Source organism: Erigeron canadensis, chromosome 9, assembly GCF_010389155.1.
Source record: "Erigeron canadensis isolate Cc75 chromosome 9, C_canadensis_v1, whole genome shotgun sequence".
In the NCBI taxonomy this organism is placed as follows: Eukaryota; Viridiplantae; Streptophyta; class Magnoliopsida; order Asterales; family Asteraceae; genus Erigeron; species Erigeron canadensis.
In genome coordinates this window covers 4146080-4204310 of record NC_057769.1, presented here as the reverse complement: position 1 = coordinate 4204310, position 58231 = coordinate 4146080, and the positions used below count along the sequence as shown (strand labels likewise).

At 31.9% G+C, this 58231-nt stretch overlaps 4 protein-coding genes, 1 non-coding gene and 1 pseudogene across 5 annotated transcripts; 3 read left to right on the top strand and 3 right to left on the bottom strand.

Moving 5' to 3' along the window:
• The first annotated feature begins 1283 nt into the window (after positions 1 to 1283).
• Positions 1284 to 5551, top strand: LOC122583801 (inactive receptor-like serine/threonine-protein kinase At2g40270). Its single transcript, XM_043756175.1, has 9 exons — positions 1284 to 1701; positions 1796 to 1940; positions 2280 to 2351; positions 2441 to 2584; positions 2669 to 2797; positions 2925 to 3355; positions 3443 to 3633; positions 4007 to 4139; positions 4890 to 5551. The coding sequence occupies exons 1-9, from the start codon at positions 1590 to 1592 to the stop codon at positions 5468 to 5470; spliced, it is 1938 nt and encodes a 645-aa protein (XP_043612110.1). The 5' UTR covers positions 1284 to 1589; the 3' UTR covers positions 5471 to 5551.
• Positions 5552 to 5776: 225 nt separating this feature from the next.
• On the bottom strand, positions 5777 to 10241 carry LOC122583800 (ethylene-overproduction protein 1). Its single transcript, XM_043756174.1, has 4 exons — positions 8166 to 10241; positions 7449 to 7740; positions 6794 to 7103; positions 5777 to 6503 (listed from the first exon to the last, which is right to left on the bottom strand). Exons 1-4 carry the CDS (start codon positions 10166 to 10168, stop codon positions 6274 to 6276), a joined length of 2835 nt encoding a protein of 944 aa, XP_043612109.1. The 5' UTR covers positions 10169 to 10241; the 3' UTR covers positions 5777 to 6273.
• A 7669-nt stretch (positions 10242 to 17910) lies between these two features.
• LOC122582622 lies at positions 17911 to 21449 on the bottom strand (annotated as a pseudogene).
• An 8606-nt stretch (positions 21450 to 30055) lies between these two features.
• Positions 30056 to 34647, bottom strand: LOC122582658 (pentatricopeptide repeat-containing protein At2g30100, chloroplastic). Its single transcript, XM_043755081.1, has 2 exons — positions 33660 to 34647; positions 30056 to 31019 (listed from the first exon to the last, which is right to left on the bottom strand). Exons 1-2 carry the CDS (start codon positions 34503 to 34505, stop codon positions 30246 to 30248), a joined length of 1620 nt encoding a protein of 539 aa, XP_043611016.1. The 5' UTR covers positions 34506 to 34647; the 3' UTR covers positions 30056 to 30245.
• A 17455-nt stretch (positions 34648 to 52102) lies between these two features.
• On the top strand, positions 52103 to 53913 carry LOC122583825 (two-component response regulator ARR18-like). The gene is made up of 5 exons (XM_043756206.1): positions 52103 to 52521; positions 52654 to 52730; positions 52857 to 52893; positions 53045 to 53147; positions 53251 to 53913. The coding sequence occupies exons 1-5, from the start codon at positions 52236 to 52238 to the stop codon at positions 53750 to 53752; spliced, it is 1005 nt and encodes a 334-aa protein (XP_043612141.1). The 5' UTR covers positions 52103 to 52235; the 3' UTR covers positions 53753 to 53913.
• A 2146-nt stretch (positions 53914 to 56059) lies between these two features.
• On the top strand, positions 56060 to 56139 carry TRNAL-UAG. Its single transcript has one exon. It is a non-coding gene; the product is annotated as a tRNA-Leu (tRNA).
• The last annotated feature ends 2092 nt before the right edge of the window (positions 56140 to 58231 follow it).

The window sequence follows — 58231 nt, the reverse complement described above, 5'->3', positions numbered from 1 at the left end:
TATGAAAAATATTTAGTGATAATGCAGACGGCCAATTAGCATCCACTTGTGACTTGTTCAAGTAAACATTAAACTAACTTGGCTTAGTCGCATTTGAGTAATTTTATCTGAAACTTGGTGGACGATTTCATGCTTGTTATGAATTCCCTTTCAAGGCTTCATACTAATCCAATACATGGTCAATGAAAATGCATGGTTTATACCTCGACATTTGAGTATAAACTTTATACTATATATAAGAGCAACTAGTGTATATGTCTCATATATATAGTGACGGAAGTTTTTTACTCATTCTAGGAGGTTATACTATATAAAGCTCGGAAAATCTTCGCCCGGACTATAAAAATTTGTTGCATTTGTTCCTATTGGGGAGGCTTGGCAAATTACGTTTAAATACAATCTTACTTCTGATAATTTAACTCAAGGAATACATATTCTTTGAAATACGTAAGGAAATTATATAAAAACTTATTTTGCGTAAGCTACCGATCGATTCATCACCTATATATATATATATATATCCTTTTCTTACACCTTTTTAACATATTCGCTTTACTTAATTGGTATGTTATGTGACAATTCATCAATTTAAAAGGTTTAAAGTTCAAATAATACGATAGACATTGATAAATATATATGTGATAGAGTATATGTTTACTTTTTTAAAAAAAATAAAAATAAAAAAAAAAACAATTTAGCTAGTCTTTAAAGGTTGGTGTGTTTTTAAAATTGATAAGAGTTTATAAGAATTTATGGGAGTTTTGTCTTACAGAGTTGAGCTCGCATCATTTAAAATTCTAGTTGAAGTCGTATAGTTATTATATTCATTATATTTAATTATTTATATTTCAATTTATTTTTTCGCAAGAGTTTTTGTTCATATGTTTTTTATAATTCTATTTTTTCTCCAGTTAAGATCTAAATAAACTCCATGATACATATAAACTTAATCAAGTTGTCAATATGAGATTAGGCTATTTAGTGATGCTTTTAGTGATCTCTTGGAGTAAAAATCAATTAAGTTTTTATTCTTAACATGGATTAGCTTATTTGAGGTAGTTTAAGACTTATAAAAACAGTTTGTACACCAATATATTTATTTTATGTACTAAATGCCATTACCACCAAACATGGCCTAGTGTATAACATGCAACAAAAACAAGTGGCACGTGACAAACAACATGTTAGAAGGAACAAGACGTACGTATAGCCATAGCCAATTATATATAAACAAAAAACATATAGTCAAATCCAACATAAACAAACATGTAAAAAAAACACCCACACACAAATGAAACATCTCAGAAATTCATAATTCTTTTCTTGTACAAAACAAATATTCAGATATATATATATATCCTTCTGTAACTAAAACCCACATTCTCTGGAATCGGTCACTTTTTATATTTATTTAATCTTTATAGTTCAAACTTGTTACCATATTTATAGGCTTTTTTGTTTTCCTTAAAAACAATCTTTTCTTATACTTTTTATAAAACTGTGTTTCCATATATATAGGCCGGTTTTTGTGTAGTGGACTATAAATTTGGGACTAATACAATTATACTTTTTTTGCAAACTTTGAAGAAATGGAAAGATTTCGGAAAAAGAATGGGTTTAAGGAGCAGTTGGTGATGGTTTTTGTTGTCATATTAATGTTTGATTATGGTTTTAGTGTTGGATGGTCTCTTAACATAGAAGGTGTGTGACTTTTTTTGTGATAAGTTTTTTTGGACTTGAAATTTGGTTTTGGTTTAGGTTTTAGGATTTATGTATGGTTTTGTGGTTTTTGCAGGGTTGGGGTTGTTGAAGTTTCGAGAAGGGATTGAGAAGGATCCTTTTGGGGCTTTATCGAGCTGGAACGATGATGGTGAAGGTTCCGATTTGGGTCATTGTTCTTGGTTTGGCGTCGAGTGTTTGGATGGAATAGTTGTTGCATTGTAAGTTTTTTTTTTTTTTTCCTTCAATTTGTTACACATTGAATTATGTTTATATGGGGTTAGGATCAAGTAAGAATTGAATATTCGTGGGAAGCCCCAAAAATAAATCTAAATTCGTCACTTTTGTAAAGCTGACGGTGAATCAGCTTTACAAAAGTGAATATGTTTATTTTATATGCTTGTTTCGAATATTTATTATTTTGCTTCTTATTTGATCCCAATTCGGTTCATTATAGTAATTATGATAATGATAATAATTATGATTTTTTACTGTAAATAGTATCATTTTAGTCCATGCAGATTCTTGTTGTAAAGATGCTAAATATGTTAAAATGATAGGAATTTAAGAGATCTATGCCTTGAAGGAACACTTGCACCAGATCTTGGAAAGCTAACAAATGTAAAATCCATGTGAGTATTAAGGTTCCTAATTAAAACTGCATTAATCACTAATCATGTTTTGATTTCTGATGATTATATTTTGTATGCTATATGGACAGTATTTTACGTAACAATTCTTTTTACGGAACAATTCCTCATGAAATCGGAGATTTAGAGGAGTTGGAAGTGTTGGATTTGGGATTCAATAACTTCACTGGGCCATTCCCATCTGATCTTGGCAATAACTTAGCCTTATCGATTCTGTAAGCTGTAAATTTGAATGTTGATTATGTGAAATGTCCATAAGCTGCGTGCTAACTTGGTTTATGTTACAATTACTGATGCAGTTTATTGGACAATAATAATTTTCTTGAAACAATTTCCCCCGAGGTAAACAATCTAAAGACGCAGTCTGAGTTTCAAGTAGATGAGAATCAGCTTACGAACTCTCACTGTGATTGTAGTTGTAATTGCAGGTAAAGTTTAATTTTAGTACTTTAGAATCAAGCTTTCTACTTTCTGACTCCAAATCTGATGCGTAAGAAAACCCATATCAAATCTTGAATCAAAGACATTAATTTTTGTTGTCTTTGTTTCTTTTAGAAATGTTATCCATGGAAGTGCTAAAGAGAGAAAGCTATTACAAAATTTACCTTCATCATTACCATCAGGTTTACCGATATCATCTATATCGATGCCACCATCCAGCATATCAGAATCTCCTTCACCGTCACCAACTTCAGCTCCATCACCATCTCCAATGCTTCCACCACTTGCAGTTTTCCCAACTCCACCAGCTGCTTCCCTAGTACCCGAGGTTGATCCTTTAGCTCCTTCACCTGGATCAATTCCGAGCTTCAGGAGTCACAGATCAAAACATCACAGGGTTCTAATATGGTCTGGGGTCATTGGAGGTTCTGTGTTTATATTTCTTTCAGGATTAATAGTTCTCTTCTTGAAAAGAAATAAAGTAGTTACTGTTAAACCATGGGCTACCGGTTTAAGTGGGCAGCTCCAGAAAGCATTCACAACAGGTCATTTATTTCTTTCTTCTTTCTTTTCACTTTTATTCATTCTATCTCTTGTATGCATGCTGATACATATATAGTGTCTGAATTCAGGTGTTCCGAGTCTCCAAAGGCCAGAACTTGTAACAGCATGTGAAGACTTTAGTAATATAATTGGGTCTATGTCAGATGGCACTGTGTACAAAGGGACTCTTTCAAGTGGGGTTGAGATAGCTGTGACATCCACTGCAATAACGTCGTCTAAAGATTGGACAAAGAAGCTTGAAACCCAGTTCAGAAACAAGGTTAGATACCTAGTTATACATAAACCATGCTTAGTTCAAATTGCATATAAATGGAATGTAATTTCAGTACTATTAATATCAACTTTTAAGGACAGAGGTTATAAGTTTATAATTAAATGAGGGTTGCACTTAGTGGATAGAGGTCATAGTGGTAGCGGTCCCTGCTTGATTATAAACTTGTAACTCAAGCAGTTAGGCCCTTAAACGTTGATACTGAATATATGTTTTCGAAACAGAAAACAACTAAAATTATGCTTTTTACCTATAATTTTCATTTTTCCCTACTTATCAAACATATTATTTTCAGGTCGCCTGTTTGCTCATACTTGTTTGTCTTAGATTCAAAATAACTTTTTGGATTTTTTTTATACAGATAGAAATGTTGTCAAAGGTGAATCACAAGAACTTTGTGAATCTAATTGGATATTGTGAAGAACAAAAACCTTTCACAAGAATGATGGTTTTTGAGTATGCTCCAAATGGAACTCTCTTTGAGCATCTCCACAGTAAGTTCTGTTTACATTCTATGGTGGTTTCCAAGGTCAACTTGTTGACCTTTTCTTGATTAAGTTTTGCAATAGACTATATAATCTATTAGTATAAATTAAGACCCTTTATAATTTAGTGCATTGTCAGATAAAAATTCTGATAATTAGTTTATGGTCAACTATTTGACTTTTTCATCAACTTCATTAGATTTGTAGGTCAATCATGCATGCTAGCCAATAATTTAGAGAATCATTAAGCCCCTTTAAGCTGCATAGCATCAATGTTCAAGAATAATATTTGAAGGGATAGCTGTCTTGTGATTTTTAAAAATTTATACATTTTTCAGATCTGATGACAACTGGTATACATCTAAACACATGCCATTGAAAGGATTAGGTAGTGATTCATAATCATTGGGAATTTACTCTTGAACAGAGTTGGCAAACTAGATGGGTCTTATGTTGGGTAACACCGTAACGGGTCAAAACATGTAAGGTTTCTAGGTGTTGGCTTGGCCTAGAAATCACTTATTTATATTTTATAATCTTATTTATAGATACTTAGTGCATCATGTATGATCACAGAAATTATATAACTTAATTGTAATTTGCGTTCTCGAATAAAAGAATTTATGAGATTATATGCGGAAAAGATAGATTTTGGGCGACTCATTTTTGTTTACCCTGGCTGTTTTATTTTTACCCATTTGGATTAATCAATGCGATTTGTAATCTACTGATGGACATGTATTACTGTTGATTATCCAGTTAAAGAAGCTGAACATCTGGATTGGTCAATGCGATTACGTCTAGCTATGGGAATGGCATACTGCCTCGAGTACCTGCACCAACTTAACCCACCCATCTCCCACAATAACCTGCAATCGTCATCTATATATCTAACTGAAGACTATGCGGCCAAAATCTCAGATTTCAGCTTCTGGGATGCTTCAAAAACAGGACCGAAAAAAGCTGAGCTTTTGGAGAGCCCACCTTCTACTCCACAAAGCAATGTCTACAGCTTTGGCATAATCTTATTTGAATTGATCACTGGTAAGATGCCTAATGGTTCTTCTAAAAACTGGGTGTCAGATTTCTTGAAAAGTGAACACCCCGTAGCGAACCTAGTGGACCCAACTTTAAGTTCCTTTGAGATTGAGATATTTAAAGGGATCCTTGAAGTGGTCAAAATCTGTGTTCTTTCTGACCCAAATCAAAGACCAACAATGAGAGAGGTCACAGTTAGGTTGAAGGAGCTCACTGATGTTGCACCTGAAGGCGCAATACCTAGAAGTTCTCCACTTTGGTGGGCTGAACTCGAGATCTTATCATCAACAGAGTCGAACTAAAGATTGTAACAATTCAGCTTGTATATACTTCTACACCGAGTGCTTTGTACAGTCAATAAGTATTGATTTGTTCGTTTTAAACCTCTTAATTGCATGATACCCAGAGAGTCGGTAGTCTCGACCCATTTTCTAATGAATAGGAGGATTTTGGCAATATTTTATCGTTCAGGTTATGTTATTAATCCCTAACAGGTTAAATTTGTAATACAGTAGAAGTAGAAAGAAAGTGTAAACGGGAAATGGGTCAGAATTAGTCCAATCTATATTTTAGTGCATAAAACCTCCTAAGTGATTCTCTATCGATTGTTTGATCATATTGCAGCAATTTAATACAACAATATAAAAGCCTTAACGAATATACATGCTTGTTTTGACCCCGAACCTGCTTTGACTCGAATAACCCGCCCATTTTGCTACATCTACCCAAAAGAAACAGGAGTGAAATATGTATAGCGTTTGCCCTGATATACAGAAGCTTTCATCATTCAAGAATTTATGAACAAACAATGACTTCACAACTTACAACACGACTCTGGGGGCCATAAGTGAGAAATTCCAACTCTCTCTTTTGAACCTGGTCAACTTCTTGTAACATGTTCCTCGGATCATACCCTATGAACTCCTTGATTCTGATTTTCTTGTTCTTTCATATCTGTTACACGATCTGCCTCTGGAAGTCCCTCCTTTCATACATAGTGGCCACAAAGCTGTGGCGGTAAACCAATGGAGGGCTCTTCATTTCCTCTTTAGACGATGAACGAAAAAGGCACATATATGGGTTCCATGAGAAGTGTAAATCTAACTCATATACACTCAACAGCTAGTTTTTGTGTTCGATGATAGAGCTCAAGAGTCTCCTTGTGATTGGGATCCAAACAGAGTGCTGCCTCACAATCCCGAAGGGCTAAATTATAGTCACTCATTGACTCATAAAACGCTGCTCTGAGATGAAGCATTTGTAGCTCAGGTTTGAAAGATATAGCTTTCGTGAGTTCTTCAACAGCTTCGCTTTCTTTTTGTTCATCCATCAACACTACTTGGATAAATTTTAATAAATTAATAATGTGAACTGCACATTTCAGAAATAAGTAGCGAGAGAACCAAATACAATTTTATGTGCATAAAATATAATCAGACAATTGGTTGAAATAAAACGTGCTATAGAAAATAGTGTTCGGATAAGCTTATGTTTTTTGAAGTCGTAAGAATCAGATAATTAGATATTTGACTAGGTCATTATTTGTTCATCTCAATAACAATTGCCAAATAATCTGGATATCGAAATTACTTTCTAAGTTGCATATTTGGGTTTAGAAGAAGTACCTGCGGCTCTATATCTGTATGGGTAAGTTCTGAGAGGATCTAGCTGGGTAGCCATACATAGATCACTAGTAGCATTTTCACGGTCACAATATTCTGACCGTTTTTCGTACGCAGATGCACTATTTTCGGCCTTCTCTATGAGTTTTGTCATTTCATCATATGCAGCTTTTCTTTCTTCTATTAGGGAATATACACGCGCCAACCCTTGATGAGCTCTTGTATGCTTTATATCGAGTGCATTTACATAACAATCTGCAGCAAGATCATGCTTCCCACAATCCACGTATATGCTTCCTAGATTATTTAATGCCTACAACAACCCAAAAAAACACATCTGTACCCGTTTTCTTACGTCTTTAATTACTGGTTCGTTCAGAGGTGGCAATTTCAATAAATTTACCAAGGAATGAATGAATTTGGTTGTGTTTCATCTAAACCAGGACAAATGTTAAAAAACTAGTTGAAAGGGAATGGACCAAACAGGATGAAACCCAAAGTTTATGTTTGATGTATAAAGCCTCTTGATCATTTTATTTAAGAATTTTGATTATTTCTGACCAACCAAAATTGGGCCATAACCGAGCCCTTATTGACACATTACCCATCCAGAATGACCAGCTCAACCTGACACTCTGGTTCCTTATATGTCACTTACTTGTCCTTTACGAAGTCCATCTGAAGGGCATCCGAGAGCATCAATAAGAAGTTGTATAACATAAGAAGAAGAATCTGCATCCAAAGATGCATCTGCTAGTGTATATGCTTTAAGGAAATAAGCTTCAAATGATCTCTGGATAGAAATAGACTCTTCTGCTTTAGCTAAAGCTTCTTCACGATAACCAGTGTCATATAAGATCCACCCTTCATAGACAAGTCTTTCATGATTCGTTGTTGAAAGATTTCTAGCTAATCTCAAGCTGCGCATAGCCGCCTTTTGGCAGTTTAATCTGTGTCCAATACGTAAATTTTTTTAATAGATCCTAGAGTTAAATATGACAAATGATAACAGTTTAAGAGAGCGTTTGGGTCTGTGTTTGAAACGGGCTATCTGATTCTTGCCAATTCAGAATATTCGGTATATGATTATCTCATCATTATATAGCAGTCATACACTCACTTTTGGATCATCAATTTCATGCCAACAAAACTGATTGTCTAAAAAGCTACCTAATTTACCCGTATGTTTAACCTACTATAGTATACTTTTACTCACATCTCACTCACAAGAACTTCCACTTTTTTCACAACCAAACACTACTTTCTACAGCCTGTTACGATTCAAACTATTCATACTCACATACTAACTTTTATAATGAGCATCCAAGAAAAAAATATACAAACACATTTAAAGAACTTTGGCCATGGTGTTTACCTTAAAAGAAGTAAAGACTGCCTGAACCTCAAAACACTCTTCCCGGGCTCATGAGCCATCATCTGATGTACAATTGCAAGCGAGCCAATATCATCTATACAAGACCACCGATCATAAAGCTGTAACCAGCAATCAGCAGGACTCCATTTTTGCATCTTTTGACTCAAGACCTCTACCAAGTAGTCACCTCTCATCTTACCATGAAACATCATGTAATAAGGCTCCAAACTTAGCAATGCTCGAATATCCCTCACAGCAGATGGATAATCCTCAAGAACAAGGTAAAACCATGCTCGTAATTCAAGGCAATCAGGAGACACCTTAAATCGGATTATCTTATTGATTTCTTGAATAGCTTCATTGACCATATTCTTGTTCACCAATGATATAGCTCGGTATTTATAGGGGTATGCAAGTGTAGGATCTAGTTTAGTAGCTTCTTCCAAATCTAGTATCTTTTTACTTCCAAGATTGTATAAAGATCTTTCTTGATGCATCCATCCATTCGGTTTACACTCTGATAAAATCTTATTGATTAGATCACGTGCTAGATACGTCTTTCCTTGTTTATACATCACTCTAGCAACACCCGTTGCAGAATAAGTGTGACCCATCTCAAATGCTGTCTCGAAACAACTTTGGGCTTCTTTATATTCTTCCCTTTCGAATAACAAAACACCCAACTGATGAAATGCAAGTATTTTCTGCCATTTTTCAGTTGCACAATCGACTAATCTTTCAAACAACATAACTGCAGTCGATGATGTCATCTTTTCCTCCATCGCCACTTGACTAAGAAAATAATACAGCAAAAACGATGCATGACCAACCATACTTAACTTCTCCATAGCTTCAACACTACAAAACAAGCTTAAAACTTTCGTATTATTCAAAGAACTCGGAAGCTCCCTTAACACAACCTGTAAGCAAGAAGCAACAAGAAGACTTGCATTGTATTCAAACCCATACTCTATAAAAATCAACGCTTCATCAACACTAGATACCAACGACGCCAAATAAACCTCACAAGCGGATTTCATTTCCTCACAACAAAACTTCTGCGAAAACGACAAAATCTCCAAAACTATACTCGGAGAAACAAAGTCTAACTTTTTCGTCCTGCTAAAAACCTCCACACCTCTCATTCCTTCCAACGATATCCCAATCCATGAAAAATCAATACTTTCCTTTCCAGATTCCACAAAACTACCATATAACAAAGTATTCAACGGGCTAGATAACAAACCTATTTTTCGCCTAACGCAATTAACCACATCATTTCCAATCCAAAATCCAACAATCTCAATATCATCATCAAACCCACAATTATCACTATTAACAACTAAACAATTATCACTATTACCTTCTACATTATCTCTACAAACACAACTACAATAGCCCGAAACCAAACTAGATTTCGGGCATTCAACAAACTTACCAATACAATCCAAACACGAAACACCGACAAGATCGTCTTCTCGTCTATCATACCGTAACCAAGCAGACAAAACAACCTTATAATGTACAACCAAAGCATGTTCTCTAGCACATTGTAAGCTCTTTCTACTCAACTTAGGATCACCCAACGCGCCCATAAGCGCGTGTTGTTCCAAATACAACATACAACATTCAATATCCGACCCACAACACAAACTAACCCTTTTGTAAAGATTTGAAAACGAGTCAACAAAGTCAACGGGGTGTAAAAAAGCACTAATCTTTGGCTCAATTAGCTCAAAATAAGGTAACCCATATGGAAGATTACAAGATTTACTTACATTTTCGAGATGGGTCTGAAACGGTGTCGTTTCATCAAGATTTGATGAAGAAGAAGAAAGAATGGAGTTTATTGTCAAAGCATGAACTTGGGCCGGTTTTTTTGACCGGTTTAGACCGCCGGTTTTTAAGTTGGATGTAAATTGATGAATCAACTTCATGACCCTTGATGATCTTGGTGATTGTTGATCATCGTTTTGATGAGTGCAAGTTGAAATGGAGGACATTGGTGTGTTTTTTTGATTGAAATGAAAACACACAGTATTGTGTGTGTGTGTGTTTTTTCTTGTGAATGTATACAGAAAAAAGGAAAAGATGGTTAACAGATGAGATTAGTATTATTATTAAATTATTATAAATTATGATTATAATATTAGTTTATTTGTTGTCACAAAATTAGTTGTTAAATCTAATAAAAAAGATTTGTGTATGTGTGACAGTGTGGGTTGGGCGTGAAAAGACAAAGCTTTTTGGAGTGTTTTTTAATCAAAAAGTTGTACCAGTTATGTTATAAAAAGTTGAAAACTGACAGTGGATCTTATTTTTGATTTTTTTATTTGATCATGAAGTGGTTATTATTATTATTAACATTAACATTAGCATACTACATATACTCCGTATAAAGAAACTTTATCCGTGTCCATGTGTGCTGCATTTGAAAATTGAGTTTATGGTGTACAATTCTGGTAGTTAAAAGCGAAATATTCATGTGTCATGATAAACAAATCATCAAGATGTTCATTAAGGAAAAGGCGAAAATAAAGGTAACGTGTTATTTGTGTAATTGCAATGTTAAAAGCTTTCATTACCTGGATGGTCAACAAATAACTATCCGTTGAAGGTCAAAAGATTATAAGAAATCAAAAAGATAAGCTAACTATTTTTTTTTAAAAACGAATATGTATATTAAAAACAGGTGTCTAGCAAAACACTGATACCAAAGAGTAATACAATTACAAGTATATTATCTAGGATAAGCAAATTATTTACTACTTTGTGTTTATCTTGTATATTATATGAGTTTGGTTTTAATGATGTTGACTACATAATTTTTTGATACAGTTACCTTATAAAGAAGAGGGTATTTTTGTATTATATATCTATTTAATATCTGTGTGTGACTGCATCTATCATTTTTGTAGTCAATTGTATAATTTATTTTCCTTTATTATATACATAAAAAAAATATAACAACTTTGATTATGCAAGCCTAAACACAGATTTTTTATTATTTTTAGTTTTACATGTCCAAATATTACGTTTTTGTTTGCACATGAACGAGTTGAAATTTGTGGCTTTGATTATCAGGTTTCTTTTGTAACCGAATGATATAAAAGGGGAAAGAGATTGACATATGAACAAACTTAATTGAATCTAACATACTCCGTATTATTTAGATGAAGTATAGGGATCTCAAAGTAGTGCTTGGTTATTTTCCAGTTGATTTTCCAATACCAAATTAGTCTTTGAGACAAAAGTTCGGTGACCTGCCCATGTGATTTTCTCGTATTATTGAATTTCCGTCAACAAGACAACAAATATTTACACTTTTTTCCGAATAATAATAATAACTGTGAGAAAATAGGTAAATTGATGTACAAATTCTATACTAGTCATGCATATTACTCGGTTACTCGTACGTAGGCTATTTTTTTAGTATTATTGACAATTAATACAATTTGATATTTGTCACTTGAATATTATTGACAATTAATACAATTTGATGTTTGTCACTTGAATGTCATATAATAACATCATGATTAATATCCATAGTCAAACGCACGACGACGACAATAATTGGTTTATCTATGCCCATTTCCTTTATTTAGCTATACTTTATGGTAACAAATGTCTATCATAAATTATAATAGTAGTCTAGTGGTTGTCAATGAAGGTCAGTCCAATTGGTCAGAGGCATTCTCGATTTTATCTGAAGTCTTGAGTTCGATTCTTAGAGATGACAAAATTTTTGATTTTTCCCTCTGAATACTTGTAATGGTCATGGTCAACATCTCGTTGTCTAAGGTACATGTAAGGTTTCACCATTATACGGTGAGGTTTTTCCGATGTTGTATGCCGACTGAATGTGTTCGAAAAAAAGTAATCTAGTGGTTGAAGAAACATAATATAAAAACCAAGATACCAAGATTATTGGTTCAAATCTCATCTTTCATTTAAATCAAAGTTTCTACAAGTAGAATCATTGTTTGGGGAAAAGTTAGGTAAAACATGCAGTATCTATCTTAGGTAAAGCATGGAGGGATTATATAAAATTCAGGCGGGAATTATGTAAAATTCAGGGGGTTATGTGTGTTTATCAAATTCAGATATTAGTCTGCAGTACATATCATTCTTCCTTATTGTTTATGTAATAATATAAATAAAATAAACATAAACATATAAAAGACATCAAGCCAACCAAAGTATACCCATTTTGACATGTACATAAAACTTAAAAGGGTTATTTTTTCCGTATATATATATATACCCTGGTATGTGTTGAAAGTTTATAAAATTTGGGACATGAGATATTACCTTTTTACCCTTACCCATTATCTTCTTACACACACCAAAATACTAAGTATGCTCCTTAATCTAAACCTCTTTTGTGTTATATTACAACCCATAAATAATATATGTCGCAACGTACGGGTACCATGCTCGTATATATATATATATATATTTTAACATGCATATTTTATTGATATAAAAAACTAACGAGATGCTAAGAGTACATGACAGAGTACATAATTAATAGAATACTACATCAGGAAGCTAAACGTTAAAGCTTTTCCAGTTTTTCCAAACTATTTGATACTTTTTTCGGATCCATTAGTTAACCAAAGGAAGTTTGTGTTGATTTCTTTGGTTGCATACTGTATTGAAGGCTGCTTATTGGAGAAGATGCGTTCATTGCGACATTTCCAAATGACCCAGTAGTGAGTGAGGACTACCAAGCTGAGTAGTTTCCTTTTCGATGGATGGATGGATGGATCGTTGAGTGCTTGTGGATCTCGAATAGTTCTCTGATATTGGTTGGATCGTATATCTTTTGTTTATTTCTTTCATATCGTCATACCTTTAGATCATTAACCGTTGTCAAATAATACCTTTAGATCATTAACCGTTGTCAAATAATCTCATTTAGGTCATTTAGTGTTCAATGCCTTTTTAGCATAACAACGTGACTATCATTCTAGCTGACATGAACTTATTTAAATGAGGTGGGATTTTTTTATGCAAACTTTAAGTATGGATGATGATTTATACGTACACCATTTTTTTAAATCATATACCACTAAATACATTTTAAAATAATGTAGTGTATAACATCTTAAGACATATATGGTAATATATAACTTATATGTATATATACGAGCAATAGTACCCGCACAATGCGGCGGTGAAATGGTGGGGGTGATAGGTCATAAAGGTGATAAGTCATGAAGTGTGATAGCTAAATGACTTAGCCGTACGGGCTCCGTACTCGGATTTAAAAATTCGTCGAAAGTATATCGAATGACATCTCTAATGAAAGAGCATGAAATTTTAAGAACACCCATACAATTTTTATAATTTATCGATATACGGTTTTTGAGATAAAAGATTTTTGAATAAATTAGAGGAATAAAATGATTTATGGAGGAGAGAGAAAAAAATGAGTGGTTGGGATTTAAGGGTATTATAGGTATATTAGGTAGAGATGTTTAAAGTAGCGAATAAAGAAGAAGGGTAATTTAGGTAGTTCAAATTATTATTTGAGATTTTAAAAAAGGGCAAAATGCTTTATAAGATAATATATATATATATATTAGCACGGTACCCGTGCAATGCGGCAGTGATCGTGACGGTTACTGTGTGGTGGTGAGAGCGACTATTGGTGTGGAGGCGGCGTCAAGTGGTGTTGATAATTGATGTAAAAGTAATTCATTTAAAAAGTTAATGAATATTTTTTAAAAGATAAAGAACTGGTGATATAATTTAATCATTAATGTTATTTTAGATAATTTTTTCATGTAACATTTAAAGAGATAGTTGTTTTTTTATTAAATAGTATAAAAATATAGATTAGGTGTATAGGGGAATTATGATTAAGAAATAAGGGTATTTTGGGTATAAAAAAGTGTTTGAATTTTTTAAAATAGAAGAATTCAATATGTTTTATAAGGAGTTATAGATATAGGTATATTTAACATTATATTAATAAGAAATGAACGATGGTCTGAAAAGACAAACATGAAAATACGTACTATAAATTTTGTGCGTGATATACAAAAATGAATAATGACTATATATAAATGCTAATCGTATAAAATGAAAGAAAAGAAATCATTGTTAATATATGAACCACACATTTCAAAAGTGGACTAGTATGACATTAATGTTAAATACTTCATTCCTCCAAATGGGTGGAGACAACAGACAAGCAACTAGCAAGGGATTAATCCAAGAAAAATGATGATGGCATAGTATCAAATATGTATAATTTTGAAATGGACGTTTTGGTGTTTATAGACAAAAGAATATATCCAATTTTGTCCATGAAAACGCAAAACTTGCCTTTCAATCTTTCATTACAATTTCTCCATATTTGGCTGACTGCGAATTAGAATAGAGGTCGGTCTCTCTCGAGTAATTCTCAATATCAATTAATCAATTATCGTTCAATACTTCAATGGATTGGTAGGGAACGCATAAAAAACAAGTATATACAGTGTAGATGAATTATTGAATCATATTTAGAGGTATGCGAAAATAATTGATTAGGTATACTGAATGTTAGTATTTTTTCATTGTTTAGTTATAAAATAAATATTTAAATGTAAGCTGTACAACCTTCCATTCATTTTAGTATTGCATTGGGATTCTATTGTCATGCAAAAACAACAACTAGAGGTAACATAAAAATAATTCCTACACTTAAATATAATATCTTCATTTTCATATATATCGAGTTAGAAGTTTTAAACAATCAAATAATGTTGATTATGTCTCACAAAACTGCCAATAAATCGAGCTCGTCATACTAATGACAAAAGAAATCTTTAAAAAACCAGGTTGACTAGAACCTTTACCTGGACGATTTTCTGTTTAAAATGTAGCTTATTGCTTTTTTTTTTTTTTTTTTTTTTTTTTGTGGAATGGTAAATTTCGCTGTAGACTTCGTGTTGCAATTCTATAACAGAAGGTCTAACATATGTTGTCTTAACCAAGTCTGCATTAGAGAGCTTCCTCAAAATAGAATTGCCTATTTTAAATACCTGATGGGTGGAAAATCTCCCTACTAATCCGCCCGAAGGCACCACAATTAATAGGGGTAAACGTTGCCTTCTCAAATTTGAACTTGGGTATACCTAAGTCAAGCTTTCATAAAGGAACATAATTCTTATGTCCTTCTCAAGACTTGAACACAAGACCTCATGCATGGGAGAGTGGTTTTTCAAGCATTGAGCTAAAGCTCAAGACCTCATGAGTCTCTATTTATAATAAGAAAACTTACAGTTTTAACCCTTTATTTTAATCTTTGAAGTTTCAATTATCTAATTGGAAACCCTATAGTATGTTTATAATAGTAAATACGTCCATCGTATATTTACCAAACATAGAGATTTCAGTTATCGTCAATTATTATATCACGAATGATAAACGATTAGTGACAGTCATATTTAATGTGGTTCCCAACACAGGCGACCCAAAACACAGTAAACTATTTCTTCCCCAAATGTTTACTTTTTCAGATGAAAATTTTAACATTTACCGTAAGAACTCCGATAACCTTTAAATTAAACCATCATATTGTCGACCATTCATGACCGTCAACCATCACGTGACCAATAAGCTTGAATTGAAACTCATTGATTTACACCTATGTAGCACTGAAACGGGTACGACAAAGGGTATAGGAACGATACGGGAACGGGGAACGACAAAACTGAAAAATCAAGGATACGAGTACGACAATAAAAATATATACAAATATAAATTATATCAATATTTTATAGAGAAATACTTTAGACTTGAGAGATTATGTATAATTGTATATGTATAATTGTATAATATATGCTTGATCAGTGATTACTCATTGAATGTTTAGTATTTAATAGTTGGTTTTGGAATAGAAAAAATTTATTGTTGATCAAATTGTATATAATATAACCTGTCTGTGTTCGGGGAATAGAAAAAGTCCATTAAAACCTTGATATTAATTAGAAATCGTATGGAAACTTCAAAGAAACGTTTCGGTATATGTAGAAAATTCAATGGAACGTTTCATATGTGTTTCGTACGCGGAAACGTTTCCATGAAGTTTCGAAAACGGGTACGGCTACCTGTTTGGAGTTTCGGTGCATCATAGATTTACACTATCATCTGTGAACGAAAACCACTACATCGTGACCTTTTAAAAAAAACTTCAAACCAGCAGTTGAGATCAAACCACCATAAAAAGACATCGAATACCACTGATAAAAATTATTTACTCCATCGAATACCACTGATAAAAATTATTTACTCCCGTCGCATTGCATGGACACTCTTCTAGGCATAGTTGTGTACGCCATACCTTTTTCTAATGGCACACTAGTTAGATATTGTATTGTTGTAACAAAATGAATTTGTTGGTCCATTATGAAATAATTCAATTATACCATCCGAAAACCATCAATAGATTAACCAACTCCACCGGTGTTAACAAAGCTCTAAAATCCACTCGATTATACTTGTTGCTCAACCCGACCAAATCATATATTAACCTTTGATTTTTGGCTACAAAATGTACATATGGGTACACTTTAGATGATAAGATTTGCTTAATCACATATATCATGTATCTTTGTCAACTAGCAAAACTTGCATAATCTATTCACCACAAGACAATTAACACAAGCAAATGCAAGTCAATGATCACAGCACACACATGCAAGAAAACAACCACCAACAAGCCAAGAACCACTAGCCTTCACATGCATGGATTTTCTACAACTCTGCAGATATGAAAAACAAATGCAACATTGCAAACAAGCATATATTAGTACAGCTCAAATGTCCCTTGTGAAATGACCTTTTTGCCCTTCAAAATATGCTAATGCCAATTATGACTGGGTAAGGAGTTGAACAATGATTCCTGAACTTGGCCAATGATGTCCAAAGTGATGAATTCCAAAACCAATATTGACCCAAATTGTAACAAATTGAACAAATATTCCGAAGGCCCAAGTTCACTATAAATCTTAAAATTAAAACTACAGGACTATATAAAGTCATAGCTAGCTTGTAATTTACCCAACTTAAAGCATTTTCATCCCCCAAAGCTTATGTTTCTTTATAAACATCTATACAATATGAGACAAGCACGGAAAAACTGGTCAAACCTGCATCCAATAAGTGCTTTCAAAGTTGAAAATAAGTCTCAACGTGTCCTGATTGGTAAATTCTTTTCCTCAATCCCTGCAAAACTGCAACCCTGTCCGGGAATTCAGGGAATAAGCCCAAATCAAGCATCTTAAAAACTGCTTCAGCTACATATATTGGTAATCTTGAAAGAGCTGTGTGTCTTTTATATGAAGAGTAACAATACATATATATAAGTCGAAACCCCTTGCCTGTTGAGACAGAGGTCAACGGTTCGATTCTCACCCCTGCAGGCTGGAATTCACTTTTAATATTGTCAACACTCTCGAGTCATAATCCTTTAAATCTAAAAGATGTCGAGCACATCTATCACTGATATAATGTTTCCTAAGTGTAAACTGATAATCTCATTAAACGAAGGCAAGGCCTTTAATAGAGTACATGTGAAAACTGAATGAAATTTGAGATAACACGAAGTACTAGAAAACGGAAAACATTCTTAAAGACCTGGACATCTAAGATGACCGCGTCTATTACACTTGCATAACTGCAGCTTATTGTGAGACACGTGGAGCAGACCGACTAAATCAAACAAACTTCTGCGCAGACATCAGTACTTTCAAATTACTTCTTCAAACAATACTTTTTGAACATGGCGGTTTATAGTTTCAGGATCAAAGAAAGCTCTATAGTAGAAAGTTTTAGCCACGGCTAAGAAAGTCTGCTTTAAATCAGAATCAAGATCATCTTGTGAATCACAGAGCACGAGTTCAACAAGTTCTTGCATTTTGCACTCGATATCGGTTCCTATGTTATGATCCTCCTAATTAAACACATATGCATAATATTAATAGCCCCTTCAGTAAAACGATATATATTATATAAAATGGAAACGATGTGTAAATAATGTGTTTCGTGTATATGCACACCTTGTGGTATATTTGGTGATATATGTCGTTTAGAATGGAGGAGATTCTTTGATATTTAGGATGAGATAACAGCTCGTCTGAGGACCAGCAGCCGCTGCTCATATATATAGTTCGAACTATGAGTTCTGCGTCTCCTTTTACCATATCTTCTCCTTTTAGCCAGTTCAATAGCCAGGAGTTCCACTGTAGTTTTGTAAAAAAGAAAACTAAATGAGCAAAATTTGTGAATCATGGACATCGGTCACAAATATAAAATAAAATGTGATTAAGCACATGAATTAACAAAACTTACAGCATGATGGAGGTGTGGGTTGATGTCTAAACCATGAACTGCAAGTGTATTCGACGAAATCTGGTTAATGATTTCATGTAGTGCATTCATCACTACTTGCCATGACTTTCCATTTATGTCATGTTGTTCATTGTTTGCCATTATTTCACTGACAAAGTTGGAATTCGAGAATGGGGGTCTGGAAAAGGAGGTTATGATATGGAGTATAACAGTCGTTTTGGCCCATGCTAGTCGCTCATTGTGTTTTTCTGGCTCAAATATGCTTGCCGCGGCCTCGTAGTATGACCATAAAAGTTTTGTGTTTGATCTATCTTCGATGTTTAGTTCTGCAAACCACCTGTAGTTGACAGAACATCAAACAGTAAATAAACGGTCATAACCCTATCTGACGGTAAAAGATACTTTAATATAAAACGTCAAAAGGTGAAAAAAACTAGCATACTTTTGCATATGGCTCCATTCCATTTGATGAATTGCTTGGCAGTAATTGTAGTCCTGTTTAGCCATCTCAAGATATGTACTATTGCTCATATATTTCGTCCTATATATCCATTGAAATAGTTATATTTGACTTTTAAAAACTATCAAATAAAAGAAGATAGCACATTCAGATGGTTTTAACAATGTAAGTGTTCACTTAGAACCTGTAAAGGGATTTCCCTATCCAAACTTCAGTGTCGCCTCCGTATTGTTCCAAGTAATATCTTGCCTCAAGTCGAGGTAAGCTTGCATACCATGGCACATCGAGTGCATATCTAACCTGTTGATAGAACAAGTTCACATTAAAATTATGTTATTGGACTTGACCATGGTTATGTTTATGACTTGGAACTTACCTCGCCGGGCACATCCTTGGCGATGACCCACTTATCTAGAAGTTTGTCTGCTAATCTTTTTTCAGTCAAGAATTCATAGGAAAATTTCTTTGCATCATTGAGGATTTTTTCTCCTGGAAAGAGCACTTGGGAAGCTCGATATAGATTGAACATCACTGTCACTGATTCTTCTGACTGCCCATGATAGGTCACAAACTTCCCTTCTTTAGTAGTTTTCGTCGTTCATATCATTAGTAGTTTTATTGTATGGTTTGAGATCTTGGCTTGCTAGCTTAATTGGTATATGGATCACAGCTAAATAGCGGATGTTTAATATAATTTAAAGATTAGTTGCAGACAAATATAGTTGATCAAGATTGAGCACTTAAGGGTGGCCGGGTGACACTCTCAATAGTCAACTCACCCGATTTAATTTGTGTGAATTTTTTGAGTTCAACTTAAGTTTAGTTTCATATAAACCTACCTATAAAAATAATCAATACGATCTTTGATCTCATGATGGAAATATCGTGCAATTCCAAGGCGTTGCAGGCGATCAACCATCCAAAGTTGTTCCAGCAAGTCGATGGGGTATAGATGTGGGACTGCATCAAAGACTCAGAGTGAGTGTCGGTTATAGCTTGTTATATAGCCTATGCCAAAGTTAAATGAAGTCAAGCTATCCATATAAAAAAGAAAAAACAAGAAGCCTTTTTTAGTTATATATCTTCTTAACATACAGGTAGAATAAACTTAATCACGAAAAGGGAAATGCTATCAAACAATTTTTAAAAAAATTTCAGAGCACACTGAAGTGTTATGTCCTTTATAAATTCATCTTTTGACATGTTTTTTTTTTTTTGAATGGCATTCTATCCTACTATTGAATTACTCGAATGCCTCGGATAGAATCCAAAACTTCCAACCCCCCCCCCCCCACCTCAATAATTCACCCCCACAACTTATTGATAGCGAAACTCGAACCCAGATGGATTTCCCCAAGGTAAAAAACCTTAGAAATGGGCTACAACCCCATTGGTATGTTTAGACACAAACTCGTTTGTAATCCAAGTCTTTTCAAGAACATAATCTTGCAAAACACATGAAATTACCTCCTCCATTAAACTTGTCAACAAGATTTGTCAAATATGCAAGACATTTTTTATCTTTAGTTTGCATAAACGCAAAAGCAGTTGCTGCCGGAGAATGGAAGAAGGATCCGTTTTCTGATTGAAGTTTTAGAAGCTTTTCCCATTCCAAATCTTTCAGCCCTTCCAAAATATAAAGCAGGATTGTAGGGGTCTTATGAAATCTGTCTTTCGGTATCCTTATAATAAAAAAAATCAACAAAAAAAGATCACTAGTTACTTTGAGTTTCTCTTATATATGTATATATACATATTCTAATTAATCTTTAGAAAAGATCGAGCAATCCAAATTAAGGGACCGACTTTGAGAGCTTAACGTCGCGTCTTGCATATATCTCTTTTAAGATGGGAGAATCGCTTGGCACTTTGATTCCAAGATTATGTGCAAGATCAATGAGTGAAGGAAACAATACTTCAAAACCCTGTGTCATGTGTACTTCTTTTTCATTTCCAAGTTTGTTTATGTTTTCCTCCACAAACTTCATGCCTGCATACCATCAAAGTAGTTTGGGACTTTGGGTAAACCACCAAATTGATTTGATCTAAAAGTGTTTACACGCCTTCCAGAGAATCCAAGTTGTTCGTAATCTGTAAAATTAAAAAAAAATTAAAAAAATAGAAGATTAATATGTAACTTCCTGACCTCTATCACGCTTATCAGTATGAACGTTCCAAGTTGTGAGCGAAACCACGCATGCTAATGTGTTGAGAAGCCTATCAAATGCCGAGAATAACAATGGGTCGCCCCATGAGCCATCAGAGAGTTGATGCGTCGCGATCCATTCTAAACTTGACGGGAACTGAGGACCGTCACTTAGCCCACTAACATCTTTGATAAGTGATACCCAAGCTGTGTCATAAGCTGAAGGACTTATATCTCCATCATTCAATAGCCCAAAAAATGACTTGATTGATTTGACATGATTTTCAATTGCATGCTTCTGGTCAATGAACGCCAAATCATTATGATGTATTACGTCCGCGCTGTGTTCTGCGATCAGGACCCATGGTGATCAATGGAGCCAGAAAAATACTACAACTCTTTCTGTTTTGTTATAAAGTTTATATAGAATGATATGTAAAAATGTAACTTAGGGAGAATGAAAGTACAGTAAAGACAAAGGTCTTTCTAATTCATTTCTTGGTTAATTAATGCTAATAGAATTCAATTTCCAAATTCAATTTGTTTAAAGCCAAAACAAATTAAGCACTTGATTTTATTTGCATTCAATTCATCATCAAATTTACCATCAAATTCAACAATTCATATTTTCATTTGATTCGTGATATCTAGTAATCTATTTAATTTTTGAGAGATGTTTCTGGTTGTGGTTTTAGCCCTTGACAAAATAGTTGGCCCATTTAAATATGGAGTTATATACGGCACAATAATGGAAGTTGTGAAAACTTTTTGGAGTACTTTTTAGTATTCACTATTCGATCCAAAAAAATGCCTTTTGGGTGCTGTTTCGAAGGCTTTTATGTTTGTTTTTATATTTAATAGAGTTTGTTGATGGGTCTGTGTTTCACTCATAGTTCGTTGTTTGATATGATGGCCCATATTAATTTCAGACTGAGGTTCTTTAAAGTTGAATCAACTTTATTTATTGGATTTAATCCAATGGTCAAGATTTAAACATCAAATTTTAATCTTGACCATTAAATTCAATTCAATAGCTAAAGTTGATTCAACTTTACCTATAACGTTATATCAACTTTAGAAAATCATAATCCATTAATTTCATATCAACATTTATGTATCGTGTGAAACGAATAAAATTGAGAATTATGAGGTTATTGTATGTTTTAGTGTGTGTTAATGACGATTTGAATGAGTGTTTGTATGGACGGTTACCGTGTGTATTTTGAGAGAGAATTAAGTGTGTAAAAATGGATAATTGAAATTAAACTGGGTTACAAAATACATGTCTCAGGGACTTAGGGACTCATATACACAAGCTCCTAATTTACATCTGCACCCCTTCAACACTTACATTGCTTTCATAAAGGTACAAAATATACAAATTGACACTACATATTAATATTTCTAACATTGTGGATGCAAATAGTTGGGATCGTTGGTAAGTTTTTAATAAAAACCTAGCATTACCTTTTTGAATTCTCAGTCTTTTGAGGCGATCTTGTCCGGATTTTGGAAAGATCATCAGAGGTATTCTAGGAATCAATGTGTTGGATCTTGTTTTGTCAAATCCATATGCTGCATCAAAAACCAACATGGTATATACATTATTAGATAAAGAAATGTAAAAGTCATGTACATATATCTACAACAATTTTGCATGCGCATATTAATCATGTTGCCCACCATATCAACTTTTCTAGTTTTCTAATAAGAGTTTTAGATTGGTTCATTGGTTACTTAGCAGAGAAGAGTTCATAACTTTAATTTCTTCTTAGTTTATAAATTAATATTCATCCAAGTATAAAACGAACAGCGGCAAATTCAAATACAATAAAACCAATGTGTACATTTTACTAAAGCTAAAGAATTTCAAAACAGTACGTGTTAATTTAAAAAAAAAGGTAAATAGGTGGGAACCTCTGGTCCCATGTACAAACATGTATACCGAAGGTGGAAGAGATTCCCGTAATGGAATGAGAAAGTTGGTTAGAAGTAGTAGTCATTGGTAGAGGAGAAAGAATGGTTGTGTGAGTTAAACGAGTATGGAAAGGGATAATGGTACTCATAATATTGGAAAGAGGAGGTGAAATGATAGTATTCATATGTTTCTTGTTTGTCAAAGTCTTGCAAGTAAGCAGGCCTTAGCTTGCGGGGTTTATAAACAGGGAGAATGGCATTATGTATCTCAATGTTGTGACAAAGTGACAAACAATAATAAATAATTATTAGGCTTTGTTAAACAGGAGTTTTTTAATGGGAGTTTTGTAATGCACATGTTAACACATGTTTAATTGATATGAATAGATAACCTTTTAAACAAATAAAGGCTACTTATATTATAAACCAATCCCATCGATCACTACAAACAAAGCAAATAAAAACAAATAAAGTAATAGTTTTATAATTTCAAAGACAAAAATGGAATTTATATCATCTTTGGTAGAGAGATTCTTTTTCTTCTTAGAGACTTGTATGACATTGTTCTCATCAACAAAATTTCTTTCTCCATGCTTGAAATTTGTTGAAAACGTACGAAATATAATATCAATGAACTTGTTCTTGTAAAGGCAAAAATAATCGACATGCAACCCGTTATACTTCTCCAACGTATTATTATGTATCTCTTTATACTTATCAACATCTTCTATTTTAGAATCAACCTAATAATATGTATCGTAAAAAACTAAAAATACATAATATATACAAATATTAATTACTAATAAATGTCAAATCAACATAGCAAATAGGATCACTTACTAGTCTGATAAATTGAATCAAACATGTACGAAAAGTTATCAAATGCAATACTTTCTGACCCTTCCAGAACTCACGAAGATGACCAAGAACCCAAATTCATGGTACCCCTGCGCGCAATGTAGTGTGGTAGCCACGACTATAGTCTGGTGGTGTCGGCCGCAAGGGTGGTGATGGCAGGAACTATTGGTGGTGGTGACGGCGTCGAGTGTTGTAGGTTTTTTTCTAGTCCCGAACTTCTTTTGCGCTTCTCACCTAGGCCAAATTTAGCATCATTGCGCATTGAGAGCGCCCCACGCCCTTGACAACTATGAACTGATGTAAAGGTGATGTTAAAGATAATTTAGAAAATAATGTCCTAAATATAAATTCGTAAGATAAAAGTTTAGAGTGTATTAAAGACAAATCGACTATTTTTTAATAACTTTTTTTGGGTGTTTATTAAAGGACAATTGGGTCCTTTTTAAACTAAATTTTTTTTATAACTTTTAACAAAAACATGTTATAGATATATCTCTGTAACTAGAATAGTAGAGATAAATTAAAAAAAGAAAAGAATCTACAATTGAAGTAGTCAACCACTTTAATTTGCCTCCGACTTCCTTCACGAGGATATTAAATGCTTTTGTAAAAAATGCGTATTTGGCACTAATTATAAAAATTCTTAAAGTTAACTCAAAAGCAAGCATACACGTTGTAATCCAATTCATTATCATAATTCGATTTCTTTGTTTGGATTAGGTTCGTTAGGTTGGGGAAGTGTCGTACTATTTCTTTTCACTTATTTTTCACTTTTTCTTTTTTTTTTTCTTTTTTTTTTTTCTTACAAAGAATGTTTAGCCATCCTTTCTCATTCTTTTTCCACTCATATAAAGATTTAAAAAAATGAAAATAAAAATGATGCAGATACCCGTAACCACCCTCTCCACTTTTCAACTCACCGAACAAGTACCTGTAGGGCGGGGTAGTATTTCCTTAGGTACCTATTCAGGTTTTTCTCCGGAACATACCGTTCACGAGGAATAAGTTGCACTAGCATGCTACTATATGCATTTAACCTTCTATCTTAAAATGCTAATGTGACATCAATTTTGAAGACATAATAGATTATACTACATGTGTATCAATGTTATAAATTATAATGTCACATTAACATAATGTACCTAGTTATTTGGCTCATATGAGGTGAGTCGATAAGTATCCAATTGTGGTACCGGGGCTAGGGTTCCCTTTATTATCTTTTTTTTTTACTAAACGAAGAGATGACACATACATATAATAACTATAAGTTAGAATTTGATACACTGCTATATATCCATCTAAATCTTTTAATTTTTAACTTAATAATGAATAGAAAACCAACCAAAGGCTCAAATACAAGTGATTCAGTACAAAATTTCTTCCGATGAATGGCATACATTGACTAATGTTACACTTCAACTATCAATATAACATACACTAAAAGAGAAAGTAAAAAATGAAAATATAGACAAGTACACATCAATATTGAATCAATCATGTTTAGAGGTATACCAAAAAATGATTGATTAGGGAATATTCTTTCATTGTTTAAGTTATAAATAAATAGGAAAATGATTGATCTTTTTACATATTAATCTAAAAATCATCTTAAAATATATTTTTCAACAGCACCAATAAAAAGTAAAATACAAATAAGAGTTATGACATCTATTATGAATATGATAAGTAAATTCTACTTAATCTCTTTCTTAATATCTTTTTCAATTTTCACATGTCACTATTCAATTAGATAAGAGGATTTTTAGCCAAATAAATTAAAAGGATTAATCATTCTCCAAATAAATATTTAAGTGTGAGCTGCACAACCTTACATAATAATACTTAAATATACTTTTTTCAATTTTATATCAACCATTAAGTTTTGAATACTTGGATAATGTTGATTATGTCTTATAAAACTTCCAAAATCAAGTTCGTTATTGTGTATAATTTATATTTTATTATGGAAATAATAAATCTTTGAATACATCGGTTTAATATATTATCGGTGACCGGTAAGATGGCCAATCCATTTGTACTTGGTGGAACCGAGGCGGTTTACTATTTGAACAAGGTTGATTAGACGACCCAAATCATAAAAAAAAAACTGGTTTTCATTGCCAAAACGTTCAGGCTGACTAGATGATCCGTACGATAAAAACGGGTTGTCTTGCCAAAACATGTACATATATATTTTTATTATATTATATCATCATATATATATATATATATATATATATGTGTGTGTGGACATATTGTGTATTATGGACATATTATTGTGTACTTTTTCGGATGAAAAGATTCAAACTTTTTTCCATGCAAGAATTTCGATAACCTTAAAAGCCTTTAATTAATTTCGAAATCATCTTCATAACGGACAACCATCACGTGACTAGTAAGCTTGAAACTCATTGATTTATCCTATCACTTACGAAAAAATACCACCACATTATCAACTCTGACCACCATCTTTTATCTCTCAGACAACCAGTCAAACCAGCAAATTGAACCATTTGAACTTGTGAACCCGTTCAAGTCGCTTTTTAAAAGATTTTTTTTTAAAAAAAAAGTAAAAAAAATGTTTAATTGAAAGCTCAACTAAGATGATAAAATCAACTATCTAAAAAAAACTTACTCCATAACTTTATTCGAGGATTAAACTTACGTCATAACTTTATTCGAGGATTCTTTTAATATAACTAACAAGCTCAATACTTTATAACTAACTAGATTAAACCCGGACATTGTCCGGACTAGATCAAATACATAGATAAAAAATATATTGACAGTTATAGTATTATTCATAGTTTATGAAATTTCAAAAATTATCAGATTATGATTGATGCGAATAATAAGATTATGATTTTTATGAATATATATGATATATGTCAAACGTATTAAAGCATGATTAATTGAACGTAATATTAAGCTACGACAAGTTTATAATAATAATAATAGTAATAGTAATAAGAACTAAAATAGAGATAATTTAATAATAATAATAATTCGCATCAATAATAATAATAATAATTCGTATTATTATTGATGCGAATTAGAATTATTATTATTATTAATTATTGATGCGAATTATTATTATTATTATTATTATTATAAAAGTCACTTTCATCAGAAATTCAGAGAATTTACAAGAAATTGGTAGAAAACTGAGATATTATTTGAGCCCTCACATTATTATTATTATTATTATTATTATTATTATTATTATTATAAAATAACAATAATAACCGTAATTATATGTAGATATAATGATAGAATTAGTTTGATTTTAATTAGTTTCAGTCTTCAAAATGCAGCCGACTTCATTGATACATATATATTTTTTACTTTTAACTTTCATTTTATTTTCATTATTAATTAATGATGATTAGGATTAATGATTATGAATAATTTAAATGACATGGAATGCTTAAAATTAGACATTATAGAAAAATAGTATATGACATGATCTCATAATTATCAATTAAGCGAAAACATATCTTCTTTTAGTTATATATAGAGATACCCAAACTACAAACAAATCTACTTTAAGAAGGTATAATTGTTTACGTTATACTCTTTTATACCCGCACACTAGTTAGATTTTGTATTGTTGTAACAAAATGAATTTGTTGGTTGATTATGAAATTCAAATATGTGATCCGAAAAACATCAATGGATTGACCAACTCCACCGGTATTGAGAACTTTCCAAAACTCATTCGCTTGAACTTGCTCAACCCGACCAAACCATTTTATAAAGAGAAAATAGCCTAAATACCCAAAAATCATATTCAATATATAAAAATACCCAATATTTTTCGAATTCACCAAAAATACCCATAAAATCGCAAGACCGCAAGGAAGAGTTGCGGATCGCAAAGAATTCTTGCGATTCGCAAGCAAGTCTTGCGATCCGCAAGCAAGACTTGAGATTTTGACTTTTTTTGACTTATGGATAAGATTTTCTTTTGAGATTTTCTTGTACTTTTTAAGATAGCAATCGGATTTTTATGTACTTTTTTTACTTATGAATTTACCAACAATGTTTCACCATAAACAACACCATAATTTATTATTTTTTTCAATTTGCAAAGTAAAAGGTATGTTTTCCTTAGCTAATAAGTATTTAGTATTTAATTTAGTTTTGTTTGAAACGTAGAGTTACGATGGAAGTTTGAGGCTGAACTCTGAGTCTTCTTAGGTATTGGTGTGTCACTAAGAACTGAGACGGTTTCTATGTTTTCATTATGGAAAATTGTTATTTAACAAGTGAAATTTGCTACCTGTTTGTGTTTCTTTGATCATGGTAATCTTGAAAGACATAAATCTAGTAACAAAGCTAAGATTAAAATTCATTAAATAGTAATTTCAACAGGTTTTATCAAGAAAATGGACCACGTTATTACTGGACTCGAGTCAGAAGTATAAACTGGTCAATATTTTGTTGCTCTGTGCTTGAAACTTACAGAAACTCAATGATAAATATTTTTGAGCAAGCAGGTTTTTTAGTTGACTAGAGATAAAAGAAAGTTTCAACTTTGTACAGGTCATTACTTGGATGGGTTTTTGGTACTTGGTACTGTTGTTTCACAAACCCTTGTATCTTTTTAGTAGTTGTTTATCAACATTGTAAATACAAAATTGGTCCTCGTGGTTTGCCACTTTTTGCAACGGCATTAAATACTAAATATTTATTAACTAAGAAAAACATATCTTTTACTTTGCAAACTGAAAGAAACAAAAAATTATGGTGTTGTTTATGGTGAAAGGTTGTTGGTAAATTCATAAGTAAAAAAAAAAGTACATAAAAATCTGATTGCTATCTTAACAAGTACAAGAAAATCTCACAAAAAATCTTATTCATAAGTAAAAAAAGTCAAAATCCCAAGCCTTGCTTGCGGATTGCAAGAACTCCTTGCGGATCGCAAGACTTGCTTGCGGATCGCAAGGAATCGCATCGCAAGGCTTCCTTGCGATCCACAACTCCTCCTTGCGGTCTTGCGATTTTATGGGTATTTTTGTGAATTTGAAAAAAGTTGGGTATTTTCATATACTGAAGATGGTTTTGGGGTATCTAGGCTATTTTGTCTTTATACCATCTATTGTTGCCTACTCACATTGATCATGTCTTTGCATATTATATTCACCACAAGACAACCAACACAAGCACAATGCAAGTCACTGATCACAGCACACACATGCAAGAAAAAAACCACCAACAAGCCAAGATTCAGCCATCACATGCATGAATATATTTTCTGCAACTTTGCAGATATGAAAAACAAATGCCAAAATGCATAATAGCATAATAGCATATATTATATCAGCTCAAATGTAATATCCTTTTTGCCCTTCAAAATATGCTAATGCCAGGACTGGGTAAGAAGTTAGATGTAGGAAGACCCAATTGGTGTTGATCACAGCTGGTTGATTCTCTACTTCTGTAGTGTATCTACAGCTACAACTTACCTAGAATTAGAGTATAAACTATATATTGGTCACCCAGGATTGAAGAATGTGAGGGCGACACGCCGCACGAGACAGACGTGTATCAAACTTTTGGCGGAAACATAATAACTTGTATAAAGTGATGCACACAAACACACAGAGACACACACATAAACTGACGCAAGTCATTATCTTCTTCCAAGTAGTTGCTATAATTCAAGATTCTTAATCCAATAGTAAAAATATGATTGGTCAAGTACCTAAGCATGTTTGGTCCGATCGTCTGATCCAATCATTGAGTGGCTCTTTCTAAGAGACAGGAGTGCACATAGAAAACATATCCTTTGACAAAAACTGGAATGTGATGCATTTCAAGATTCTTGATCCATAAAATTAGCATTCAGATTCTCAAAGATACCAGGTGAAGTTAAAGATGATACATTTCAAGATCCTTCCCAAATGGTAATATCCTTGACAAAGATAATAACTTCAACAACATACCGCTAAAAGGCTGAAAACTGGATCTTGATTTATTTCAAAATAATTTGATCCAATTCAAGATCATTGACCCGAAATGAGAGGAACTTTGTTGTTTTTTTTTTTTTTTGAACAATCAAAATGAAAGAATTTAGAATAATGATTCTTGAACTTGGCCAATGATGTCCAAACTCCAAAGTGATGAATCCCAAATCCAATGATCCAAGCTGTAGCAAAATGAACAAATATATCCCAGGTGCACTATATATGTTATAATCAAAATTACAGGACTGGTGGGAATAGGTAATATCAACATTTTCACTACAGCTCACTCGAATTATTAGCTCTATACACGTTACAGTATTACACATATACACGATGATATTTTGCTTAAACTATATAAAGTCATAGCTAGTAAGTTACCCAACTTAAAGCATTTTGATCACCCAAAGCTTATATTTCTTTATATACATATATATAAGACAAGGCCCGGTCAAACCTGCATCTGACAAGTGCTTGCAAAGTTTAAAATAAGTCTCCACATTTCCTGATTGGTTGATTCTTTTCCTCAACCCCTGCAAAACTGCAGCCCTGTCCAAGAATTCAGGGAATAAGCCCAAATCAAGCATCTTAAAAACAGCTTCGGCTGCATCTTCATAATGAGAACCTTTGATATAACCCCGTAACAACCATGTTAAGGTTTGCTTTTTATTCAACAAGCTCGTGACCTCCATTCTTGTGAGCAATCGTGAAATAGCATTTGTTTCCTTTTGTGAAGCGCATATTGCTAACACAATATCATAAAGGTTTGTATCAGGTTGTTTCCCAACTAGTTCCATTTCCCATAATTGCCTTTCGGCCTCAAGCCCACGCCCTGCACAGATGTACATGGCTAGAAGACGTTCATAAACCACGCCATGTAACGACGGGCCCCCCTCTTCTATAATCCAATTGGATAAGCGAACTCCGTCTGCCAAAAGGCTATATTGGTAATCTTGGATGAGCTGTGTGTCTTCTATATCTAAACTGGAAGTTAAACCGGCTTTGCTGAAGCCTTTTAACTTGCGTAAAGCTTTTCCGAATTCGTTCAATTCTTTTACTACAGCAGTCATGGCAATTAGATAGCTGTAAACCTCTGGCTTCAAATTGGATTCTTTAAATTGGATTACTAGCTTGATTGCATCCCTGTAATTGCCGTCCTCCTGATGAAATAGATATCAAAACTCAAGTCATTGCACTAGAAAAGAAAACAAACAAAATTATGTTGCCTATGGAGTCTAATAAAGTGTAACATACCACAATACTAGTAATGAGATGTAGGAATCCTGAAGCATTGGTCAAATTTGAAACTAAATGATACTTATTCTATGGGGTTTCCTGCTTTAAATAATTAAATATACTCACGAAAATGATGAGGTAACGATGTTCACGGCATACTACATGTGACTACGAGTAGATATGGCCAGCAATGAGATGGTACAGGGTATACAGCACAGGTTTCACTGTTATCAGACTGACTCATTCAAGTTCCGAGTCAAGTCGAGTCGGCAGGAGTCAGCAAGAAAATTGCGAGTCAAATGCATTTACAGGTGGCCTAATGAGTCGATACATTTTAGGTGCATTTTGACTCGGCTTGTACAAGTCGATTTGTCACTCATGCAAGTCTAACAACGATGACCTCGAGGAATTTAGCAGCAAGCCTTTTCAGTTAATTGGGAAAATTGACATCTCCGATGTATGGATTCTTCAGACTTTAAGATAAATACATACATATTAAGGCATTAATAATAGGCTTGTTTGTTGGTATTCACTATTCAATTTATTAAAAGGCGACGAACTCGTGTAAATACTGAGGTTGAAATCCAAATGCTTGACAGTATACGTTTTCCAACTAAGCTTACACAATCAGTAGTAGCTTATAGCTCAAATTTACGCCTTTTAGTTATGCTATAAATGCTACTCACTAACTCACTTGAATAAAAATAGAGATATGCACATGTATTTGTAGAATATAATTGAAATGTCACAAATTCGATACATTGATACATTCAATGACAAATCTCGAATGTGAACAGAGTTTATTTAGGTATCAAAAAGCAACACTATTAGCATGAAGAGGCATGCAAATTTATCATACAGAACCTAATGACATAGTTGTCAAAGGCGAAAGCGAACTCAAAGCGCAATGACCCCAAATGGGGCCTAGGCGAGAGGCGCAAAAAAAAGCGCAGACCCGAAAAAAAAAAGCATAGAAGAGTATATAAAATTTCAGTGTCTCTAACAATTGATAATGAAGAAAATTTCAGCCAAGAGGGTATACAAAATAGCAAAAGAATCTTAATAATATAAAAATAGAAGAAAACTTACCTTTTATTCAAATGAAGAGTAGTATGATGAATGATGATAATGATTTATACCAAGTAATTATTGGAACAAAGATTCTGTTGTAATATCCCTATAATATAGGTGATTTTTTGTGGAATAAAGGGTTTATATGTATGGAAAAGTGTAGACAGGCGCTTCATAGCCTTGGGCCTAGGGTATCAGGCGTTAAGGTTGGGCCTTGCCTGCCTTTTGTGCCTAGGAGCAAGAGGCGCTCGCCTTTGACAACTATGCCTAATGATACTTCTAATTTTGGATAAATTTTAGGACAAGTGAAGAAACCTCACTGAACCAATCTGTTAAACATAAATGCAGCACTTTTGAAAGCACACAATTTCATGGGACACTTTGTAAAGGTGTACAACTAATGGTCAATTACTTCATCACCCCCTTAACATTTATGGTAAAGAAGCATCATCCGAACCAGGATAATCATTAATTCATTATGGATACTGCGCAATGTTTCCTAACGCGTACCAAAATATTACATCTAATTTAAGTCATCCCTAAAGGGAAATTTGTGGCAGTTCATTTTTGGGACAAAGTATCATTATTCCAAGCATTTTAAAAAATCAGTGATACGTATGCTTATGTAGTCTTTTTCTTTATCAAATCATTTGTAAAAAGTGGTAATATATAATAAACATACCTGACAAACAGAATCAAGGATTCTTTTCAAAATAACAAATTCAAGACCATGATAGGCCATGGAATATTTTACCATTTCAGTAGTTAGAAACTTAGAAATGATATTGTTTGCTTAACTAGAGGAGTCTATATAATTATCATGAGCAGTATTAGATGATTATCCACAAGAACAAAATAGAGAGATCATGTAGACCAGTATAAACATTATGAGAACATTGAAACATTTACTAATGTGTCAAGAGGTGATTTTGAACCAAAATGGGGAAAATTAAAGTTATTATGGGTTATCCCAAATATGAAATTGTGGCAGTTCATTCCAGGAAGTATTATTAATACAATCAACTAAAAGGATCAGTGCAACGTATACATTAATAATTTTTTCTTTATCAAATCATTTATTTCAAATTACAATATTCCTGTACACGTAGTATCGTTTAGCATTACACTGAAGTGAACATATTCAAGTATTCAACATTACATGCATACTCCACATACACAAACAAAAATAGTATCCAAGACTAAAAAAAGACCATGTTAGCGCCTAAATTTATGATATTTACATTATTTTGTTTAGTTATATATAACATATTACGTTGTTTTCATGATTACAGGAGTCTATGTAAACTATCATTAGGGGTCTTAGTCGACAATACTATCTTCCTAAAAGTAAGCCATATTAATGAAAAGCCCATCTTTCAAAAGCTAAAACTTCATTTATACATTCATTATTTTCCGAGTTCTACCAAAGCACACATAAGTTTATCCAAAAAAGACTATGTAAACGATCAAGAAAACGAAACATAAAAGCTTACCATCATCTTCCAAGCAAGATACCCAGTAGGACCACCTTTCCGCCGGACTTTCTCACCGTCTTCATACCCAATTCCTCTCCTCAAAATCTCTTTAACAAACAAAACACCTTTATCTTTCTCACCCATATCCCAATACAACGATATCACCTTCTCAATCATACTAAAATTCGGTTTCAACCCAACACATTCCATATCAACTAAAATCGCAACCACATCATCAATCTCATGTCTTCCTTCAACCAATTTCTTTACCCAACCACACATCAAACTAACCATAAGCTCCATTGTTTCATCATCAACTTTATTTTCTTTCTTTAACCACTCAAAAACCTCTAAAGCACACCAACTATCCCTACCTTCTTGTGAAAAATAAACCAACACCAGTTGCAATTCCCTATTAGTCAATCTCGAATTCATTTCCTCAAGAACTTCACATGGGTCTCTTGTCATTCTTTCTAACTCCTCGATTGCTTCGAAAAACCCTTCACTCATTTCATCCTCGTCATCACTTGTCACAACACTAGTATCCAATTTCACACCTTTACATAAGACCCTAAAATCTTGAAATTGCAAAACCCCAAATTTATCATTTTTATTACCAAATGAAGCCCTAGAACATGAATTAACATAAAGGGTATCATAAAGTTTGAAACTTTTATAACTTCTGATATAATTAACACTATTCTCCAATTTCAAAACACTAAATTTATAACTTTTATCAACAAATGAATCCCTAAAGCATGAATTAACATAAAGGGTATTATAAAGTTTTGAACTTTTTAAATTTGGATTGGAATTAACACAACCCCAATTCATAATAGAGGTAATTCCATAACTAGTATCCATTTTCTTGGAAAATACAAGAAGAAAATTAGGGGGAAAAAAACATGAAATATAATTGATTTTAAAACATGGGTTTTTTTTTTATAAAGGGATTTTATGTGGTTAGGATTGTTAAAGGTTGCAACTTGTGGAATGAAAATGGTGATTGAAGGTGATGAAAGGGTATGTAATCAAATGGAGGATATTTTTATAGATATATTATTAGTTAACTTCAGGGTAAATTTTGGGCAAAGAATCAAAGATTGTAGGCGGGTTGGATGAAAATTTTCGAAAGAGACACAACACCGCATATTTGTTTCTAGTTTCTAGAAAGTCAGAACTTCATGCGTTATCTTTAACTTCTCGCTACCCTGCCGTTTGTACGGTGAGAATAGAAATGGGCCGGGTTTGGATCAAGAAGTATCCTAATATTAAAAAAAAAAATTTAATGGCAAAATTAAAAAAATCACGAAATATAAAATTAAAAGGGAACAAAAACCTATAAAAAAATTTTAAAAATTTAAAAATACATAACAAAATTTAAATTTTGAAAAGCATTAGCCACCCTTAACCACCCTTTAGGCACGCCACTGCCGATATCCAAACTTTTTTTTAAGGCGTAAATTATTCAAAAATATTTATAGATCAAATATATATATATTTTTATCAAGTATATGTTAAACTAGGGAAACCAATTGTCATGTTAGAAATTATTGTGTTATTTTGTATACTTGCATTGAATTAACAAATTGTCATGGATAAGTTTGTTTAAAAGTTTATCATATCAAATATATTTTTAATAAATCTATTTAAAGGCAAAACCACAATAGTTTCCGTCTACGCGTTATGCGGTTTCAATTAGTTCGGTTACTTTTTGTTATTGATGATTTATGTTTTTAAAAACTTTGACATATAAAATATATACTTATTGAAAGACAATACCACAAAAAAATTAATAAAAAATTTTAATATATTGTTTGGAAACCTGAAAACGATTATGTTTTGTTATTGATGATGTGACGCTATATATGTTTGTTAAAATATTTGACATATGATATGATATTTATTCAAAGGCAATAGCACAAAAAAAGTAGCTTTGATATTTGATAACCCAAAAGAAAAAAAAATATGTAAGAAACCTAAAAGTAACCCGTAATTTTAAACCCGAAAGGGATCCAATGTGTTAAAATCTGAATATTGATACAAAAATAGAATACACGTTTTAAGTATAGTTATTTGAAAACCCGAAAGGAAAAACATACGGAAACAACCAAGAAGTAACTCGAACTAGAAAAACGGAACCGGGTGCAATTTGGCAAAATCCGAATAACGGTGTGAATATTGTTACAAAAAAAATAAATGTTTCCAGTATAATTATTTGAAAACCCGAAAGGAAAAACATAAGAAAACACCAAGAAGTAACTCGAATTAAAAAATCCGAACCGAGTGCGATTTGGCAAAACCGAATAATTGTGCGGGTTATAACATGGATGAATAGTAACTCGCCACGCAGTTACTAGTTACTATTCATATCTTATACAATTACTAGAGTATATAATATAATATAATTTGTGGATAAGAAAACATTTTCACAAAAAAATTTTCAAAAAAAAAAAAATCTTACCTAGACTCATCATAAGTAAAACTTAAATATATTTCGTCTTCCCTAAATATGTATATGCTTTATCGTAAGTCTCTTGTATTCTCGTATCATTTTTAGAGTACCCCCAATGTGCTATGTATTCGAGTGTATTGCTCTTCCAATACGGAGCACACCGAGCACACCGTTGGGTGGCTTCCGTATTCGATTATATTGGAGTCGTATTCAATTGTATTGGAGCCGTATTCGGGGGTTCCGTGGTGGGGAATACAGAGCTTGGCTGCCTTTTTTTGTTTTTTGTTTTTTATCTCTGAAATATGTGTGTATTTATATATACATGTATATGTGTGTGGGGGGGGGGGGGGTAAGGGATCCGAAAGATTTTCGGCGGACGGAGTGCAAATGAAGAAGATGGACACACACAAAGTAAAGGTAGGTGATTGATTTTATTATTTACATTTTTAACCCCCAAGTTTCATTCATATTTTAAAATACCCAAATGTTATTAAACATCAATATTTTCTTACTAATTTATTATTATTATTATTATTATTATTATTATTATTATTATTATTATTATTATTATTATTATTAGGGTTATAACTGAAGTGGTACCTGGACTTATCCACCATATTACTGGTTTCATAACTATAACTTTAAAATTACTCTCATCATACCCCAACTTATCAATTTTTCACTCGGACGATACCTGACTTGACGGGCGTCAGTTTGGCCGTTAAGTTGGGGTATGACTACCGTAAATTTTAGAGTTTTAGGTATGAAACCAGTAATATGGTGGATAGTCTAGATATCATTTATGTAATTATTATTATTATTATTATTATTATTATTATTATTATTATTATTATTATTATTATTATTATTATTATTATTATTATTATTATTATGGTTGTTGTTGTTGTTGTTTTTTTAATTACGCAAAGTACATTGATATTTTTTTTGTAAATATTTATATTTATTTTATAAAAGAATACTTTATTTTTATATAAAAATTATTGTAAATATTTAATTTTTTATTAAAAACTATTAATATTTCAAAAACTATTATTTATAAAATTTATTTTTTAATAAAATAATATTTTCTTTTATAAAAGATCATTTTTAGTACAAAGTTTTTATTTTTATAAAAAATATTTTTTCAATCTTCTTTTTTAAAGGGTGAACCGGAAAGAATATCATAATTTCTTGTATTGCATTAGTACCTGTACAACTACTATGTAACGTTTGAATCAGCTCAAAACAGATTTAATCAACTCCATGTGGTGGTATCCATTCAAGACTTCACGTTCATTTATCAATGCTTTACATGAAATTAATGTACTACTTTCGATTTACTTATTTTTTTTTAATAAAAAATAAAAAAATATGAAATAAATAAAATCATCATGGATCTATAATTTGATTGATTAATAGTTTTTAATAAAAAAAACTAAATATTTACAATATTTTTTATAAAAATAAAGTATTCTTTTATAAAATAAAAGTAAATATTTACAAAAAATATCAATGTATTTTTTAAAAATATTTATTCCTAAATAGTACTTTGTGTAATTAAAACAACAACAACCACCACCACCACCATAATAATAATAATAGTAATAATAATAATAATAATAATAATAATAATAATAACAACAACAACAATAATAATAATAATAGTAAAAACATCACTTCCATTACAAATTAATAGGATTTACAAGAAATTATAGTAATAATAATAATGATAATAATAATAATAATAATAATAATAATAATAATAATAATAATGGTTAATTACATAAATGACACCTGGACTATCCACTATATTACTGGTTTCATACCTAAAACTTTAAAATTTACCATAATCATACCCCAACTTAACGGCCAAACTGACGCCCGTCGGGTCAGGTATCGTCCGTGTGGAGAATTGATAAGTTGGGGTCTGATGAGAGTAATTTTAAAGTTATAGGTATGAAATCAGTAATATGGTGGATAGTCCAGATACCATTTCAGTAAATAACCCTTATTATTATTATTATTATTATTATTATTATTATTATTATTATTATTATTATTATTATTATTATTAAAGTTTGAAAATAAATGTATTGGAAGGTATTGGATGTATTGGTTATTCGGTGTCAACTGGAGAAATGTATTGGAAAGAGGTTTGCAAATATATATATATATATATATAGTGAAAAGTTATTTTGAAAACCCTTTTTTTGCGACAACCTTTGAGAACTTTTCAAATCAAGCCCAACCGATGACTATTCTTTACATGAAAATTGTTTTTTTGATTGTTTTCTAAATAACGTATGTGTAATTTTGAAGTTTATAATTATGTGGTTGTATTATCATCCGTTATATAATTATGTGGAGATTTGGATTCTTGATCATATGTGCACGAATATTGCTATGATTACATGTGATTGACTTGCATACATGTGATCATAGCAAAATTCGTGCACATGTGATCAAGAATCCAAATCTCCACATAATTGTATAACGGATGATAATCCATGTCTCTACACAATTATAAACTTCAAAATTACACACAAGTTATTCAGAAAACAGTCAAAAAATAATTTTCATGTAAAAAACAATCATCGGTTGGGTTTGATTTGAAAAGTTCTCAAAGGTTCTCGCAAAAAATGGTTCTCAAAATAACTATACCCTATATATATATATATATATATGTTTTAGGTAAAGTAAAAAAAATAAAACAATAGATTTCCATTCACTAAAAATCAACACGCATCATGATCTTAGGTGAAAATCTTGTCTTATTTGTTTTACATTAGTGCTTGTTTTACAATACCCAGCACCTATATATATATATATAGTTGTGACTGTTATGATATGTATAAATAACAAGTCTCATCTAAAAAATTGAGTCATGGTTCGGCTAAAATTAAGTGCTTTTATCATTTTGATAGAAAGTTTAGCTATTAAAACAATGATGCTTTCAAAATTAGGTGATTAAATCATTCAAGATAAAAGTTAGATGGTTAAAATGATTATTGCTTTAAAGTTTAAGATTATATCATTTAAAAAAAAAAATTGGTTAAAACAATTATTATATTAGAACTAAGTGGTTAAAACGTTATCTATGTTGTAGTATAAAGAAAATAGCTCTCTTATTGAAAGTTACATCGGTGAATTATCTAAAATGCCCTTAAAGATTAAATTACACTATGAGTAATTTATCTTTTAAAATATGTCCATTAACTTTTTATATCAATTACTTTTACATAAATTATCTACACCACTCGAGCCCGCCTTTACCACCAACAGACAACGGTCGGCTCCACCACTACACCGTCGCTGCCATAACGACTGCCGCGTTGTGCGGGTACCGTGCCAGTTATACCAAAATAATATATGTAACTTTCTCATTTTCGCAAGTTTTATATTTTTTTCCGTAAAGTTAGTTTCGATTCAGACGTGTTAGAGGCAATTTTAACCAACGATTTAATAATTAACGTAATTTTAGTAATTTTATATTCATAATAACAAATTTATTTATAATAGGGTTTATACAATATCAAGTTATTAAAAATCAAAATTATATAAAATAGTATTCGTATAATTTAAGTATCTATAATTCGAATTCTTTTTATCTATATTAATTTACTAATAATAATTATGTTAACATCATATTTTTTCACTTTCTTCTATCATTTTCAATAACAATCGTAGAAAAAGAATATATCCTTTGGAGACATTAAATATTGGTAAAAATACCATTCATTAACAATGAAGGTTGGCAGGTTCATACCGCACCGGGGCTGTTGATAATTGTTACGGATCGAAACCATTACAAGATATGGGACTTGTCCCACATCGGTTGTATGGGAAACCAATGTGGAGTTGATATACCAAATGAACTCTCTCACCCATTAGGCTAGTTTTTTTGGTTATGTCTTTTCATTTAGTATGTTACAATGGTATCAGAGCCAACTCGGAGTGGTGGCCTATGGAGTGGTGGCTTGGGCCCAAAAGGAAAAGGGTGTCAACCGTGACCAATATAGCCATGACCAACGAGGACGTCAAGAGATGTGAAAAAATAGATTAGGGTTATGAAATCACGATCCGTTAACTTAATTGTTTTCGGGTTAGGTTTGGATTGGCCTTTCGGGCAAACAGGTCAACTCACTAACCCGGAAATATTTTAAATTTATATTATTTGCTTTAGTCCTAAGATAATCCGCGTCACACTTGTTGGTCATCTTGTTTTTTTTTAGGATGTTGGTGTCACTAGTTATTTGTTTTTGTGTTTTTATACTATTAATTAATAAGTGGATTCAAATGTTTCGAGATGGAGGTGTGTTCATAATGAAACGAATAATTATGTGACATCTAATAATAATCGTTTAGCGTCTTGCTTATGCACTTATAATTTGAAAATTCAGTTAATGAAAACTAGGAACAAGTGGTTGTATTCAAGAAACAACATTTCAAAGCTAACAGTCGATTAATCAAATATCCATATTACTTGACTTTGTATTCACTTAATCAACAAAGGTGATTCGTACACTACATTAAATCAATAACTATTTCACATGTTATAACGTATAATTTTTAAAAGAAACACTAAAAAGATACTCAGGTAATTATTTCTTAAGCATAGTAAAGTCAGTGGTCTATGAATTGTTCACCGATGAATATTAAAGTTAGATTCATATGAACATTTCATGAGTTTGATTTTGTGTGGGTTTTAGAGAATGAAATTCCAAGAGTAACATATCATTTAATGACACATGACCCTAGCCTTTCGTTGATTAGTGATTACAGTGTCATACACATATCATTCTCTTTATTATAAGTGTGAAATTTCAAAGTAATCAAAACCTAGGATTGTTAGAAGTATAATATAAGGAGTATGTTTCTTTTGGGACCAGGAGTAATATAATACGTAATATGATAACAATGAAAGTTATACTACTAATAGTGATTTTTGAGGTAAGTTAAAAGAAGAATTTAGAACAAAATCAAGAATAGAAAAATGGGCTGAGATTTAAAGATGACCAAGGCCCACGTATTCTGCAAACGGGCCATTGGGCTACCACGGCTACAAGCTCAATAGATCAATTAATGTGAATATTAATTGACTAATTGTAAGCTTTTATATTCTAACGACATACTGACATAGCCATATGATGATGAAGTGATCAAGTTTATGTTATATTGGTATATTGCTAATGCTAATTGCTATATATGTTAATCATGCACATGTTTAATAGAGATGCATGATATTCTACTCCCATTGACCATGAATAGAAATTTGATTGCGATTGCCTTCTTTTTTTTTTGATGGTCAGCAAAATGACATTATTGATAATACTCATAGAGTGACATTTGGTCAATCTTGGCTATAAATTAGTTGTGCAACATACTATTTGTACAGACTGTCTCGCACTAATAAAAATAATAAATAAACAAATAAAAATGAGTCATCTTAGTTTTGGGATCGGGCAGTTTAGTTTTATGATTTAAACTTAATGAGTTTAATCATGATTTGTGTTTTAGGGTGGCATAGATGTTATTAGAGATCAGTGGTCTCTCACGACTTGATGAGTGCGAATTTCATGTCTTGAGTTGCAAACATTCGACACCAATATATTATGATTTACATATTGTGATTCGAATTTATTGATCCAGCTTATGATTTTGCCTTTGAAGTGTTGCACTATTATGTAACTAATGATTTTTTCAGATACGATACATATAACATCTTAATATATACTATAAGACAGTTGAACTAATGACTAATTAACCAATCATATTGTTCGATTTCATCAAATTGACTTTTGATGATGTCATCATTTAGATAAACTACAAATTAAAGATCCTAATAATCATTATCCAAATATATTATTATATTAATATTTATATTAGTTAGTAGAAAAAGTCTCATTAATTTACACTTTTTTGTTTTCCATCAATAATTTACACTTTTTAGCCCTGAATACTCAATTTATATTTATTTTTAGCCATCAACTTGAGAGAATTTTTTAAAATTTACAATCATTTAATTAAATAAAAAAAATTTAACATATGAAATATTTTTTACAAAAAATTATTTGAAAACCTAATGACTTATTAACAAATATTAGAAGAGTCCTAATTGTTATCAAAGAATATAAAAACAATCCTAATTGTTATCATATTATCATAGAACAAGTGATTGAAAATAAACATATGCGTGTTGTGAGCGTGCATCATGATTAAACACATATATTTATATTTCAATTCTTAATTTTGTTCCTAATAATATCACATTATGAGTATATCTGTTTCAAAATATATTATAATGGAGAAATTATTATATATAGCATGTGCCTTGTGGAATGACTACGACAAAAAATTACATCAATATGTCTAGGCTAATAATGACAATGAGGAACCTATGATTATTGTACTACAACTTGCAAAATATAACACTTAAAACCGTGTTTTTTTAAAATTGTAAGCTTTTATGACTTAAATGTATGAAGATCTAATATTGTTAATATCGTAAATCTCATGTCCAGGGTTAGATACGGGTCTAAAATCTAGTATGGTCCTAAATTTCAAGTTGTATAATGTAATATTGTCTCAAGTGTTTAATTACGAAGGATAGAAGTTTATCAAAAGTCAGTAGCAACTATATTATAATACGAGTAGTTTCAAATGTTGACTTAGTTGTGTTTACATTATAATTAATCTTTTGTAAATTATAAAATTTCAAAACCATACCCACTAGTTAGGTTACGTTGCTTTTGTGTAGAATATATTAATCTTTGGCAATAATAATTGTTGAATGATTGGATAAATATTGTAGTAATTAAATAATAAATAACATTATTTTTATAATATATATGATTTATAAGTGACATGGTTGGATTAAATAGTTAACACATTTGTTTTTAGAAACAAAGGTCAAGGGTTCAATTAGGGATGACAAAAATACCCGAAACTGATGGAGAATCTGATACTCGAACTCGGTTTGACCTAGGAATCCCAGAGTTGACCGGGGATAAAGACGAGTATAAGAATGTACGTAATTGCTTCCCGGATGGGGATGTAGACGTGGATGAGAAACTATACATCTCTAATCTCCATACTCGAATCCGAAAAAAGTATATATATATATATATATATATATAATCACATTAAGCTAACCATCTGGGTTACAGCCTAGTGGCCACCTGCCCCCCTAAAAAGCGACTTGGTGGGGAACACCACCCAGGCTCGAATCCCTGCAAAAGCATATTCAACCAGCCAAGGTTTCTAGGGTCTCATCGCCAGGCAGCGTTGCAGGGTTGCTAGCTTGAGAGGAAAAATTCCTTTATGAGACTAAGGGATTCCTAAGCATTTACCCCCCCCCCCCAACCCACACACACAAAGCTTTTTTATTTGTTTGTATATAAAAATTATATTATATATAAAAAAGGGTTGAACTATACATTATTTTAGCTATTTTTTACTTTTATGAAGTTATGTTTATTCAAAAAAGAAATCTTTGTCTATTCGATGCGGATCTCCGATACCTGACGGGACGGGTATGGAGATGTAATCTAATTCCTCGTCGGAGATGAGGATTGCAAGTGGGAATCGGGTACGAGGATGGAGATTGAGATCCCCGATGATACGCGCCCCATTGTCGTCCCTACGTTCAATCCTCACCTCATGCAGATACAGAGGTTATTTTCTATCATTTAGATAGAACCTGAAAACAGGCTCTCTACCTTGGTAAAAACAAGACCGTCTATATCTCAATTACCCCATACATCGTCGAAATATTGAAACCAAAAACTTGTGAAATACAGCGTTGTATGTTACATTTACATTTTACCATTTTATAAGTTGTAGATTCTAGTTATGTAATTTACTACTTGTGGATTTTGTGTTATTAGACAACATTTTTGCTGTTCATATGATTAAAAACGTAATAGAAAGACACAAACATATAAACGTTATGTTCATGTTTCATCAATTAAGTATTTATATATACTACTATATAAAAATTATAAGCCCATGGTAGTGAAAGTTTAGCAAAAATGAGACATGCGAATTAATTAAAATACCATTAATGAATTAAATCACTATCAACACTTAATATTAAATTATACTATTAGTTCATTATATTATAAAATATCTCTACTAACCCCCTTTAAATAAAATATCTTTACCTACATAAATTGATGCCGCCGGCACCATCGCCATCTGTAACTGCCATCAGACCACCGTCATCGCCGGCTCGCCGTCGCGTTACACGAGTACCATGCTCGTTAACTATAAACGTCCTCGCATCTAAAAACACATATTTATTCAAGATAATATCATATTATTACTCTACAATAACATGGTAATCACATATTCATTCAAGATTATCGACGGATACCACATAATGCAACGGTGATTGTGGTTACGATGAAGGGTGGTAAAGATGACGGCAACGAGTTTTGTAGGTCATAGATGTAAAAAATGGTTGTATAGTTATTTTAAGAGTTAAATGATAAATGTTATAAATGAATTTTTTTAGTATTTTTATTGATTGTAGGAGATAATATGTTTGGGTAACGTGGTAGTATTAACTAAAAATATATTAGTAAATAAGATGGAAAGATAATTTGGGTAAATTTTTACTTTTTGAGAAAGGAAAAAGAAGGTACCTTTTTCATTTAGTAGCATAAATTATTGATATAAGGATTAAATTTAGAGCTAATTAATTAGTTGGCCGCTTTTTAGTTGGGACGACCTAAAGAAATTCTAATTATGTTTCATTTGTATGTATTTAGTGTATAGTTTATAGTTTATTTGTTGCTTCTCTTCTTACATTTGGATGTTAATTGTAATTGTAACTTATTGTTCTGGCTTTTTGTTAGATCGGTTGATATAATTATTTTTATTTAAAAAAAAAATAAATTAAATCAGGACATATTATACATAACGTACACAACTACACATACATTTATAGATATGATGTATATATTCTAATTCGGCATAAACTGTCAAATACCAATCATATGGAAAGTATACATTGATACTTCTCGTATGATACTTTGATTTTTTTTTTTACAAGCGCTATTAGCTATAATACGGGCTTATAATAAGATACTCGTCAAAAATTGAGTATTTTTTCGAATTTGTGAGAGCATGAGTAGAAACGGACCTTTTATTAATCCAGGAATAGAGTGAAGACAAACATACTCATTCTGGAATGATGGTGTTGATCCGCATTAATAGGTGGTGTTTAACATATACCCATGCCATTTTATTTAAATATTTCAAACATTTTGGACTGTTATTATTTAAATAGTATGATTTTTTTAATAGAATAGAATAATGCATGGGATTGTCGAGAGTTGACCTTATTACTGGCATTATGCCCATTTTTCCATGGTCTAATCGAACAAAAAATATATCATTAGTATAATAACTCATTCATGCAAAACCCTAGACTTTATTGTCTCAAGAAATTATAGAAAACACCATAACCTCTTCAATGTCTAAGTGAATCTTACCTAGCTTATTTTCTATACTAGAGAAAATGAGAAACCTATATAAATAAAGTTATTAATTGATTAATAACCTACGTATTTGAGATTGTTGACTACTTAAAAATTCTGTTAATTTATTGAGTGTATTGAATTTAGGTTCATCATGACCAATTTTATCATAGGATACTTTTAAACCAATAGTTTTATATAAACTTTTTAATGCATAAATTGAAAACTAACTACACTCATTGATAGGCTCTAAACGAACCGAACGAACACGAACGGAGCTTTGTTCATGTTCGTTTAAATTAACGAACGGTTCACAAACAGATAAACGAACATAATGTCTTGTTCATGTTCGTTCGTTTGTGTTCATGAACAAATGTTCACGAACACAAACGAACGAACACTAATGAACGAACCCAAACGAACGAAATATTTATAAATTAAGTATTTTTATTTAAACATTTCTTAAATAATTAGATATTTATATATATTATATAAAAGAAATATTTGTATTTAAACTATTTTTATAGTATAAGTTATTGTGTGTATATATATGTAAACGAATATAACGGATTATCGTTCACGAACATAAACGAACTATTGTTCACGAACGACCGTTCATGAACATAAACGAACGAACGTTCACGAACAGATTATCGAACGTTCATGAACGTAAATAAACGAACGAGAGTTTTGTTCATGTTTGAACGAATACGAACGAACTTCTCGCCAAACGGTTCATGAACTGTTTAGTTTGTTTACAGCCCTACTCACTGACTCACAACATGAGCTAACTTGTATTAAAAAAAAAAAGAAATTCCAAAGATGTACAGATAGAAATCTTGAAAGAAGGTTGTTTAAGAAAAAAAAAACAACAAGAAGATCCATTTTATTTTATTTTTTACCTTGTTTTTTTCATTTTCATTTATTTTTTATATTTTTGAAAATATATACTCATTTAAACAAATAAAAAGATTACAAATAATTAAAAACAAATACCTTACACATGTTCCCGCTACATTGCAAAGGGCTATGATGCACCGAAACTTCAAACATGTAGCCGTACCCATTTTAGAAACTCCATGGAAACGTTTCCGTGTACGAAACACATGGGAAACTTTTCCTTGAATTTTTTATAGATACCGAAAAGTTTTTTTGAAGTTTCATACTAAGTCTAATTAATATTAGAGTTTAATGGACTTTTCGTATTCGTAACAGACTATATTATATACAATTTGATCAACATTCAAATTTTTTTATTTCAAAACCAATTTTATCAAAAACTAAGTATTCGATTAGTGATCACTAATCAAGCACATATTATACAACTATACATAATATTTGAAGGCTCAAGTCTCTCTATAAAAAATTGATATATTTAAATTTGTATGTTTTTTTGTTGCCGTACATGTATCTTGCATTTTTTAGTTTTGTCATTTTTCATTCATGTATCGTTCTCGTACCTGTTTCGGTGCTACATAGGCAAAGGGATATATAATATAGACGATTAGGTATTAACTAAAAACAAGTATAACAAATGTTCACCGATATAAATAAAGGAATGTTTGTGGATATAACTGAACGAATGGATGAATGACCACAGACGTATTATCGAACGGTAATGAAAACAAAGAAGATCTATGTTCATGTTTGTTTATTTTACAAGATAACAGATTTTGTATTATATTCATGTTCATTTAACGAAACATACGGGTACAAACGAACTTCCTACGAAACTATTCACGAAGGTCACAAGATCAACCCTTTCAACTGGAAATCCGACCGGATCAATCAGATTCAAAAACATTGTTAATCAAATGGATTCTTTAAAATTTAGCAGTAATACGGCTGTATCGAATATTTGGATACACAATAATAGCTCCTATGTTGAAAGTTACATGGAGTGAAATGTTAAAACTATCATTTACAAAAAAATTCCTCCATTTTCATTTGTAGTCATTCACACACACCTCTCTTTCAATATATATCTCTCTCTTTTTTTCCATTTGCATCCTGTTAATGGCATCCGTTGTAACGCGCGGATATCATATTAGAAGTCTTAAATTATTGGCAAGTTGGGTTACACTCTTAACTCAAATCGATCACCATAGGTTATTTTGAGTAAAGAGTTAAAAGACCACTTTATACATAGCCAGCTATAAATCTAGTAAAAAGTTTAATAATTAATTATGTCGTATAGCATGAATTTTTCTTCTTCTCTTGACACAATTAAAAATAATTTATATCCATGTTTCGTTTTAAGAAAATCAAAAATAAGTTCAAAGGTCAAAAGAAAAAAGTTTTAAGAAAATATTATCCATATTAAAAACTACAAAGAGTTTAAAAGCATCATCGATTCAAGTATCCAACAGCTTAATTTGAGCTAAATGTTGTCCAAAATGTTTTACCTCGTAACTTTTGAGCTTAAGACCTCTTGTAAGAATGTCAAAACCTTCAATAAAGATTTCAATAAAACATATATCAATCAAGTGTTTTTTTTTCATTATTTAGTAGTTGATGAAACTTATATCAATGAAAAGTATATTGAAAACTCGATCTATTCATATATTTTATATTAAGTATTTTATAACACAATTAAGATTATTTACAATCAAACTTAAAAGAAGACTCAAAATGTCAACTGTGGACAATTAAAATGGAACAAAGATTGTATATTATATTCTATCACTATCTTATCAAGTGTAACTATCTATGCATTTTTATCGAACAGGTTTTACTAAAAAAGCAGTTTTAAGGTCTTTCGTTAAGGTGCATTAAATAGTTATATACTTGTCATATAATTCAAGATTAAATAAGATTACTTACAGTCAAACATAAAAAAAAAAGACTCAAAATGTTAAATGTGGACAATTAAAATGGAACAAAGAGAGTATATTATATTCTATCACTATCTTATCAAGTATAACTATCTATGCACTTTTATCGAACGAGTTTTACTAAATGAAGTTTTAAGGGCTTTCGTTAAGGTGCATTAAATAGTTATATATTTGCCATATAATTCAAGATGAGCTTTTAATCTCAAAACGTGTAGACCTTTTATGCGCGTTTAATGAAGTTCTTAGAAGTTAGAACTTCAATTAACATTTTCCTAATTGAATTAGTTGAAGTAACTGGCTTAATTTACAACCTATTTTCCATTATACATGTAATAGTAAATTTATAAGCATATATACTACTATAACTTATAACTTATAACTTATAGTTAGAAAGAAAAAAAAAATTAAAAAGAAAATGGGGGGGATTTGCAAGAGGAATCTTATGGAAAATTGAACAAGTGAAGTGGAAAAAAGAAGAAATTTGTTTGTATCGGCGGAGAAGGGGGTACGTAGCAGTAACCAAAAAGGAATCCGTCAAAGACCGACATACCCGATGGGATGGCAATCGATCCTCACAGACTTTATTTTCTCCCCCTTGGGACCCCCCCTCTGTCAATTCATTTCATTATTTTTCTTCTCTTATCTTAATCTTCTTAATTTGTTACTCATATATAAAAATAAAAAATAAATTATAAATGATTAATTTTCTACTAGTTTTACTCCATTCGTTCTATATTTTCATTTTGACATGTTATAAAATAATTGTCCAACAAAAACCGACATATGGATGGCAATTGGCAAACATTTTATTTTCGTATGGTCTAAAATAATTGTCCATTTTTGTAATTTTTGTTTAATGAACAACAACAAAACAAGACTCAATCCCTGCGCGGGGTATTGGGGAGGTAAGCTGTAGACAGTCTTACCTCTACACAAAGGTAGAGAGACTGCTTCCATAGGGACCTCCGGCCACAAAAGAGTGCAAGACGGAAAATGAAAAATGTTTAGAAAATCATACCTGTCTGCCGAGAATTTTTGAAAAGAAGACATACCTGTCTGCTGGGTCCGGCTACTATGCGGTTCGAACGTTTATCACTCATGCGTCCTACCGATGTCTTGAAAACATGTTTGATAATACAAATACTAATACAAATACGAAAGCAACCATATTGGACAAATTAAACAATATAAAAGTAGCAAACTAATATGTAACTCAAACAAGTAGTGGAAAACAACAAGACAAAAATACAAATAAATAAAAAATGATCAAACCTTATCAAATAAAATATTATTGGTCACACCATCTGATAAGTCGTACAGTTTTGGTTGGAGGAACAATAATATTGAACGCATGGAGTGGATTTTTTTTGATGACTTAGTAGTTCTATTTTATCCGTTATAATCATGTTTGTCAAATTCGTATAAGTCACAAGTCGAGTTAAAATAAAGTGAAAACGAGACGTCTTAGTAAATGACTCAACTTTGTTCAAGAATCGTCCGAATCGGTGCGAGTCACATTCCGTGTCGATACGAGTCACTTTCCGACTCATAATTAAAAGAATAATATTTTTTTATTTTTCTTAACTTACATCTAAATAATTAACGTAAATTTATTTATTATTTCTATTCATAAGTTTTACTTCATAATAAAAAAAATTATTTATAATATGATTTATTTATACAATATCAATATATTAAAACTTTAAAATTATACAAAATATTAAAAGGTAACTGTCTATATTTCATATTTGTTTATTTATTTATATTTTATAAGTTTTGATAATTGAAATATATTCTTTTACTATTTTCCATCGTCCTCGGTAATAATCATAAAAAATAAAAAATTCTTTAAATACACTCAATACTAGTAAGGGATTTTATTCATCAAGTGTCTGTTTGGTAGGGGCTTTTGAGAGCTTTTAGGAGCTTAAAAGCCCAAAGCTTTTAAAAAGCAGCTTCATTTATTATGCAGCTCTGTTTGGATATACATTTTAAATTAAAAGCCCTAGCCCCCCAAAAGCCCTTAAAAGCCTCGAAAGTTTTTTAAAATAAAAGTTAGTGAAAGAAGGGTTGAACACTATGGTAGTTTTTCTGTTATATAAAAACGTTAGATTTTAAGTAGTCTATTGCAACACCTTATATTCTGTGCGTAGTAGTATTTTTTATGTGATACGCTTTTGTAATACACATTGCATAACGTATAATTATGTTAATTTCTCAGGACAACGCCCAGGGTAAGAAACTAGTTTGTACCTATTCCATGATTTCAAGTTAGTACAAATTAAGTTTAGTATACGTAGAGACGCTTGTCTTTTGCGTAAAGACCAAGGTTCAAATTTTAACATATGGTAGTAGTAGTTTGGATTATCTATAGTATCGAATTCTTTTTTCTTTTTTAAAGGTGTGGATTATTTGTTCGCAACAAGGGATCTAGCTTACGTTGTCTTAAATGGGTCCGCGCTAGAGAGCCCCCTCACCCTCAATAACTAGTAGGAGGAGAAACCCCCAACTAAACCGCCCGAAAGTACGACATTTAATTGGGCTAAAACCCTGTCACTCTGCAGGACTCAAATCGGAGGACTTCATTTGTGAAATACCTTGAAATGTCATTCTCATGTCTTGAACTTGCGATCTCCAGCATGAAAAGCTGGTGCTGAACCACTGAGCTATAAGGAGAAGTACTCTATAATAATAATTAAATTGTAAAGTTTGTTGTTAAAAAGAAAAAGAAAAACTACACATGTTTTATAAATTCTGAAATTAAGACATTATTGTACGTACCTATGTAGAATTTCTAATTGGTTGACGTTATGATCGAGATTAGACATGCAACTCGATCTAATCCGTTTATTCTTGTGTCGGTTTTTAGTCGACTTTTGGAACGATCTTACGAATTTTCTACCCGACTCATAATAAGCTAGCTAGCGGAAACTAATTAAGATTCTGCAACTCGCTGTACGTATTGTATGGAGGGATCTACGATTCTTTAAATCAATCAGCCATTATTTGTCTTCCAAAAATTAAATAGCATTAAATAATATAGAGACTATATAGGGAGTGGAACGGTGAAGAAGTCTTCTAAAACTTAGAGAAAATTTCCTCTTTGAAAAAATAGCCCTAGCAGCTAGCTGACCTTTCTCCATGCTTTAATATACTTGATCTACAGTTTAAGTCCATTCTCCCTAGCTAGTCTTACAAAACCATGTCCACACATGGTTCAAATGGTCCCTATTGTCAATTAATTGTATTGTATTGTTATGTATGTATTTATGGTTTTTTTTTTTTTTTTTTTTAACGAAGAACCGTCCAAGTTAGTCCACTCATACTCCTAAATTACAACTTTTATTGTTAAATTACATAAAATCCTTGAAATGAAACCTAGAAGGCCAAAACTTCCGAACTCTAATAGTCCGACCACCTATAAAAATGTAGAAAATGAGACTCAAACTCGTACTGAATACTCCACTTTAAAAGATCTTATCAGTAGACCATCAAACCCACGTCCCCACTGGTTGTTATATATGTCAGTACGTAAATGCAATTAGAATAGAATATTTGATTTATTTATTGAAGCATACATATAGACAAGTCCATCCTTAGACTTTTAAAGGGTCTTAGTCATATATGCCCATTTCTTTGGTCATTTAATTTTGTTCTCAGATTAAAAGCTTAAAATATCATATCTAGACTTTCTACTTTTGAAAAAGCAAACTGTGTTCTCATGATGATGATTCTTTGAAGATTGATGAATACAACAACAACAACTGATTATATATCAGTTAGTTAGTCGTTACTAGTCATAAAAAGCTAGCAAGAAAATAAGATGACTGAAGATCATGGTGATTGTGATGGTTCAAATGATCAGTTTTGTTGCAAGAATCTCGAGGACGACGATGAAGTAGATGACGGTAACAATAAGACGAAATCGGGTGATGAGAGCTCAGGGAATAATAGCATGGTGGATCAAGAAGATGGTGATCAGAAGCGGATGGATACATCAACTACTAGAGTTAGACAATATGTTAGATCCAAGATGCCTAGATTGAGATGGACTCCTGAACTTCATCTCATGTTTGTTCGAGCTGTGGAACGACTCGGTGGTCAAGAAAGTAATTAACTAAATTCACTGATATATAATTACTCTAAATCTTTCTTCAACTTGAACTTGAAGTTTTTGTTTAGATCTTATTGATTTTCTAACAATCTTTGGTATTTCTGATTATTACTATGTTTTTGTGTAGGAGCAACTCCTAAACTAGTTTTACAACTAATGAACATGAAAGGTCTTAGCATTGCTCATGTAAAAAGCCATCTACAGGTAATAATAATTAATAATTCAATTATTGTAAATCAGTTTCTCGTATAAATTTCACTATTGACTTACTAGCTTGTTACATATACTTGACAAAGTAAGTTAATTAACTTATTTTTCTTACAATCGTAGATGTATCGAAGCAAGAGGATTGACGATCAGGGGCAAGGTACATACAATATTTGATGATGTTACACATATATAATAAGTTAACAAGCTAGCATTGATCCAAATTTGTCTTTTCAGATTAGGGTTTTCACGAATTATTATTTCTTGATTAATTTTCTACGGTTGTAATCTAGTCTTCTTTCTATTTTTAGTAATAAATGAAGGAGACTACTATACTGGAAGAAACAATCACTACGCTCACAATTTGTGGCAGCTTCCTATGTTCAATTCAAGATCATTCAGACCAAATCCAAGGTACCGAGCTATATATTTCGTTACATTATTTACTTGTTGTAATTATATATATATTTCCATTCTTGAATTTAACACAATTTAAACACCTTATATATCTTTGTAGTAATATGGGGGAATGTTTGATGCCGAGAAACGATATGACTACTAAAATGGCAGATTATAGCTTGATTAACAGCAAGATTTTGAACTCATCCATGGAGGAAAAATGTTACCAGATTGGGCATCATGGATTTCAAGATGATCAAGCAAGATTGATGCAACAATGGGTCATCAAACAAGCCTTACATAACACTAGGTCAACTCATATAGACCATGAACTCATCATGAATAGTCAAAGATTTGATAGCCCTATTGAGACAAACAAGAGAAAAGCTGTAGCAGACAATGGTCTTGATTTGAATTTGTCTTTAAGTATGAAGATAAGATCACAAGAAGAGGAAGAGGAAGAAGAAGTAGATAGCTCTTTGTCTCTTTCTTTATTCCCTTCTCCGAATAAGAAAATGAAACATGACAATCCACATGAGTTGTCGCGGGTTAGCTGGTTAGAAGGCGGAGATTGTGCAAAGAATCCAAAATGGGCGAGTACTCTTGATCTGACTATATGAATTCGAGAATTCTAGTGAGATCTTGTTGGTACTCGCTTATTATTAGGGTTTGTAAGATTGATTTATGATGATAACTATTGTTTTAATTAGCAAAGCACCTTGTTAGTACTAGTTCGTATCGAGTTTCATGAACTCATCGTTTTCCTTGATGTTTGTATGAAACTTGTGTTTCTTGTTCGTGATTTCTCTTTTCATGTATTTAACATCATGTTTAAAGTTCGACATTTTATAAGCTCTTAATGTGATGTTAGTGATCGTATTATCCTTGTCCGAATCCTTGTGTATCCATTCTTCAAGCATAAATATGTGATCATGTATTTCAACACTACGTACAGTCACTTACATTATTCGTACCATAGATTATTAATTTAATTTCTACTTATTTTAAATTATTCTAAATCAATATATATACAATGTCTTGTTCACACTTATTAAGAATCCTTTGGTGACAATTTGTGATCTATATATACTTAAAAGTATAATCTGAAATCTGTGATGCATATAATTAAGCATCTTAAGGGAATATGTTGGGTTGGACTAATTGAAAAGAATCATATCACATATATAATGTTGTTGTCTTCGTTCATCTTGATTTTGAGGTTACCATATTTCCATTAATTAGACATGAACAACTTAAAAGGTATATATATACACACACACATGATTTTTCAGATTTTAGATATATAAACGACAATGTTTAAACACATGTGACTAGCTACTTCTTTATATATGTTATCGAAATTGTAGAACATTGAATATTTTTGTCAATATGTGAGTATGGTGGCGTTGGTGATGGCAGAAGGAACAATAACAATGAAAATCTGCTGATATTGATGATGGATAAATAATATGCAATTAACCCAAGGTTAATTAGTATTATAATTAAGAAAAGAGCAAACATTCTTGCCATGCATGAACATGGATCCATGATTTATCACACACAACTCTCCTAAGATTAAGGTGAATATATGTTGTCTTTACTTGGTCAGTTCTTGTTGTTTACAAAGACTTTCAAATCCATTGTGTTTTCCCATGCTTATATTTTTTATATCTTGGTACATACAACAAGTACATACTTCAATGTCCATTTCTGATTTATTTATTTTTCTTCTACCTATGAATATATACATTTCCCATGATCCAATTTCTTTTACTTTTATCTCAAAATTACAAATTAATAGAGTAGGAATGTCGACCATAAGAAAAAAAAAAGTAGGAATGAAAAGTTAATTAACATTAATACATTATTTAACAGTCTAGCAACATGATATATATATATTTTTTTGACAGATATCGAGCTGAAGTTTGGGTCTAGCTATTCCCTTTTGCCTCACCTCTATGTTTGTCCGATAAAAGTCTAGTAAATTGACCTCCTGCCTTTTCTTGTGAACCATTATAAACTCTAATTTCTTTTCGCATTAGGATTGAATTTGTTAATTACTCATCAACAAAGGCATCTTTAGGACTTTGTAATGTTATACCATAATCATAAAGATAAACATAGAAAAATATAATAATATTGTGTACATGTAAAATCTACGCTTTCTAAATAACTAGAGTGGTGCCCGCGCGTTACAACAGCAACGATCTATAACGCGTCAGATGCTGTAACGGTTTATAGCGTTCATGTTACTTTCATAAGATGCGTCAATGCAATATCTAAGTGTATCTATCATTCTAAAAATAAGTCGTGGATTAGGTGCAAGAAATAACTAAATAATGAAGTGCAAAACTAACCATGAAAAATAACCAATTACAATTGTATGAAACATACAATTGTAGGGGAGGAGGTCAGGGCAATTAAAAAAAAAAATATAATCAAAGATTAAAATTTAATACGAATATAAAAAAAGACATAATTGGTTAGTAATTTCGTGAGTTATAAAAAAGTAATTATTTTTTAAACATTTTGTGATATAATCTACGACAATTAAAATGTTTTTTTCTTATCCGTAACAATAATTTTAGAGTTGAATGAAGTTTTTATCTCAATGGGGTTTCTAGGTAATTGTGAAGTTTTTTTAAGGGTAATTTTGAAATTTTAGAGATAATGTATGTGAAAGCAGTATAAATTAGAAAGGTATATTGGACAATTTATAGGTAGAGAGTTGAATGAGGTAGGGGTAAGTTGTTTATATATGGAGTATAGATAGATATAGATAATTTAAATTTTAAAAGAGGCATATCGTCTAAAACATCAAATATCAACATACGTAGAATTGAATTGCCTTACAAATGCAAGACAAAAATAAAAAACAGTTTGGAAATCCGATAAATAAATTAGTTATCCAATTTCTAACAACAAAAGACAGTTTGGCCGAGTGGTCTAAGGCGCCAGATTTAGGCTCTGGTCCGAAAGGGCGTGGGTTCAAATCCCACAGCTGTCAATATTTATTTTTCCTCTATAAACAATTATCTTTTTGAATCGGATCTTTGCATTGATCCATTAACCCAAAATCATCCCCAGAAATCCTTTCATTATCCGGCCAAATCCCCACACCTACATATAGATATAGATACACAGGCATAATATCTATCTATCTATATAATCTTTTTTAGATATATGTAAGTTTCTTTTGGAAAATCCCTATTTTCAATTAACATTTTTTAACAGTGTTTATTTGAGTGTAGGTACAAGTATGTCTGCACTTTATGAAGATAATCAGTCTAATCATACACAAGTCTTCTTTTTTTTTCCCCCTCTTATTGTTTGTATGTAATAATAATTTTATATTATATATGTTATTTTTGATGTTATAACACCTCTATCCAAGTTAGCCTAATTATTAACATCCTAGACCTCTTTAGGCTGAGACAAAAAAACTACTTCATTGAGTAACCTGAACCTTTATATATGGAAATTATGATTTCTTTCTAGATTGAATTTTAGCTCATGGTTGCATTGAAACACAATTACTCTTTCTTATGTCGGTGAGGGTGAATTACTTGTCACATGATGCGCCTGCCTGAACGATTTGACGTGGGCTGGTTTGGGGTCGCTGACGGTGTGTGAAGCTCAGTCAATAGGTTAAGTTTTGATTGTATTATAAAGCTTAGCCTTTGCTATTATTTCTCGAAATATTTTGTTTGCCGTTACAAAGTTAATGATGTACTTGTAATTTTAGGCTTGGTTATGAGAGTAACTTGGCTATGAGATGAAATTAATGTTTTTGTGCTCATTTGCTAATGTCGTATCATTGATGGATCATGTGAACTTAAGTGAGATACAATATGAGACAAGTATCTAGTTAGAGCCTACTTAGAGGTGACCATCGAAATCTGTTTCCTTATAAATGAAACGATTTGGGTTGTGTTTAGTTTATGACACGTGGTTCAAATGAATAAAACTTTTATGATAGAGGAATGGTTCAAATGGTTAGAACAGTGGTCCATTGAAATGGGTTATTATGATTACAGGTGGTAATTTCAACTGATTTGCGAGTTGTGTTGTGCACTGTGTCAAACAGGGTAACCAGGTAGAAAATATTTGAAAAAGGAATGGGTCAAATGCGTCGAATTGTGGTATATTTTAAGGCATATGTTAAGCTCTTTATTTCAAAATCTAGATTATTATTGCGTGTTATTTTAAGTTGTAACTATAAGAGCATTCACAGTGGATTTGTTTTTGCTTGTTCTCCCGCTCGTTCATGTATGGAGGACGAGTGCGTTCTTCGTCTCGTTCCGGCTTGTCCATTCCCACAGAGACGAAACAGTTTTGGTTTATTTTTTACCTTTTTTTTATTCAACACAAAAATCGCCATTTTTTGAATTTCCTAGCCGTTGGAGTCGTAAACGGTGATGTTGACCAGAGCCATCAACTTCCAAATATAAAGCATGCATATATACACTCTGTATATACATTCTACACACACACACACACATATATATTATCTTCTCCAAAACAACACCCATCTTCACCATACAAAATGTCTAGAAACTTTAGTAATCAACGGAGTGACAATTTCTTTAACGCGGCGCTTAACTACTCGCCCATCAACTCGTTGGCGCCATCTCAACTATCTCACACGTCACCATCCACACCACAATATCCACCGTACATACCATCACCAAACAATTACCAATACCAACAATGGCTCCAATATCAACAATGGCTATCCCAACAACAACACCCCTCAACCCAACCGCCACCACAAGTCGCACCCCAACCACCACAACAACCACCACCAGCTGCACCACCGCCACCACCAGTCGATGCACATGAGCCTTCCCAACCAAAAAGGAAAGGAAAACGAATGGCAAACCGCAAAAGGGACCTGTAGTCGAGCCAAGAAGAAACCTTGGACCAAGTACGAGATGAAGATTTTGATCGAGTGTTGGCTCGATGCGTTTGAGGATCCAGTTGTTATGAAAGATCGAACGGGTGACAGTTTCTAGGGGACGGTGAGTAAGAACTACAATGTACAATGCACAAGTGGAACATCATAGAAACAAGAACCAGATGACGTCCAAATGGAGGAA

What these genes read in the sequence shown, in the direction of transcription:
- LOC122583801 (XM_043756175.1), top strand. Translation starts at nt 1,590, where the DNA reads ATGGAAAGATTTCGGAAAAAGAATGGGTTTAAGGAGCAGTTGGTGATG. An exon ending in AAACCCAGTTCAGAAACAAG is followed by an intron (nt 3,634 to 4,006) that starts GTTAGATACCTA and finishes TTTTTTATACAG; the next exon opens with ATAGAAATGTTGTCAAAGGT. An exon ending in TCTCTTTGAGCATCTCCACA is followed by an intron (nt 4,140 to 4,889) that starts GTAAGTTCTGTT and finishes TTGATTATCCAG; the next exon opens with TTAAAGAAGCTGAACATCTG.
- LOC122583800 (XM_043756174.1), bottom strand. Translation starts at nt 10,168, where the DNA reads ATGTCCTCCATTTCAACTTGCACTCATCAAAACGATGATCAACAATCA. An exon ending in CAGTCTTTACTTCTTTTAAG is followed by an intron (nt 7,741 to 8,165) that starts GTAAACACCATG and finishes TATTGGACACAG; the next exon opens with ATTAAACTGCCAAAAGGCGG. An exon ending in ATACAGATATAGAGCCGCAG is followed by an intron (nt 6,504 to 6,793) that starts GTACTTCTTCTA and finishes TTATCCAAGTAG; the next exon opens with TGTTGATGGATGAACAAAAA.
- LOC122582658 (XM_043755081.1), bottom strand. Translation starts at nt 34,505, where the DNA reads ATGGATACTAGTTATGGAATTACCTCTATTATGAATTGGGGTTGTGTT. An exon ending in ATCTTGCTTGGAAGATGATG is followed by an intron (nt 31,020 to 33,659) that starts GTAAGCTTTTAT and finishes CTATTTCATCAG; the next exon opens with GAGGACGGCAATTACAGGGA.
- LOC122583825 (XM_043756206.1), top strand. Translation starts at nt 52,236, where the DNA reads ATGACTGAAGATCATGGTGATTGTGATGGTTCAAATGATCAGTTTTGT. An exon ending in ACGACTCGGTGGTCAAGAAA is followed by an intron (nt 52,522 to 52,653) that starts GTAATTAACTAA and finishes GTTTTTGTGTAG; the next exon opens with GAGCAACTCCTAAACTAGTT. An exon ending in GATTGACGATCAGGGGCAAG is followed by an intron (nt 52,894 to 53,044) that starts GTACATACAATA and finishes TTCTATTTTTAG; the next exon opens with TAATAAATGAAGGAGACTAC.